Consider the following 72,089-nt stretch of genomic DNA (forward strand, 5'->3'; position numbering starts at 1 on the left):
TCTTCCTCATAATTTTTGCATCATCAGCAACCATGGAGAGGACCGATTCTATACCCTCTGGGAGATCATTTACATATATCAGGAGCAGTATAGGTCCAAGGACTGACCCCTGCGGGACTCCACTGGTGACGTCTCGCCAATCTGAGACCGCACCCCTCACACTGACTCGTTGTCTTCGGTTGCTTAGGTACTCCCTTATCCAATGGAGTACCTTCCCTTTCACACCAGCCTGCATCTCCAGCTTTTTCACTAGCCTCTTGTGTGGTACTGTATCAAAGGCTTTCAGGCAATCCAAAAATATGCAGTCTGCCAACCCCTCTCTTTCTTGCCTTATTTATGTTGTCTGGTCGTAGAATTCAATTAACCCTGTGAGGACAGTCACAAGATGACTGGAAGGCAGGGAGGACAGTCACAAGATGACTGGAAGGCAGGGAGGACAGTCACAAGATGACCGGAAGGCAGGGAGGACAGTCACAAGATGACCGGAAGGCAGGGAGGACAGTCACAAGATGACCGGAAGGCAGGGAGGACAGTCACAAGATGACTGGAAGGCAGGGAGGACAGTCACAAGACGACTGGAAGGCAGGGAGGACAGTCACAAGACCGGAAGGCAGGGAGGACAGTCACAAGATGACTGGAAGGCAGGGAGGACAGTCACAAGACCGGAAGGCAGGGAGGACAGTCACAAGACCGGAAGGCAGGGAGGACAGTCACAAGATGACTGGAAGGCAGGGAGGACAGTCACAAGACCGGAAGGCAGGGAGGACAGTCACAAGATGACTGGAAGGCAGGGAGGACAGTCACAAGACCGGAAGGCAGGGAGGACAGTCACAAGATGACTGGAAGGCAGGGAGGACAGTCACAAGATGACTGGAAGGCAGGGAGGACAGTCACAAGACGACTGGAAGGCAGGGAGGACAGTCACAAGACGACCGGAAGGCAGGGAGGACAGTCACAAGACGACCGGAAGGCAGGGAGGACAGTCACAAGACCGGAAGGCAGGGAGGACAGTCACAAGATGACTGGAAGGCAGGGAGGACAGTCACAAGACCGGAAGGCAGGGAGGACAGTCACAAGATGACTGGAAGGCAGGGAGGACAGTCACAAGACCGGAAGGCAGGGAGGACAGTCACAAGACCGGAAGGCAGGGAGGACAGTCACAAGATGACTGGAAGGCAGGGAGGACAGTCACAAGATGACTGGAAGGCAGGGAGGACAGTCACAAGATGACTGGAAGGCAGGGAGGACAGTCACAAGATGACCGGAAGGCAGGGAGGACAGTCACAAGATGACTGGAAGGCAGGGAGGACAGTCACAAGATGACTGGAAGGCAGGGAGGACAGTCACAAGATGACTGGAAGGCAGGGAGGACAGTCACAAGATGACCGGAAGGCAGGGAGGACAGTCACAAGATGACCGGAAGGCAGGGAGGACAGTCACAAGACCGGAAGGCAGGGAGGACAGTCACAAGATGACCGGAAGGCAGGGAGGACAGTCACAAGATGACTGGAAGGCAGGGAGGACAGTCACAAGACCGGAAGGCAGGGAGGACAGTCACAAGATGACCGGAAGGCAGGGAGGACAGTCACAAGATGACTGGAAGGCAGGGAGGACAGTCACAAGACGACCGGAAGGCAGGGAGGACAGTCACAAGATGACTGGAAGGCAGGGAGGACAGTCACAAGATGACTGGAAGGCAGGGAGGACAGTCACAAGATGACCGGAAGGCAGGGAGGACAGTCACAAGATGACCGGAAGGCAGGGAGGACAAAGAAGATGAATGGTTGATCAGGTCACAGCCTGGTTGATCAAGTCACAGTTGATTGATCAGGTCACAGCCTGGTTGATCAGGTCACAGCCTGGTTGATCAGGTCACAGCCTGGTTGATCAGGTCACAGCCTGGTTGATCAGGTCACAGCCTGGTTGATCAGGTCACAGCCTGGTTGATCAGGTCACAGCCTGGTTGATCAGGTCACAGCCTGGTTGATCACGTCACAGCCTGGTTGATCACGTCACAGCCTGGTTGATCAGGTCACAGTTTTGTTGATCAGGTCACAGCCTGGTTGATCAGGTCACAGCCTGGTTGATCAGGTCACAGCCTTGTTGATCAGGTCACAGCCTGGTTGACCAGGTAACAGCCTGGTTGATCAGGTAACAGCCTGGTTGATCAGGTAACAGCCTGGTTGATCAGGTCACAGCCTGGTTGATCAGGTCACAGCCTGGTTGATCAGGTCACAGCCTGGTTGATCAGGTCACAGCCTGGTTGATCAGGTCACAGCCTTGTTGATCAGGTCATTGTAAAGGGAGGGGGGGGGGTCGGAGGAATTAGCTTTCTTTTGTCCATTATCCCGTCCCCAGTTAGGTATACTAGAATTACCCCAAAGTTCCTGCTACAGCCTCTCTAGTTCAACACCTTGTAACCTAGGCCTTTGATTACCCAGGTATCACGACTACAAGGCGTAGTAACTTGGTCAGTTACCCGCAAACTCTAGAGAACTCTAGAACATTTCACTGCCACGAATGCATAAATGAAACGAAGGGAAACAAATGAATAAGGAAGTAATGAGTGAGGGTTTGGGGTAAGAGAGGGGGGGGAGGGTTAGGTGGGAGGAGTGAGGAGTGTGGTCAGGTGAAAGGGAGAGTGGGAGAGAGGCGGAGGAAGAGGAGAATGGAGTGGGGAGTGAGTAGGAAGTAGTGGTAGAGGTAGATGGGTAGATAAGTAGAAGTAGAAAAAGGCTGCCACCATTCATTCTAACTCAGTACATACAAGACAAGGAATGGAACTTGTCTGTATCACAAAATTTTTCAAGGAGTTCATGCACCAACTCTAACCATGTCGGCCGGAGCGGACAGCACGCTGGACTTGTGATCCTGTGGTCCTGGGTTCAATCCCAGGCGCCGGCGAGAAACAATGGGCAGAGTTTCTTTCATCCTATGCCCCTGTTACCTAGCAGTAAAATAGGTACCTGGGTGTTAGTCAGCTGTCACGGGCTGCTTCCTGGGGGTGGAGGCCTGGTCGAGGACCGGGCCGCGAGGACACTAAAAAGCCCCGAAATCATCTCAAGATAACCTCAAGATGTACTCATAAAATCCGCAAACTCAGAGGCTCTCTCGCCTCAACTCACAATGCTCCAGGGAACAAAACTAAAGCCAATTTAAACAACTATGTTAATCAAGTATATATTTAACATGATATATCTCATAATTCAGGCAATTGCACTTAAGGTTCATAATGTCCAGATTAAAATACAATGCGAGTCATCACACAAGAATTTGAGAACAATACGGCTGTCTGTCCCTAGTAATCAGACACCTGAGTTTGAGGAAACACAAATACTTCACCTTATGTTCAACTCACCAAGTGTCTAAGTTGAATAGAGAAAGGATGAGCTCGTTAGACAGACAAGAGTACCCCACCCAGCCACCAAAGCCTGGGCCGGCTGTGGGCTCGCTTCCAGCACGACCTGCGATCCCCTGTGTCTCTGTTTGATGTCTGCTGTCGAATCCCCTCGAATCTACAGTTCCCTGGGTATTTATGGGAAATCTTGGGGCTAAACACGCCCATCAGTAAGGTAGCCTCTGGCTCTACCTACAACCCTAGGCAGTGGTATGTCTGAAGGACACACCCCAGCCAGCGGTCTGCAATTATCGGCAAGGTCACCTGGCCTGACCTGACCTGAACCTTGGTAAATCTGTGGTCATTATTCTAAAAGGTGAGATCCCCTTAATTACTACGACCAGCACACCTGGTGTTCTCAAATCTTCTGTCTGACAGACTGTTGTTTGTGAATATCATTCTAACACATTTATAGTGTTATACCATAGCCTGGTTGATCAGGTCACAGCCTGGTTGATCAGGTCACAGCCTGGTTGATCAGGTCACAGCCTGGTTGATCAGATCACAGCCTGGTTGATCAGGTCACAGCCTGGTTGATCAGGTCACAGCCTGGTTGATCAGGTCACTGCCTGGTTGATCAGATCACAGCCTGGTTGATCAGGTCACTGCCTGGTTGATCAGATCACAGCCTGGTTGATCAGGTCACAGCCTGGATGATCAGGTCACAGCCTGATTGATCAGGACTCTTGTTTTATTCGCCTGCAGGACACGAAGGCAAAGAAGATAGAGAGATAGATTAATAGATAGATGTGTTGATAGATGGATAAATATATTGAAAGATAGACAGAAAGATAAATATATTGATAGATGGATAAATGGATGAATAGATGGTTGGATGGATAGATAGATTTTTACATAGATGGATAGATAAATGGATAGATGGATGGATGGATGGAGGAATGCACAGTTGCACGGATTGATAGATGAATAGGTAAATATATAGATTGACGGAGAGATAGCTTAAACAGCTTCCCTAATCTTACAAGAAAGAATTCGCTAACGCATCGTTCCCCACTTTGTGAATCTTCTCAACAAGGCTCCAAGTAAGCAGAAGGTTCTCATAAATTAATACAAATCCACCAGGAAGAACCGTGAGAAGAAATACTGTCCAAGGAGACAGTATCAGCAGCTGAGGTCACCAATACGATAACTTTATCCTCTGAAGATTTACCCAGCGAGAGCGCTTGGTAAATTGTCTTAAATTATTTTAACCTCTTTCCTTCATGAAGAGACTCACAAGTGATTCGTAAAAGTATCCTGTAAGCCCAATCGTGTCTGAAGGCGCTTGCTCTGCGTTGTCTGCTTGAACTTGACTTTTGTTATCTCAAGTTCATAGATTTTTGTTATTCCAAGTTCATATATTTTTGTTATGTCAAGTTTATAGATTTTTTTATCTCACGTTCAAACCCCACAGGATCATTGCATATGAGTTTGTTTTGTTTTAACGAGAATTCAAGAGAACGCGAATAAATGAATTCGCATTCAGGAAGAAACGTGTGCGAGCATTTGCTCTCAACACTGTAGACCATTACCCAAGAGCAGGCGAGTGTCTCTCATAATAATAGACGAGTCAAGACTTTTAAGGCTTTCCCTTTGTCAAGAGCTCTTGTGCCAGAGTTGGGGCAGGGGGAACAATTCACTTATTGTCCCTGGCACTTACTCTTTCTCTGTCCTCTTGCCTCCCTTACCTTCAATCTTTTCTCCACCCACTTGTTCTTCTCTTCTACTTCTTGTTCATCCCTTTCTCTCTTCGGCTCCGTCTCCGCAGCCTTATGAGTGTGTGCAAATATCCCGCTATCGTCTGTGATAACAAAATGTTGCACATTCCGCTTGTGAGAGTTTTTACATTATTTTGAACCTGAAGCTTGTGTGGTAATTATCTTTGGAATAGATATATTATATTAATTTGCTAGAGGGAAAAGAGGGAGGGGTGACTCCAGACGTCGTCGTCATCAAAGAGGGAGGGGTGACTCCAGACGTCATCAAAGAGGGAGGGATGACTCTAGACGTCATCAAAGAGGGAGGGATGACTCTAGACGTCATCGTCATCAAAGAGGGAGGGATGACTCTAGACTTCGTCGTCATCAAAGAGGAAGGGGGGTGACTCCAGACGTCGTCGTCATCAAAGAGGGAGGGGGTGACTCCAGACGTCGTCGTCATCAAAGAGGGAGGGGTGACTCCAGACGTCGTCGTCATCAAAGAGGGAGGGGTGACTCCAGACGTCGTCGTCATCAAAGAGGAAGGGGGTGACTCCAGACGTCGTCGTCATCAAAGAGGGAGGGGGTGACTCCAGACGTCGTCGTCATCAAAGAGGGAGGGGGTGACTCCAGACGTCATCGTCATCAAAGAGGGAGGGGTGATTCCAGACGTCGACGTCATCAAAGAGGGAGGGGTTGACTCCAGACGTCGTCGTCATCAAAGAGGGAGGGGTGACTCTAGACGTCGTCGTCATCAAAGAGGGAGGGGTGACTCTAGACGTCATCGTCATCAAAGAGGGAGGGGTGACTCTAGACGTCATCGTCATCAAAGAGGGAGGGGTGACTCTAGACGTCGTCGTCATCAAAGAGGGAGGGGTGACTCCAGACGTCGTCGTCATCAAAGAGGGAGGGGTGACTCCAGACGTCGTCGTCATCAAAGAGGGAGGGGTGACTCCAGACGTCGTCGTCATCAAAGAGGGAGGGGTGACTCCAGACGTCGTCGTCATTAAAGAGGGAGGGGGTGACTCCAGACGTCGTCGTCATCAAAGAGGGAGGGGTGACTCCAGACGTCGTCGTCATCAAAGAGGAAGGGGGTGACTCCAGACGTCGTCGTCATCAAAGAGGAAGGGGGTGACTCCAGACGTCGTCGTCATCAAAGAGGAAGGGGGTGACTCCAGACGTCGTCGTCATCAAAGAGGGAGGGGGTGACTCTAGACGTCGTCGTCATCAAAGAGGGAGGGGTGACTCCAGACGTCGTCGTCGTCAGGAACACTCGTTGTAGGGCCATGGCAGCATTGCACCCCGGGCTCCAGCATGTATAATTTCACCAAATGCTAAACAAAAATATATATTAACATCGTGTAACACTTCCAACCCGTTTTCGCACTTGCTTATTGTCAATATTGGCTTATTTAATAAGTGCATATGTGACATACTAATTGATTGTAAATATTTTAGTTTGCCTTGAAAAGCTTCATAGAAAACACCGACCTCACCTAACCTTCTTAGTATGTTAAGATAAGCATCTTATTGCTTCTTAATTACAATTATTACTTAACCTGGGTCCGTCTAATTACCACAAGCTACCACAAACTACACAAACTTCAGAAAGCTTCCTGGCAATACGTTAGTAATGAATAAATATGATATATTAAGTTAGGCTGACCTAACCTAACCTAACCTAACCTATCCTAACCTATCCTAACCTAACCTAACCTAACCTAACCTAACTTAACCAAACCTAACCTAACCGAAGCTTGGATCGTCGACTTGATTTGGCGTCACCAGCTTTTTATTTTCGTCTAATTTCTTTATAAAAAGATACTTTTTCAGATTAAAATTATGTTTTTTCGTGTTGTACATTCAGCACCAACATTATAATGAGTAAATATATCATATTTATTCATTACTAACGTATTGCCAGGAAGCTTTCTGAAGTTTGTGTAGTTTGTGGTAGCTTGTGGTAATTAGACGGACCGCACAGAGATGTATGATGTAGCGAGGCAGTTCCCTCTCTGGGTGATACACAGAGATCACTCACACTGCCTGGACACGCTCAGTGTACGCAAGCACAGCTCTTCTTGTGCTTCAACATGCCAGCTGTTTCTCCATGGGATAGGAAACTAATCTGTTGGTCTTGGAGAACTTACGATCCCTCCTAATTACAGCTGACAATGATAGCATATAATATTTCTTTAACTACTTTTCCCTCCAGCTGAGATATACAGGTCACTGTGTCGTCCAAATCAACGAGGAGCGGCTCTCTTCATGCAGGTCGACGTTCAATCCCCGACCGTCCACATGGTTGGGCACCATTCCTTCCCCCCTCCCCCCCCGTTCCATTCCAAATCCTTATCCTGACTCCTTCCACATGCTATATAGTCTTAATTTCTTGGCTCTTCCCCCTCTCCACCCTTGGCACACCCTCCCTCCCTCTCACACGAGTCACAAAGGCCGTGACAACAAAGTCCAACAAAGACAGTAGGAGTTGGACTGAGGCGAGGTTGAGGAGAAACATCTCTCCAGGGACTACCCCATCACCGGGCCGGGTGATCCTCTGGTAGCATTGTGGCCTTGAGCCAGTATATCCCAGTGGCCGAACAAGTGTTTGGCCGTCCACCCCACGCCGGACTGCTGCACGGTGCTCACTCTCTCAGTGGCAACCTTCTCCCAAAATGTTTCCTGGCACCTCCTTCACTCTGTTGAGACATCACTCTACTTAACCTGTTGCCTGCTGTGGCACAACAATACTGGCAAGAATACCACCAGTACTGGACTAGGGTGACTGCCAGTACTCGGCTAAGGTGACTGCCAGTACTGGACTAGGGTGACTGCCAGTACTGGGCTACGGTGACTGCCAGTACTGGGCTAAGGTGACTGCCAGTACTGGGCTAGGGTGACTGCCAGTACTGGGCTAGGCTGACTGCCAGTACTGGACTAGGGTGACTGCCAGTACTGGGCTAGGCTGACTGCCAGTACTAGGCTAGAGTGACTGCCAGTACTGGGCTAGGGTGACTGCCAGTACTGGGCTAGGCTGACTGCCAGTACTGGACTAGGGTGACTGCCAGTACTGGACTAGGGTGACTGCCAGTATTGGGCTAGGCTGACTGCCAGTACTGGGCTAGGGTGACTGCCAGTACTGGACTAGGGTGACTGCCAGTATTGGGCTAGGCTGACTGCCAGTACTGGACTAGGGTGACTGCCAGTACTGGACTAGGGTGACTGCCAGTACTGGACTAGGGTGACTGCCAGTACTGGACTAGGGTGACTGCCAGTATTGGGCTAGGCTGACTGCCAGTACTGGGCTAGGGTGACTGCCAGTACTGGGCTAGGGTGACTGCCAGTACTGGGCTAGGGTGACTGCCAGTACTGGGCTAGGCTGACTGCCAGTACTGGGCTAGGCTGACTGCCAGTACTGGGCTAGGGTGACTGCCAGTACTGGGCTAGGGTGACTGCCAGTACTGGGCTAAGGTGACTGCCAGTACTGGACTAGGGTAACTGCCAGTACTGGGCTAGGGTGACTGCCAGTACTGGGCTAGGGTGACTGCCAGTACTGGGCAAGGGTGACTGACAGTACTGGACTAGGGTAACTGCCAGTACTGGGCTAGGGTGACTGCCAGTACTGGACTAGGGTAACTGCCAGTACTGGGCTAGGGTGACTGCCAGTACTGGGCTAGGGTGACTGACAGTACTGGACTAGGGTGACTGCCAGTACTGGGCAAGGGTGACTGACAGTACTGGACTAGGGTAACTGCCAGTACTGGGCTAGGGTGACTGCCAGTACTGGGCAAGGGTGACTGACAGTACTGGGCTAGGGTGACTGCCAGTACTGGACTAGGGTAACTGCCAGTACTGGGCTAGGGTGACTGCCAGTACTGGGCTAGGGTAACTGCCAGTACTGGGCTAGGGTGACTGCCAGTACTGGGCTAGGGTGACTGCCAGTACTGGGCTAGGGTAACTGCCAGTACTGGACTAGGGTGACTGCCAGTACTGGGCTAGGGTGACTGCCAGTACTGGACTAGGGTAACTGCCAGTACTGGGCTAGGGTGACTGCCAGTACTGGGCTAGGGTAACTGCCAGTACTGGGCTAGGGTGACTGCCAGTACTGGGCAAGGGTGACTGACAGTACTGGACTAGGGTAACTGCCAGTACTGGGCTAGGGTGACTGCCAGTACTGGGCTAGGGTGACTGACAGTACTGGACTAGGGTGACTGCCAGTACTGGGCAAGGGTGACTGACAGTACTGGACTAGGGTAACTGCCAGTACTGGGCTAGGTGACTGCCAGTACTGGGCTAGGGTGACTGCCAGTACTGGGTAAGGGTGACTGACAGTACTGGACTAGGGTAACTGCCAGTACTGGGCTAGGGTGACTGCCAGTACTGGGCTAGGGTGACTGCCAGTACTGGGCTAGGGTGACTGCCAGTACTGGACTAGGCTGACTGCCAGTACTGGACTAGGGTGACTGCCAGTACTGGACTAGGGTGACTGCCAGTACTGGGCTAAGGTGACTGCCAGTACTGGGCTAGGGTGACTGCAGGTACTGGGCTAGGGTGACTGCCAGTACTGGGCTAGGGTGACTGCCAGTACTGGACTAGGGTGACTGCCAGTACTGGGCTAGGGTGACTGCCAGTACTGGGCTAGGGTGACTGCCAGTACTGGGCTAGGGTGACTGCCAGTACTGGGCTAGGGTTACTATCAGTACTGGGCTGGAGGGAGGGGGTCGCCCGCCGGAGGGGGTAGACATCAGCTGGGTTCTCCAGTACTGGCTGACCTAGTCTGGTGTGCAATCCTTTCGTGATGTGGTTTGCGGGGACTTGAGCCCGCATTCCCTTGTGTAATGGGGGGGGGGGAGGGGAGGAGGGTGTCTCTTCCACAGGTGCAGCGTTTGTTGACGTTTGGACTTGAAGTGTCGTGTTGCGTCACTGTGTACACGGAAGTGTCGTGTTGCGTCACTGTGTACACGGAAGTGTCGTGTTGCGTCACTGTGTACACGGAAGTGTCGTGTTGCGTCACTGTGTACACGGAAGTGTCGTGTTGCGTCACTGTGTACACGGAAGTGTCGTGTTGCGTCACTGTGTACACGGAAGTGTCGTGTTGCGTCACTGTGTACACGGAAGTGTCGTGTTGCGTCAATGTGTACACGGAAGTGTCGTGTTGCGTCACTGTGTATACGGAAGTGTCGTGTTGCGTCACTGTGTACACGGAAGTGTCGTGTTGCGTCACTGTGTACACGGAAGTGTCGTGTTGCGTCACTGTGTACACGGAAGTGTCGTGTTGCGTCACTGTGTACACGGAAGTGTCGTGTTGCGTCACTGTGTACACGGAAGTGTCGTGTTCCGTCACTGTGTACACGGAAGTGTCGTGTTGCGTCACTGTGTACACGTGTTCCACACACTGGAGTCTGTAGTGTAAAATGCGACACAGTAACTGCCATCCATCCCCAACGTCGGTGGAAGTATCCCAGGATCAAGCAAGCTGTCTCTTGTGGTAGACTGCATGGTATAAGTAAACTTTTAATCTGGTTCAACCCGCCAGACGATAAGCCTAACAAGCCGTGTTAAAAAGGGGAACAATAAATAGCGCCGAGTCCAATAAGGGAGGCAGGGGGCGCCCGGGTTTGAACCAGGGACCTCTCGATCTGCAATCGAATGCTCTACCACTTGTAACAAACTAGGCTGTTGTAAGAATTATTCCAGAAGGTTCCAGAAGTTCGAGTAGGGACCTGACCTCTCAACAACGCCCAGTCCCCTGGGAATTAGCAGGTCTGAGTCACAAATGGCGGGCATCTTTGTTCATAGCTGCGTATAATGAATCATCCTATAGTATTCAGTAATTTAGAGAAAATTAGCCTTTATTCATTTTGCATTAAAATTGTATTGTATAATAGTACTGGATACAATATCAAGAGTATTCTAATTATTGAGTTTAAGTCACCATCAGTGACGTCACGAATCAGATCTAACTTTTAAAGCGGAGTGACCGGCGGTCATAGGTCATCAGGGGTTGACAGGTCTACTATTTCTCAAAGTTTTAATAACCATTTTTGTGATCGGGAACAGCTCTGCCGTTAGATGTTTGTAATTTAATTCAGTAAAATAATTCAACCAGTCTGGATCAATTCAGTACAAACAGAGTTTAATTGTTATAACTTAACCTTGCTAAAGTAACTGGGTAAGCGATGCGGAACAATACAATGTTCTAGTCTGGGGTAGACCAGACAAGAGAGAGATCAGTGTGGTCACGGAAGCAGCTGGGAGAGGTCAAACATCTTACCTCTCCCCAAGACCAGCCAAGACATCTAGCTGGTCGCCCAAGGTACAGTTGCTATGGTTATGTATAGAAATAGTCTCAATTGCCATTCAGGTCAAGTAGGGAGTGTTAAAGTGATAGGGAGTGAACCTATTTAGATTTTGTTTTAGTTTTCTTTTAATAAATTAAATTTGTTATTAATTTGCATTTTATTGTTTCCATTTGGTTATGTGTACACTTGTCCTGGTCACGTGGTCCACACGAGGCAGAGTTGGATTGGGCGCCGATTCTAACATCGAATCGGAATTATCATTACCGTGTAATTTATTCCACACTCAAGGTCATCGTTTATAGTGGGGATCAAGCCCCTAGGTTGATTAATTAGCGTGATCGATCCAGACCTCGATCATTGCTCTTGTATTACTGGTCTGGTGGTGGCAGCAGAGGTGACTCTAGGGTTTTGTTCAGAGCTTAGGTCACGTCATACTGGGTGTAGAATCCTAAGTCGGTCAATCGTCTTAGGACCACGTGGCGTGGAGTTGGCTTTGTTAAAAGTTTTGGAGTCCCTTGGTTTAGAAATAAAAGTAAGAATACGGGTAGAGGGAGAAAGAAGGAAGTAAAGAGAGAGGAACCTAACCCGTGTTACACACTGAGCTACACCCCCGTGGTAACAGGTATTGCACATGTGTGTGTGGTGTGTGTGTTCTCACTCTGTGAGGCTTGATGGTTAGGTCAGTCAGGTGTAAAATTGCCCAGACCCGGGATCGAACCGGGGACCTTTAGACCTTCAGTCTAACGCTCTCCCAACTGAGCTATCTAGGCGCCACAGTAATTTCTAACTAATAAAGTTTTAATTCCTTAATCTTTTTTTCTCTTTCATGACTTTTTAATAATTCTTGAGTTGCTAATTGTTTCCTGAATGTTCATGAAGGAATCGTACACATTATTGGACAATTTTCAACAATGAAAATATATACATCTTTAATTCATTAAACAAACATTTCAGTTAATATACGTTATCATCAACGCTAAAAAATCATCAGGTTCTTTCCTAAGACAATAATTCTTAGGAACAGCCTAACAACAAACAAAATATCGTTAATAAAACGTTTATATATTAAAAAAAATAACTTACAATAAAAAAAGTAGGTATAAAGTATACAAATCCAAGAGCAGAAATTATTTATAACATTAAATAAAACAATAATAAGACCTGAAAGCCAACCTTTCCCCAAGCTAGGCTCGTTAAATCGGCGGCCGACCGTTAAGCCGCACTCATATATTTTAACATACTGAATATTAAAAATATATTTGTTTTCATACATATCTTTATATTATTATATTAATATTCTATGTATAATTAATGCGTAGGTCAGGTTAGGTGATTAGATTATGTTGGCGATTATTTGTGTTTGTAGTACGTAGGTGAAGCATTTACAGCGTTGTGGTTCGAACACAGGTCGTCAACAAAGCACTGTTCGAGAAATGTTCGAACGTCATTAGTTGCAGCCCGTCTTCATGAACAAAGGCCAAAGTCCGTTCCATGCACCTGCCAAACCCCACGTTTGTGAATGAAAAACGGTTTACATACGACTAATATCGTCCAAACACTTCCGGGACAAGTGCTTCGATGACGGCTTTTGTTCAAACTGCAATGCCATAAATGCTTCACCCACATACTGCAAATAGAAATAATAGCCAACTGTCGGAAATTACAAAGCACTAACTTCCTTAAAAGAAAATGGGTTTCAGTGGTCTTTAAGAGAGAATGGAAGGTTCGCAACATTATCATAATATTCCTTTAAGCTCAACATGTATCCTTCGGACACCTGCCCGGGAACTATATATAATAAAAAAGTATTCACCAGCCTGACAGCTGAGTGGACAGCGCTTCTGGGACCAAATTCACGAAGCAGTTACGCAAGTACTTACGAACGTGTACATCTTTCCTCAATCTTTGACGCCTTTGGCTACATTTATTAAATAGTTTACCTTACCTTACCTTGAGGTTACCTTGAGATGCTTCCGGGGCTTAGCGTCCCCGCGGCCCGGTCGTCGACCAGGCCTCCTGGTTGCTGGACTGATCAACCAGGCTGTTGGACGCGGCTGCTCGCAGCCTGACGTATGAGTCACAGCCTGGTTGATCAGGTATCCTTTGGAGGTGCTTATCCAGTTCTCTCTTGAACACTGTGAGGGGATTGCCAGTTATGCCCCTTATGTGTAGCGGAAGCGTGTTGAACAGTCTCGGGCCTCTGATGTTGATAGAGTTCTCTCTCAGAGTACCTGTTGCACCTCCGCTTTTCAACGGGGGTATTCTGCACATCCTGCCATGCCTTCTGGTCTCATGTGATGTTATTTCTGTGTGCAGGTTTGGGACCAGCCCCTCTAATATTTTCCACGTGTAAATTATTATGTATCTCTCCCGCCTGCGCTCAAGGGAGTACAGATTTAGGCTCTTTAGTCGGTCCCAATAGTTTAGGTGTTTTACTGAGTGGATTCTAGCAGTAAAGGATCTCTGCACGCTGTCCAGGTCAGCAATTTCTCCAGCTTTGAAAGGGGCTGTCATTGTGCAGCAGTACTCCACTCTAGAGAGCACAAGCGTTTTGAAAAGTGTCATCATCGGCATAGCATCTCTAGTGTGAAAAATTCTTGTTATCCAACCTGTCATTTTTCTTGCAGTTGTGACGGATACTTTATTGTGTTCTTAAAAGGTAAGGTCTTCCGACATGAATACACCCAGATCCTTTACATTGCCTTTACGTTCTATGTTATGATTTGCCTGAGTTTTGTACGTGGTTTCCGTTTATATATTTTCATTTTTTCCATAGCGCATGAGCTGGAACTTCGTTAAACACCATATTATTTTCTGTAGCCCATAGAAAGACCTGATCTACATCTGACTGGAGGTTTGCCGTGTCCTCTATATTGCCTACTCTCATGAAGATCCTAGTGTCATCTGCAAAGGATGATACAGTGCTATAGGTTGTGTTCTTGTCTATGTCCGATATGAGGATGAGAAGAAGTACTGGAGCAAGCACAGTACCCTGGGGGACTGAGCTCTTCACGGTTGATGGGCTGGATTTTATTTTGTTGACTATTACACATTGGGTTCTGTTGGACAGGAAATTGTAGATCCATCTGCCTATTTTTCCGGTAATTCCTTTTGAACGCATTTTATGTGCAATAACACCATGGTCACATTTATCAAACGCTTTTGCGAAATCTGTGTAAATTACATCAGCGTTTTGTTTGTCTTCCATAGCATCTAATGCCATATCATAGTGGTCCAGCAACTGCGACAGGCAGGAGTGCCCTGTTCTGAAACCATGTTGTCTGGGGTTATGGAGATGCTGTGATTCCATGTATTTTGTGATCTTACTTCTTAGCACTCTCTAAAAATTTTTTATAATGTGCGATGTTAGTGCTATCGGTCTGTAATTTTTTACCTCTGCCTTATTTCCTCCTTTATGAAGTGGTGCTATCTCTGCTGTTTTTAGTATATCAGGAATAACGCCAGTATCTAGGCTTTGTCTCCACAGAATGTGGAGGGCCTGCGATAATGGTTTTTTACAGTTCTTGATTGTTACGAACCCGGATCCAGCGTCCGAGCACGGAGCAGTGACGACCGCGCCATCAGTGGGTCGGCTCCCGAAACCCCCACCAAATGGACGACGACACCTGGTGAGGACGAAGAGTACTGGTCACAAGGGCCAGTTTCCAGTCCTGTGCAGCTCACAACACCGCCGCTGCTGACCTCTGGTGAGGTGGTGCTCAGACTACAACGCCATCTATGGAGTGGATATGTCAGGCGTTTGTGTCTGAGCCTGTAAGTGAGGTGTTTTAGTGTCCCTGTTATTGATGACGTGTCTGCTTACAGAGTCGACCTGGGACTGCTGTGATGGAAGTTGAGTCAGTCTACCCAAGGCAGCCGTCTCCATACCTTGTGCTTTGCTGCAGCAGCTGTGAAGTCGTCCCCCGAAAGAACACTGTGGTGTTACCCTGTCAGTGGAGTGGCAGTAGAAGGATTACCCGGGACCGACTGCTGGAGACGATTATCCACTGGGGTACTGAGGACAGGAGAGTGATTTGTGGTATCACACGAGGTTCCTGACTAGGGCGCTACCCTAGTATCGCTCGTGGGGTGGCCTGACCAGCCTTGCTGATCCAGAACCTGCCAGCAGACCTGCTGGACTTGTGGTTGACGGCCTCCACGGCGGTGCCCCCAGTGGACCTGTGTTTTGGCTGGCCTGTGTTTGGGGTAGACTCAGCTTGGTCGAAGGATTCGTCAAGAGACCACGAAAGCACCGAGGACTCAGCACCGAGAGTCTGCATCTAGAGTCTTCAGGAGAAGACGATTGTGTATTTCCCCTGTACAGTGTTAATACCCCTCCCCCTGTGCACTCTTTTATATATTATTTATTTGGTGATGGGAACAATTATAGTCTTAAGTTCTTAACTTTCTTTCCCTTCCCCCTTTAAGTTTCTTGCGTCACGGATCACATCCCTTGAAAGCCACTACTGGCTTGGGGTCGGATACAACTTCCTCTAACAACATCAGAGTAAGAACCCCGTTGCGTCCCGAGAGGGCCGTAACATTGATGAATATAGAGTTCCAAGAATCTGGGCCTGGTGCAGAGTGCATAGGCATACTGTTTAAGGCTTCTTCAAAATCCAGTGGGGATAGGGTGACGTTTGATATATGATTTGATGTTGGTATCATATCCATGAAAAATTCATTTGGGTTATCAATCTTTAGTGCGTTTAATGGCTCACTGAAAACAGAGTCATACTGCTTCCTCAGTAGCTCGCTCATATCTTTGTTGTCATCGGTGAATGTTGTTATTGTTTTAAACAGTCTCCTGGTGCTTCAGAGCTCATTAACTGTTGAATAATTGTAAACAAAGCCACCAAAGATTGAGAAAAGGTGTGCAGGTTCGTAAGTGCTTGCGTAACTGCTTCTTGAATCTAGTTCCTGATTCATAGTCCTGAGGTTCCGGGTTCGATCCCCGGTGGAGGCGGAGACAAATGGGCAAAATGTTTCTTTCACCCTGATGCCTATGTTACCTAGCAGTAAATAGATACCTGGGAGTTAAACAGCTGCTACAGGCTGCTTCCTGGGGGTGTGAAACAAAAAGGAGGCCTGGTCGAGGACCGGGCCACAGGGACGATAGCCCCGAAATCATCTTAAGGTAACCTCAAGATAACTAGGATTGGATTTAATTAATCACAAAATCAAAACCAACGTCAACTTCACTAAGTCAAAATTGATGAATTTAGAACCACGTTTCTGAACGGGTTCAGGACAGAGTCGGGAATGAGACGCGACGCCATTGCAGATCGCGTGGTCACACAGACGACAACAGAGAGAGCAGCTCATCTCTCAAGTCAACACGTGCTTGTCTCATACACTTCCCACGAACTTCATAACATAGGAACCACAGAGTCTCCGATCAACCCACAATTTCGCTACCTTGGGAAGTATTATACCCGGTCTACTAGTTAAATATATAAATTTTACTGACCATTATTATTGTATATCGTGTAGTCCGGTTATTATGCATGCGAAAAACCCAGAACGGGTAAGCCCTCGTTCTATAATACAAAACCTCTTCCCTGATATATGCTGTGTACATTAGTAGCAGGTTACTACTTATTAGTTACTCAGTAGGTGCAGTTTAAGGGAGGAAGAAATTACGAGTCATCCTAGTGCAACAGGAAACAGTCACGGTCACCATTAGGGCTCACACCATAGAGCGGTCACCATTAGGGCTCACACCATAGAGCGGTCACCATTAGGGCTCACACCATAGAGCGGTCACCATTAGGGCACACACCATAGAGTCCCACACATGTGACTGAGGGACGTCCAGGGCTTATTACCAGGCTTTAATCGATATATTCGCATAGACATGGTTACCATTTGACTAATCCATTTTAGCAGTAGAATTAACACCAAGTAGCTTATTATTATTATTTATTTATTTGTAATACCTTGAGGTTACCTTGAGGTGATTCCCGGGGCTCAGCGACCCCGCGGCCCGGTCGTCCACCAGGCCTCCTCGTTGCTGGACTGGTCAACCAAGCTGGTTAAAAGGCTACGTATTAAACACCCCCCCCCCCTCCCAATTTTATGTGAAATAAGAAAACGGGACAGTATCAGAATATACAGCCTACTTTTAAATATACAGTCCACTTTCAATTAATAATAAAATAACGTAAACTTAATCATCTAATAATTTAATAAGTAAACAAATTTCTGGTGGGAAAATTCCTCACACCAACAGAACCTAAACACCAAACTTAACCTAATTAATGCCTAAAAATACTCAATAGGCTAATGTATAACAATATTAATTTATATTTGAAAAGATTTTGAATGGAACAGCATATTCAAATTGATGCATGCATGCATCGGGGGCCTCGTAGCCTGGTGGATAGCGCGCAGGATTCGTAATTCTGTGGCGCGGGTTCGATTCCCGCACGAGGCAGAAACAAATGGGCAAAGTTTCTTTCACCCTAAGTGCCCCTGTTACCTAGCAGTAAATAGGTACCTGGGAGTTAGTCAGCTGTCACGGGCTGCTTCCTGGGGTGTGTGTGTGTGTGTGGTGTGTGGAAAAAAAAAAGTAGTTAGTAAACAGTTGATTGAAATTTGAGAGGCGGGCCGAAAGAGCAAAGCTCAACCCCCGCAAAAAACACAACTAGTAAACACAACACATCTTTAGGGTCGAACACTGAATGTAATGGACTTCAGTCGAGGACGGGTTGTACATCCAGCAGTCGACCCCACAGACACATTCATAAATTTTTATATGCTGTTAATTCAGAACGGGAATATTCTCAAATATAAATTAATATTATAATATATTAGTATATTGTGCATATATAGGCTTAGGCTAGGTTAGGTTAGGTGTTTAGGTTCTGTGAGCGATTATTTGTGTTTGTAGTACGTGATTGCAGCATTTACAGCATTGTGGTTCGAACAAAATTCGTCAGTGAAGCACTTGTTCCAAAAGTGTTCGGACGAAATCAGTTGTGAGTCCTGTATAAATCATTTTTCATTCATAAACAGGGGGTTAGGCGGGTGCATGAAATCACTTTTGGGTCTTTGTTTGGAGGACGGACTACGACTCACAACTGATTATCTTCGAACATTTCTCGATCAGTGCTTCACTGACGACCTCTGTTCGAGTTACAACCTTGTAAAAGCTTAACCCCGGTACTACAAACACAAGTAATTGCCAACAGAACCAAATCATTTAACATGTGACTATACAAAATATGTTAATATATAATTATATTAATTTATATTTCAGGTAATTGTATTGAGAATGGACATCATGTTAAAATTGATAAATGTGTCTTTGGGATCGACTGCAGGACGGCGTGACCATACAACCCGTTCTCGCACTTTCGTAGTCAATATTGACTTATTAAATAAGTGCATATGTGACATACTAATTTATTGTGAATATTTTAGTTTACCTTGAAAAGCTTCATAGAAATCACCGACCTTACCTAACCTTCTTAGTATGTTAAGATAAACATCTTATTGCTTCTTAATTACAATTATTACTTAACCTATTATAGGTATAGGTTAAGTAATAATTGTAATTACGAAGCAATAAGATGCTTATCTTAACATAATAAGAAGGTTAAGTAAGGTCGGTGTTTTCTATGAAGCTTTTCAAGGTAAACTAAAATATTCACAATAAATTAGTATGTCACATATGCACTTATTTAATAAGTCAATATTGACTGTACGAAAGTGCGAGAACGGGTTGGACCATAGCCTGAGTACCAGTTGGTTATAAGGCTTTTTTTTTAGTTATAAACAGGTTTACGGCTGCATGGAAAGAACATTAAAAAAATTGTATATCGAATATAAATTTGTTAGTTTACTGAATCGATATTGTTTTTAGTGTGAGATGGAGATCGTTATCTACATCTCACACTTAGCCCTTGTTCATGAGGACGGGCTGCAACTGATGACGTTCATGAGGACGGGCTGCAACTGATGACGTTCATGAGGACGGGCTGCAACTGATGACGTTCATGAGGACGGGCTGCAACTGATGACGTTCATGAGGACGGGCTGCAACTGATGACGTTCATGAGGACGGGCTGCAACTGATGACGTTCATGAGGACGGGCTGCAACTGATGACGTTCATGAGGACGGGCTGCAACTGATGACGTTCATGAGGACGGGCTGCAACTGATGACGTTCATGAGGACGGGCTGCAACTGATGACGTTCATGAGGACGGGCTGCAACTGATGACGTTCATGAGGACGGGCTGCAACTGATGACGTTCATGAGGACGGGCTGCAACTGATGACGTTCATGAGGACGGGCTGCAACTGATGACGTTCATGAGGACGGGCAGCAACTGATGACGTTCATGAGGACGGGCTGCAACTGATGACGTTCATGAGGACGGGCTGCAACTGATGACGTTCATGAGGACGGGCTGCAACTGATGACGTTCATGAGGACGGGCTGCAACTGATGACGTTCATGAGGACGGGCTGCAACTGATGACGTTCATGAGGACGGGCTGCAACTGATGACGTTCATGAGGACGGGCTGCAACTGATGACGTTCATGAGGACGGGCTGCAACTGATGACGTTCATGAGGACGGGCTGCAACTGATGACGTTCATGAGGACGGGCTGCAACTGATGACGTTCATGAGGACGGGCTGCAACTGATGACGTTCATGAGGACGGGCTGCAACTGATGACGTTCGAAAATTTCTCAAAAATGCTTTGTTGTCGAACCACAACGCTGAAAAGGCTTCAACCACATACTACAAATACAAATAATCGCTAACATAATCTAATCACCTAATCTGACCTACGATTAGTTAAACATAGAGCATTAATATATAATATAAACATATGTATGAGAGCAAATCTATTTTTAATACATTACATTAAAATTTATGAGTGCGGCTTGGAGGATGGCCGCCGTTATAACAAGCCTAGCTTGGGGAACGTTTGGTTTTCAGTTTTTTTTTTTATTTAATGTTATAAATAATTTCTGCTTTTAGATTTGTATATTTTATACCTAGTTATTTTATTGCAATAGTCTATTTAAGTGTATATATTTTTTTTTTAATATTTAACGTTTTATTAACGATATTTTGTTTGTTTTCAGGCAGTTGTTCCCTAAGAATTATTGTCTTAGTAAAGAACCTGATGATGTTTTAGCGTTGATGATAAACGCTTCACTGAAGCGTTTCTTTAATGAATTAAAGATGTATATATTTTTATTGTTGGATATTATCACCTATTTTTGTATTTGTTATATATTTATTTATATATAATAGTTCTTACATTCTTGTACAGCCACTAGGGTGTTACGGGACGCCCAAGGCCTGGTAGCTGAGTGGACATTACCCTAGATTCGTAATCCTAGGGACCAGGGATCTATCCTCGGCGATGACGGAAACAAATGGGTAGAGTTTATTTCGCCCTGATGTTCTGTTTACCTAGTAGTAAATAGGTACCTGGGAGTTAGACAGCTGTTATGGGCTGCTTCCTGGGGGTGCGTCTTTGTGTGAAAAAAAACAGAAAAGAGAATCAGTTGATTGAATGACAGCTGGGAGCCAGACAGAAAGAGCCAGAGCTCAACCCCTGCAAGCACAACTAGGTGAATACAACTAGGTACATACTCGCACGCATAGCGTTTCCGGGAAGTCCTTAATCCTATGTTCCCTGGAATACGACCCGCCAAATCGTTTAACAACCAGGTACCCATTTTACTGTGGGGTAAGCAGAGGCTACAGTTAAGGATTGGCGCCCAATAAATCCTCCTCGGCCAGGATACGAACGGAGGACAAAGCGCTCGCGTAACTCCAGTAGAATGTATTACCACTACACCAGAGGGACTGCTCTAACGTGTACGATTCCTTCATGAACATGTATGAAACTCTTAGCGCTTCAAAAATCATTAAAAAAAAAAGTCATGAAAGAGAAAGATACAGAAATAAATACAGAATTAGGTTGACGAACTTGTAACGCCTAGATAGCTCAGTTGGGAGAGCGTTAGACTGAAGATCTAAAGGTCCCCGGTTCGATCCCGGGTCTGGGCAGTTTTACACCTGACTGACCTAACCATCAAGCCTCACAGAGTAAAAACACACACACACACACACACACATGTGCAACACCTGTCACCACGGGGGTGTAGCTCAGTGGTAGAGCATTCGACTGCAGATCGAGAGGTCCCTGGTTCAAGCCCGGGCGCCCCCTGCCTCCCTTATTGGACTCGGCGCTATTTATTGTTCCCCTTTTTAACACGGCTTGTTAGGCTTATCGTCTGGCGGGTTGAACCAGATTAAAAGTTTACTTATACCACATGCAGTCTACCACAGGAGACAGCCTGCTTGATCCTGGGATACTTCCACCGACGTTGGGGATGGATGGCAGTTACTGTGTCGCATTTTACAGAGTCTTGTGTGTGGAACACGTGTACACAGTGACGCAACATAACACTACCGTGTACACAGTGACGCAACATAACACTACCGTGTACACAGTGACGCAACATAACACTACCGTGTACACAGTGACGCAACATAACACTACCGTGTACACAGTGACGCAACATAACACTACCGTGTACACAGTAACGCAACATAACACTACCGTATACACAGTGACGCAACACGACACTTCCGTGTACACAGTGACGCAACACGACACTTCTGTGTACACAGTGACGCAACATGACACTTCCGTCTACACAGTGACGCAACACGACACTTCCGTGTACACAGTGACGCAACACGACACTTCCGTGTACACAGTGACGCAACATGACACTTCCGTGTACACAGCGAGGCAACACGGAAGCAGGTTTTTATATACATACTACATGGATGTCATGTCTGTGACAGGAAAAAACATGCTTTCTTGTGTTTTTCTTGTGAGGGAAATCTTCGAAACCTCTTTACCGATTGCTCTGAAATTTTGACAACGTTGCATTCGAATAGGCGCGTGTTTTAATATACCTGCTTTATACATGCAACACCTATGATACGGAAAAAAACATGCTTTTTTGAAAAACAGCGCCATCTGTTGGACATAAGAGCAACTCACGCTCTAATCTACGAAAGTTCTTCACCGATTGCTTTGAAATTTCGACTCAACGTTCCATTCGAATACGTGCATGGTTTTATATATACCCACTACATTGATGCCACACCTGTGACAGGTAAAAACGTTTAAAAAAAAAACAGCGCCAACTGTTGTACGTAATAGAAACACATGCTTCACTAAATATGTTACGATTCCATTTCAGTGTTTCTGCTTGCACTGAAAAATTGAATTTTCATGGATTTCGATTTACTTTCATTTTGATTTCATTATTTTGTGTGACATTGCATTGGAATTGAGCTGTGCTGTTTACCATACCATTCATTTCGTGAGTACAGTATAGTTTATTTTTTATTTTTTTCATTGCGTTTTTAACTGTTTTTCTTATATTTCAGGTGATGAGAACATCAGGTCATTTGATGTTCCCAATTTTCTGACGGGAACATCAGATCATTTGGAAATGCATTGGACGAGGGATGTCCTCAAGCACTCGCCCTGGGATCCCCCCAAGCACTCGCCCAGGGATGTTGCCAAGCACTCGCCCAGGAATGTCCCCAAGCACTCGCCCAGGGATGTCCCCAAGCACTCGCCCGGGGATGTCCCCAAGCACTCGCCCGGGGATGTCCCCAAGCACTCGCCCGGGGATGTCCCCAAGCACTCGCCCAGAGATGCCCCCAAGCACTCGCCCAGAGATGCCCCCAAGCACTCGCCCGAGGATGTCCCCAAGCACTCGCCCAGGGATGTCCCCAAGCACTCGCCCGGGGATGTCCCCAAGCACTCGCCCGGGGATGTCCCCAAGCACTCGCCCGGGGATGTCCCCAAGCACTCGCCCGGGGATGTCCCCAAGCACTCGCCCGGGGATGTCCCCAAGCACTCGCCCGGGGATGTCCCCAAGCACTCGCCCAGAGATGCCCCCAAGCACTCGCCCAGAGATGCCCCCAAGCACTCGCCCGAGGATGTCCCCAAGCACTCGCCCAGGGATGTCCCCAAGCACTCGCCCAGAGATGCCCCCAAGCACTCGCCCAGGGATGCCCCCAAGCACTCGCCCAGAGATGCCCCCAAGCACTCGCCCAGGGATGCCCCCAAGCACTCGTCCAGAGATGCTCCCAAGCACTCACCCAGGGATGCCCCCAAGCACTCGCCTAGGGATGCCCCCACGCACTCACCCAGGGATGCCCCCAAGCACTCACCCGGGGATGCCCCCAAGCACTCGCCCAGGGATGCCCCCAAGCACTCGCCCAGGGATGCCCCCAAGCACTCACCCAGAGATGCCCCCAAGCACTCACCCAGAGATGCCCCCAAGCACTCGCCCAGGGATGCCCCCACGCACTCACCTAGGGATGCCCCCAAGCACTCACCCGGGGATGCCCCCAAGCACTCGCCCAGGGATGCCCCCAAGCACTCGCCCAGGGATGCCCCCAAGCACTTGCCCAGGGATGCCCCCAAGCACTCGCCCAGAGATGCCCCCAAGCACTCGCCCAGAGATGCCCCCAAGCACTCGCCCAGGGATGCCCCCAAGCACTTGCCCAGGGATCCCCCCAAGCACTCGCCCAGGGATGCCCCCAAGCACTCGCCCAGAGATGTCCCCAAGCACTCGCCCAGGGATGCCCCTAAGCACTCGCCCAGGGATGCCCCCAAGCACTCGCCCAGGGATGTCCCCAAGCACTCGCCCAGGGATCCCTCCAAGCACTCGCCCAGGGATGCCCCCAAGCACTCGCCCAGAGATGCCCCCAAGCACTCGCCCAGGGATGCCCCCAAGCACTCGCCCAGAGATGCCCCCCAAGCACTCGCCCAGAGATGCCCCCAAGCACTCGCCCAGGGATGCCCCCAAGCACTCGCCCAGGGATGCCCCCAAGCACTCGCCCAGAGATGCCTCCAAGCACTCGCCCAGGGATGCCCCCAAGCACTCGCCCAGAGATGCCCCCAAGCACTCACCCAGGGATGCCCCCAAGCACTCGCCCAGGGATGCCCCCAAGCACTCGCCTAGGGATGCCCCCAAGCACTCATCTAGGGATGCCCCCAAGCACTCGCCCAGGGATGCCCCCAAGCACTCACCCAGGGATGCCCCCAAGCACTCGCCCAGAGATGCCCCCAAGCACTCGCCCGGGGATGCCCACGCTTAAGATGAGTGCTCAATTGTCATGGTTTATGGGACCTGTGGGCATCTTGACCATGTGAATATTACACCCACTCCGGACCCTCAAGGTCTCTCCTTATCTGAATTAATGAGATTAGTTAATTTAGCTCATTAAGAATAATTTTACAGTTAATCGGATCTACTTTACTAAAATATTTATTGCTCTTTACTTTCTCTATAGGATCTATAATTACTTCCTCTATTGTCTCTTTTTGACATTAGAGAAGTTATATTGAATTATATTATTATTAATATTTATCATATGTTTAAAATAAAAAGAACGGTTCGTAAAGGTATTATTCCTATAACCCACGACCAGTCTCTCCAACACGACCAGTCTCTCCAACACTACCAGTCTCTCCAACACTACGACCAGTCTCTCCAACACTACCAGTCTCTCCAACACGACCAGTCTCTCCAACACAACCAGTCTCTCCAACACAACCAGTCTCTCCAACACGACCAGTCTCTCCAACACGACCAGTCTCTCCAACACGACCAGTCTCTCCAACACAACCAGTCTCTCCAACACAACCAGTCTCTCCAACACGACCAGTCTCTCCAACACAACCAGTCTCTCCAACACGACCAGTCTCTCCAACACGACCAGTCTCTCCAACACGACCAGTCTCTCCAACACAACCAGTCTCTCCAACACAACCAGTCTCTCCAACACGACCAGTCTCTCCAACACGACCAGTCTCTCCAACACAACCAGTCTCTCCAACACAACCAGTCTCTCCAACACAACCAGTCTCTCCAACACGACCAGTCTCTCCAACACGACCAGTCTCTCCAACACGACCAGTCTCTCCAACACAACCAGTCTCTCCAACACGACCAGTCTCTCCAACATGACCAGTCTCTCCAACATGACCAGTCTCTCCAACACGACCAGTCTCTCCAACATGACCAGTCTCTCCAACATGACCAGTCTCTCCAACACGACCAGTCTCTCCAACACGACCAGTCTCTCCAACACGACCAGTCTCTCCAACACAACCAGTCTCTCCAACACAACCAGTCTCTCCAACACGACCAGTCTCTCCAACATGACCAGTCTCTCCAACATGACCAGTCTCTCCAACACGACCAGTCTCTCCAACACGACCAGTCTCTCCAACACGACCAGTCTCTCCAACACGACCAGTCTCTCCAACACGACCAGTCTCTCCAACACGACCAGTCTCTCCAACATGACCAGTCTCTCCAACATGACCAGTCTCTCCAACACGACCAGTCTCTCCAACATGACCAGTCTCTCCAACATGACCAGTCTCTCCAACATGACCAGTCTCTCCAACACAACCAGTCTCTCCAACATGACCAGTCTCTCCAACATGACCAGTCTCTCCAACACGACCAGTCTCTCCAACACGACCAGTCTCTCCAACATGTGATAAAATACAATCGTTATTCTTTATCACATAAATACCATCACCCGAGACTGACTGAGGGAAGAGGGACCAGATCTGTGGTCAAGTGGGGACGTGAGACCAGAATGTGAACCCCTTCACGGGACTCAACACATTCACACGCTCCCAGTGCTGGCCTGCTCTCACACTCTCACCATCAGCTGCAGAATGACTGGGCTGCTCTCACACTCTCACCACCACCTGTAGAATGACTGGGCTGTTCTCACACTCTCACCACCACCTGTAGAATGACTGGGCTGATCTCACACTCTCACCACCACCTGTAGAATGACTGGGCTGCTCTCACACTCTCACCATCAGCTGCAGAATGACTGGGCTGCTCTCACACTCTCACCATCAGCTGCAGAATGACTGGGCTGCTCTCACACTCTCACTACCATTTGTAGAATGACTGGGCTGCTCTCACACTCTCACCACCACCTGCAGAATGACTTGGCTGCTCTCACACTCTCACCATCAGCTGCAGAATGACTGGGCTGCTCTCACCACTCTCACCACCAGTTGTAGAATGACTGGGCTGCTCTCGCATACTCACCATTAGCTGAAAGTGTGAGCACTGTTGGTTATCTGGGACTAACTCAAATGTAAGAATATTTAGATAAGAAAATCAATATACTCGAAGGACCATCCACTTTTGAGAAAAGAGGGAAACAAATAAAGAGATTATAAGACTGACACTGTGGAACCAGTGCCTATGTTTGTTAGATTATTTAGCAATTATTTGAAGAGCATGAATGGACTGTAATAATAATTAATTGAGAGTTAAAATCCTCAAACATCAACATTGTGGGGTATTACTAGAAATACATATATATCTAGGAACTAGTGTGGTTCGTCACCAGTTCATTAACGATGTTTTTTTTTTTTTTTTTTTTTTTTTTTGAGATATATACAAGAGTTGTTACATTCTTGTACAGCCACTAGTACGCGTAGCGTTTCGGGCAAGTCCTTAATCCTATGGTCCCTGGAATACGATCCCCTGCCGCGAAGAATCGTTTTTTCATCCAAGTACACATTTTACTGTTGCGTTAAACAGAGGCTACAGTTAAGGAATTGCGCCCAGTAAATCCTCCCCGGCCAGGATACGAACCCATGACATAGCGCTCGCGGAACGCCAGGCGAGTGTCTTACCACTACACCACGGAGACTGGTTAGTAAAGGTTATAGAATCCGAAATTATATGTAGATTCTAAAAGATCAAAAGATAATAAATGATCAAATCTATGAAATATTAGGTGCAAATTTATTGAGCGCTGAGCAGTAAATTATTGAATTATGTTACTCCTCTTGAATATTATTTACATAAAAAGTACATATTAGAAATAATAATGGTAAAAGTCAAATTTTCTAAGAAATGGAAGTTGTGGTTTAGCTGTAAGACGACTACACTAAACCCGCTTCACTACTCATAGCCGTGATCACATCGTCCAAGTAAGGAAGAAACACCAGTGGTGAAGACCGTAGGTGGAGGAAGGAATGCTTGCTTCGTCCTCGCCTACACGCTGTAATCAGGGAAATTTGAGTAACATTTGACTAGGCTAGAAAATTATTCCAATATTCACTGAAATTGCAGTGAATTGTGAATTGAAGTGAGGTGGGCACGTGTACACCTCGCGGAGCCCTATACTTGGAAGACGCCTCCTCTCGGGCCTCAGAGCAAGAGTAGAATGTGTCCTTGGTCAATTGAAGGCAATGACTAATCTTCAGGCCAATTAAACGCAATGGCTGTAATGGTGGGCGCTGTTCAGAACACGCCTCGCTGGGAAATGCTTCTCCCTTGCACGCTGCTAATATGGCGTCTCTAATAGGAGTGGCGTCTCCTTCCCTGGCTGCGATACGCATGCGCAGCCCGCTCAAAATATTATCGAGCTTAAAGTATTTTATTTTACTTATAATTAATCAGAGAAGTAAGGACTGGTGACAATAGCTTATGTCACAAATAAATGTATTAAGGTGCAATGTATTTTTGCTCAATGCAAGTCAGCTTATTAAGACTGCATTAAGAAATTTTATATAAATCGTTATATACTATAATAATTTCCACTGTAGTTATTAATACACCTAAATGGACGAGTTCAGTAAGCAATAATATGCTATGTAAATAAACAACTAAATAAACGATTATCCTTAGTAAAGAAATGTAATTAACTAAACTCTGTTTAGATGCAACTAAATGTGGAGAGATTCATGTTTTAGCCGGTCGTTCCTCACGTCGTCACTCTCACGAGGAAGAATTAGGCAAATATGACTTCGCAGTGGAAACATTAAATTAATTAATTCTACATATTAGTAGTGTTAGTAATTACTATGGGTTAATACAATAATGATGTATTAGTGTTGGAAACTTTCCAACAAGCACCATTGGCTCCTCGCAATGTATAGTGAGCAGCCTTCTGTTTATCCTTATATGGTGAGCAGCCTTCTGTTAACCCTTGTATAGTGATCAGCTTTGTGTTAATCCTCGAATCCAAATTAAGTCTTCAGTGACCTCCATACATGTCAGCAATCCCAGCACGGTGATGGTCCAGGGATTACAAACGGTAATCATTAAAATGGTTCATTAACCCGGTGGTTTAACCTAACTCCTGATGTTCGTTTTTTTCTCCCTGTTACGACCCTGGGTTCCTCAGTGGAAACCAGAGGTCAAAATTGAGTAAAATAAACTACCTTTTAGTACGGAGATGCATGGCGAGGTGCACTTGTTTGTATCTTCCCTGCCAGACGTAAGACTATTCTTGTTTCTCAAAGAGCATCTAAAGACTGAGTTTGGGGTTGATTATTAAATAATAAAATAGGCACCAACTATGTTTACTAATACTTTCTAATCATTTGTAAAGTAAACCTGAGTAAACTTGGGATAGGAATGCTGTACGATTAGTTGAGTAGTCTGCTGGCAGCGAGTGAACTGAGGGAGGAGAGTGGAGACGATCTCTCTTCTCTGAGCTGGCGTTGTGGTGAAAAGTACTTCCTCCTCTACCTCTTGTCTCTCTATTTCTGTGGGTAACTACCGAGTTAAGTATACTGTATTGTGTCCTCATTGTCTGGCATAGGCGTGTTCTAATGTGTAGAATATTATACTTTGTATGAATTAGGTGTTCCTAGTGTTTATAGTCCTAGTTATTCTAAGGGAGTCCCAGTGGAACCACGTGGCCTCCCTACCCAAAGCTGACTCAAGCTTCAAGTTCTTCACTAGTAGTACTTTACCCTAGCTTGTTCTCAGTGTAAACCTTGTATCCTGCTTATGTGGACCAAGGCTTTTAACGTAAGATAGTGTGGTAAAGTAATTATTATTATTGTTATTGGTGTGAATGTATATGGGGGTTGTTAAGGGGTTAATAAATAAGTAAGTTACTTAAAGGAGTATCCATTTTTCCTGTGTAGGAGATCTATGATCAACCTCTAGACTGACATTATCTTGTAGGTAATTAATATTCACTGTGGATATTTTATTTTGGGGGCCGGGCCTTTTAGATCTCCCATATTTGACAACTCTTAATGCTAACTTCTGCCCCTACATCCATTTACTATTAGATTCCCCATGGAACATACATTTATTTGTAACACTCCCCTTTTAAAGTTTAAAAGTTTAATAAATAAAGTAAAACTTGAATCCAGTAAATTTCGTGTTGCGTCACTGTGTACACGGAAGTGTCGTGTTGCGTCACTGTGTACACGGAAGTGTCGTGTTGCGTCACTGTGTACACGTATCGTGTACACAGTGACAGTCATCTGTGGGAGACTGCATGTGGTATAAGTAAACTTTTAATCTGGTTAAACCCGCTACACGATAAGCCTAACAAGCCGTATTAAAAAATTGAACAATAAATAGCGCCGCGTCCAATAATGGAGGCAGGGGGCGCCCGGGCTTGTACCAGGGACCTCTCGATCTGCAGTCGAATGCTCTACCACTGAGCTACACCCCCGTGGTAACAGGTGTTGCACATGTGTGTGAGTGTTCTCACTCACACACATGTGAGGCTTGATGGTTAGGTCAGTCAGGTGTAAAACTGCCCAGACCCGGGATCGAACCGGGGACCTTTAGATCTTCAGTCTAACGCTCTCCCAACTGAGCTATCTAGGCGTTATATGAATGTCTAACTAATACAGTATTCATTTCTTTATCTTTTTCTCTTTCCTGATTTTTTTAATAATTCTTGAGTCGCTTAGAGTTTCCTGAAAGTTCATGAAGGAATCGTACACGTTAGGGCAGTCCCTCTCTTTTGTAGTGGTAATACACTCGACTGGTGTTTCGAGAGCGTTTTTTCCTGGGTTCGAATCCTGGCTGGGGGAGGATTTACTGGGCGTCAGTCCTTAACTGTAGCCTCTGCCTTCCCAACGATAAAATGGGTACCTGGTTGTTAAACGATTTGGCGGGTCGTATTCCAGGGAACATAGGATTAAGGACTTGCCCAAAACGCTATGCGTGCCAGTATTCACCTAGTTGTGCTTGCAGGGGTTGAGCTCTGGCTCTTTCGGCCTGGCTCCCAACTGTTAATCAATCAACTGATTTATTTTCTTTCCTTTTTTTCACACAAACACGCACCCCCAGGAAGCAGCCCATAATAGCTGTCTAACTCCCAGGTACCTATTTACTGATAGGTAAGCCGGGGCATCAGGGTGAAAGAAACTCTGCACATTTGTTCCGCCATCGCTGAGGATCGATCCCATTCCCTAGGATTAAGAATCTAGGGTAATGTCCACTCAGCTACCAGGCCTTGGGCGTCCCGTAACACCCTAGTGGCTGTACAAGAATGTAAGAACTCCTATATATGTATATATATATATAACAAATATAAAGATAGGTGATAATATCCAACAATAAAAATATATACATCTTTAATTCATTAAACAAACGCTTCAGTGAAGCGTTTATCATCAACGCTAAAACATCATCAGGTTCTTTACTAAGACAATAATTCTTAGGGAAGACCAGCCTGAAAACAAACAAAATATCGTTAATAAAACATTTAAATATTAAAAAATATATAAAATTTAAAAGACTATTACAATATAAAAACTAGGTATAAAATATACAAATCCAAAGGCAGAAATTATTTATAACATTAAATAAAAAAAAAAATTGAAAACAAACCTTTCCCAAGCTAGGCTTGTTATAACGGCGGCCGTCCCCCAAGCCGCACTCACAAATTTTAACATACTGTATATTAAAAATAGATTTGTTCTCATACATACGTTCATATTATATATCAATGTTCAATGTGTAACTAAACGTTGGCCAGGTTAGGTGTTTCGATTATGTTGGCGATTATTTGTATCTTTTGTCCTATTCTTTGTAAAACAAAAGTAAATACAATATAAAAGGCATCGAAGCACCAGATAACACCGAGGAGAAGCTCCACAATATACCACACATCAACAAACACTATAATATAGAAATGCAACACAGAACATGTGGAGTAACAACGCACGGAAAAATATAGAATAACAATGAACACAGAAACATGGTGCACAGAGCAATGCAACACAAATGTGAACACACAAAAAGAACAGTAGAAAGTTACATAGGTACACACATGTAGAATACCAACACCACCTTGACGGGCGAGCCAACAGGACACACAGAGTAAAACACTCAACACCAAAGTCCCAAAATAACGAAGGACAATAAATACAAACGTTTACAAAATCTTCTTTATAAATAAAAATGTAAATGTTCGTTTGTTCAAAATCGCTAATCTCAGAAAGTTCTTCACCGATTGCTTTGAAATTTTCACACAATGTTCCATTCGCATCCGACTAGGTTTTTATATATATGCTATATAGATGTCACGTCTGTGACGGGAAAAAACATGCTTTTTTGGAAAAACTGTGTTTTTAATTTATTTTTCAGGTGAGGGGAAATCTTCGAAACCTCTTTACGGATTGCTTTGAAATTTTGACACAACGTTGCATTCGAATAGACGCGTGTTTTTATGTACCTACTATATACATGCCTCAACTGTGACAGGAAAAAAACATGCTTTTTTTTTTTAAAACACCGCCATCCGTTGGACGTAAGAGCAACACGCGCTGTAATCTTCGAAAGTTCTATGCCGATTGCTTTGAAATTTTGACACAACGTTCCATTTGAACACGCTCGTGTTTTTATATATATACTGTATAGATGTCACACCTGTGACAGATGAAAACATGCATTTTTGTTTTTTAAACAGCGCCACCTGCTGTACGTAATAGCAACACACGCTATATTAAACATGTTACATTTCCATTTCAATGTTTCCGATTGCATTGACAAACTGAATTTTCATAGATTTCTATTTATTTTCATTTTGATATTTCGTTGTAATTGAGCTGTGATGTTTACCATACCGTTCATTTCGTGAGTATAGTTAATTTTTGTATATTTTCATGCTTTTCATTTCGTTTTTTAACTGTTTTTCTTATATTTCAGTGATGGGAACATTAGATCATTTGGGAATGCATCAGTCGTGGGAGTGGGGGAATGGTGGGGAGAACGTGGGGACGAGAGTGAGGGAAGGTGGGGAGGACGAGGGGACAGAGGAGGGAATAATGGTGGGGAAGACGAGGGGACCGGGGAAGTTGGGGATGAGATGACAGGGGATGGAGAGTGGTGGGAAGGACAAGGGGAGAGAGGGATGGTGGGGAGGACAAAGGGGTGGGGGAGGGAGGGAATTGTGGGGAGGACGAGGGATGTGGGAGGGGGCAGTGGTGTGGAGGACTGGGAAACAGGGGAAGTTGGCTGTAGTTCAGCAATGCACATTCTTTGCTGAGCCACAGCAACGCGTGGCCGGGTACAGCTAGTAAAAAATAAAAACAACCGAAAAACAAAATAAAAAGCATGCGTCACTGCGTACACGGAAGTGTCGTGTTGCGTCACTGTGTACACGGAAGTGTCGTGTTGCGTCACTGTGTACACGGAAGTGTCGTGTTGCGTCACTGTGTACACGGAAGTGTCGTGTTGCGTCACTGTGTACACGGAAGTGTCGTGTTGCGTCACTGTGTACACGGAAGTGTCGTGTTGCGTCACTGTGTACACGGAAGTTTCGTGTTGCGTCACTGTGTACACGGAAGTTTCGTGTTGCGTCACTGTGTACACGGAAGTTTCGTGTTGCGTCACTGTGTACACGGAAGTTTCGTGTTGCGTCACTGTGTACACGGAAGTGTCGTGTTGCCTCAATGTGTACACGGAAGTGTCGTGTTGCCTCAATGTGTACACGGAAGTGTCGTGTTGCGTCACTGTGTACACGGAAGTTTCGTGTTGCGTCACTGTGTACACGGAAGTTTCGTGTTGCGTCACTGTGTACACGGAAGTTTCGTGTTGCGTCACTGTGTACACGGAAGTGTCGTGTTGCCTCAATGTGTACACGCAAGTGTCGTGTTGCCTCAATGTGTACACGGAAGTGTCGTGTTGCGTCACTGTGTACACGGAAGTTTCGTGTTGCGTCACTGTGTACACGGAAGTTTCGTGTTGCGTCACTGTGTACACGGAAGTGTCGTGTTGCGTCACTGTGTACACGGAAGTTTCGTGTTGCGTCACTGTGTACACGGAAGTGTCGTGTTGCCTCAATGTGTACACGGAAGTGTCGTGTTGCGTCACTGTGTACACGGTAGTGTCGTGTTGCGTCACTGTGTACACGGTAGTGTTATGTTGCGTCACTGTGTACACGGTAGTGTTATGTTGCGTCACTGTGTACACGGTAGTGTTATGTTGCGTCACTGTGTACACGGTAGTGTTATGTTGCGTCACTGTGTACACGGTAGTGTTATGTTGCGTCACTGTGTACACGGTAGTGTTATGTTGCGTCACTGTGTACACGTGTTCCACACACAAGACTCTGTAAAATGCGACACAGTAACTGCCATCCATCCCCAACGTGGGTGGAAGTATCCCAGGATCAAGCAAGCTGTCACCTGTATTCACCTAGTTGTGCTTGCGGGGGTTGAGCTCTGCTGTTTGGGCCCGCCTCTCACCTGTTAATCAATCAACTGTTACTAACTGTTTTTTTTAATCAATCAACTGTTACTAACTACTTTCTGACCCCCCCCCCCCCGCGACACATACACCGCCAGCAGCTGTCTTACTCCCAGGTACCTATTTACTGTTGGGTAACAGGGGCATCAGGGTGAAGGAAATTGCCCATTTGTTTTTCCGGCGGTGACGGGGGATCAAACCCCGGTCCCTAGGTCCACGAGTCTAGAGCGCTGTCCACTCAACCACCACCCATCCTTGTGCGAGAGTGCATGTGGTATAGGTAAACTTATCGTCTGGCGGGTTGGACCAGGTTAACAGCCTATAGTCGTGTTGGAAAAGGGGAACAATAAATAGCGCCGCGTCCAATAATGGTGGCAGGGGGCGCCGGGGTTTGAACCAGGGACCTCTCGATCTGCAGTCGAATGCTCTACCACTGAGCTACACCCCCGTGGTGACAGGTGTTGCACATGTGTGTGTGTGTGTGTGTGTTTTTACTCTGTGAGGCTTGATGGTTAGGTCAGTCAGGTGTAAAACTGCCCAGACCCGGGATCGAACCGGGGACCTTTAGATCTTCAGTCTAACGCTCTCCCAACTGAGCTATCTAGGCGTTACATTTACATTTAACTAATACAGTATTCATTTATTTATCTTTTTCACTTTCATGACTTTTTTAATGATTTTTGAAGCGCTAAGAGTTTCATGAATGTTCATAAAGGAATCGTACACGTTAGGGCAGTCCCTCTGGTGTAGTGGTCATCAAGACACTTGACTGTTTCGTGAGCGCTTTGTCCTGGGTTCGTATCCTGGTTGGGGAGGATTTACTGGGCATCAATCCTTAACTGTAGCCTTTGTTTACCCAACAGTAAAATGTGTACTTGGTTGTTAAACGATTTGGCGGGTCGTATTCGGGGAACCCTCCTGCAGCGGGTTCCCCTCTTTGGCTGTCCTCCTGTGGCGGATGGTGCGGCCCGGGGCCCTTGTGATGGTCCTGGAGAAGGATGTACGACGTAAGGGATCTGTGCCGGTGCCCGGACCCGAGGATGTTGTTCCGGATGTGTCTCCGGTGGTTTTGCTCCCTTTTTTTTTTTTATTGTTGCCGCCGAAGACGGCTAGTTTATTGTGCACCCCATACTCATCCTGTGAGCGGTAGCGCAAAAGCATTACAGAGGGCACAAAAGGTCTTTATCAGACCTCATCTTAGATTATTACATAAACAATTTCATCTATCCTTCACACCTTATAGTTACAATCTCAGCTAGTTATAGAGAAGTGCTATTACAAAAGCTACATATTTACAGTAAGTCATCATACATTAATGGTAGGTCTTATCGCTAATACATAATAGTTTGACCAATGGGGATATTACAGAGTCATAGGGGAGCTTCTGTTTATTATTAGTCCTCACAATACACTACTTGTTTCTGAATCTCATATGTCGTTCATCTACTGGAAGCGAAATGTGGATACAGTGTAAGGATTTCAGGTAATTTATCCATGGTAATAAGATAGGTTGCCATATCATACAGAGTGAGCTTAGATTTATCTTTAAATGGCTCAATTTTACTACAATCCAAGATATAGTGTTCGAGTGTGTGTCCCTGTCTTTGTCCACACACTTTACACTTTACTTCATCTAGATCCCTATACAAGCCGAACTGCCAGAGATACTTGTAGCCAAGTCTTATACGAGCTGTGACAACATCTGTTAGTCTACTTACTTTGTTACTTGCCCCATACACATGTTTTACTTCACACATTTCATTGTGATGAACAATGGACCTGCTAGTTCCAGTTTGCACTGTTCTACTTTCTTCCCTGTGGCGCCTCCTCCTGTGGCACTGCCAGCTGTGTAGCCACGCCCCGCTCCCTCCGTGTTGCCACCCCGCGGCCCCCGTGTTGCCGCCCCTTTCTGGGGGTGCGGTTGCGCCGTCAGGGGGTGTAGTGTCTGGCGACGATGTCAAGTCTAGTAGTGATAGTGACCAGTCCGTTGTAGCCGAGATTGATGACCAGAAAACCTACGTATGGGACCGTTAGGCTGCTTCCCCTGAGCCCGTCCACTATTTAGGTTCCTAGTGAGAATGTCTTAGTGTCCAAGATTCCATATATGTTATGGCCCACCCTCGTGAACCTGTTCCTCCTCATATGAGGCTTATTTGGGAGGCGTACTGTATCTAGTTTCCGGTTGCAGACTTTCCGGATAAGTATCAGTATGTGTAGGCGTAGGATTCTTGCTTGCGCCTCCCGCCTCCCGGAGCCGGTCGGCCGAGTGGACAGCACGCTGGACTTGTGATCCTGTGGTCCCGGGGTCGATCCCGGGCGCCGGCGAGAAACAATGGGCAGAGTTTCTTTCACCCTATGCCCCTGTTACCTAGCAGTAAAATAGGTACCTGGGTGTTAGTCAGCTGTCACGGGCTGCTTCCTGGGGGTGGAGGCCTGGTCGAGGACCGGGCCGCGGGGACACTAAAGCCCCGAAATCATCTCAAGATAACCTGAAGATAACCTCCCAGTGTTGTGTCTGCTGTGGGCCCGTCGGGACTGTCGTTATGTGCATTAGTTTTTTCCCCCAGTGTTTTTGTACTTCTCTGTCATTTTCATGTAATTTTAAGAACATTTTGTTTACTTTTATGTATCATGTATCTTGTTTTGGTGCTGCATTTGTATATTGATGTTTGTCGGTCCGTGTTGGACTGCATATGGCCTGTGTCATCTGTTGTGTTTAAGTTTTGTGTTTCCTGTTTAGTGTCATTATGTTCCTTTGTGTTTGGGCGTTTGGTTGTAGGTCCTTCAGGCCTGTGGTTTTGTACCCTTGTTTTGGGGTTGTACTGTGCTTCTGTGTTCAGTTTTTGTTTTCTGTTTTGTATTTTCTGTTCTTATTCGCATGTTCTGCATGTATATATATATATATATATATATATATATATATATATATATATATATATATATATATATATATATATATATATATATATATATGTATATATATATATATATATATATATATATATATATATATATATATATATATATATATATATATATATATATATATATATATATTAGTATATTTTGGTAACAGTCTTTCCTGTAGACATATATTATTATATATGACCGAAAAAGTAAGATTAATAATTCTAACACGAATTTTCTCAATCTTTCGTACATTACGCTTCACTGTTGGAGGTAAATCAAAAATCAATTCTCCAAAATTCATTTTTATTTCTAGTCTGACGCGACACGAGCGCGTTTCGTAAAACTTATTACATTTTACACCCGCATTGAACAACACCTCGACATCCTCACAGACCAACATCACCTCAGCACTGAAACAAGGATTATCAAGAAACTAACAACATTATATGGAGGACCTATGGCAATTCCACGACCAAGAGATGGCTTCCTGAACCTTGCAGGAATTAACCTCACTGAGGACCAAGTCACTCTCCTAAATCTGGGCATAAACTGTCATGTTATGTCCAGACCGAGTGAGATGGCCCGGAAAGTAGAGTTGGAAATTCTGTTGGACGACATATTCGACCTCGAGACACAAAAGAAGGTCACTACCAAAGATACCTTACAAGCAGAACTTATTGCAGAAGGAGGAAAGAATCGAGGCAACTACAGAAGCACCATACTGTCCCCCGAGCTTAAAGCGGCAGCTAAAAGCCTTCGTGAGAACAAGGAGATAGTTGTCAGGAGAGGTGACAAGTCGCCAATATATGTCATTCTTAAAAAAGACGAATATCTGGCGAAAATGAACATCATACTCTCTGACCAAACTAAGTTCCAAAGGGTAACGAAGGACACTACAGCCGAATTAAAAGCAAAGGTCAACAAACTGATCGAAACTGTGAACGCCAAGAAATCCGGACTCCACCTGCCAAAGATCATTGGGGAATATAAACCTGGATATGCGTATGGAAATGTCAAGACGCACAAGCCTGGAAACCCACTTCGGCCAATCATTAGCCAGATACCCACACCCACGTACAGACTGGCGAAGCGACTCAACGGCCTGCTGACTCCTTATGTTCCTTGCGCCTTCAGCCTGAAGTCTCCAAAGGAATTTGTTGACTTACTGCAGGGCACACGGGCCACAGGGATAAGAGCCTCGTTGGACGTAGAATCGCTGTTTACCAACGTACCTGTGGACGAGACAATCGGAATGATAGCCGACAGAGTGTATCGTGATCCAGCCTGTACTCCTCTTGACATACCAGAAAATATTCTGAGAAAACTACTCCAAGCTTGTACTAAAGAGGCACCCTTCTTGAGCCCGGATGGGCACATGTATAAGCAAGTAGATGGGGTCGCCATGGGTTCTCCCCTAGGTGTCCTGTTTGCAAACTTCTACATGGGTACCATCGAGCAAAAAGTCTTAGTCGACATGAACTTGAAACCGGCCATATACTGCAGGTATGTTGACGACATTTTTACACAGGTACCTGATGTCAGACATCTGCAGGAGCTGAAGGAGGCATTTGAGCAGAGTTCCGTGCTGCGTTTCACTTACGAGATGGAAAAGGATGGGAAGCTGCCCTTTCTAGATGTAACAGTCATGGAAAAGGGCGGAGGTTTCCACACTGCAGTCTACACTAAGGAAACAAACATAGGAATGTGCCTAAATGCCAACAGCGACTGCCCAGACAGGTACAAGAGGAGTGTTGTTAACGCATATGTCGACCGTGCTCTCAGCCACAGCTCAGAATGGAAGCAAGTCGACGAAGAACTCTGTAGGGTAAGGCAGGTCCTAGTCAATAACGGCTTCTCCAATGGTTTCGTCGAAGACATCATAAGAAGGAAAGTGAAAAGCCATGCAACCTCTGAAGAGACAACTAACACAACACCTATACCCCCTATTAGACTATTTTACAGGAACTTCTTTTCCACAGCTCATAAAACGGAGGAAAGGGTCCTGAAAGATATTGTTAATAGAAACGTTATCCCTACAGACAAAAATCAGAGGATACAACTGACGATTTACTATAAAACCAGAAAAACGGCCAGCCTACTCATGAGAAACTCTCCAGACACAAAACAGAACGCTTTAAAAGAGACTAACGTCGTCTATGCCTTCAAATGCCCACTTGGGGACTGTAAGCTCCAAAAAACCCAGTATATAGGCAAGACAACAACATCTCTTTCTAGGCGTTTAACGATGCATAAGCAACAGGGCTCCATTAAGGAACATATAATCTCTTCCCACAACCAAACCATCGCCAGAGAAATCCTAGTAAACAACACAGAGATCATTGATAGATACAGCGATAGCAGGCGGCTTGACGTTTGCGAGGCACTACACATCAAGAAGTCAACACCAGCAATCAACAGCCAATTATTGCACAACTATATTCTACCCACCTCAAGACTCCGCTCCAATATAGAAGCATCAAGAAATATGGACCAATAGGCTTTCTACAAACACTTCTATTCAATATCCATTGCTTCGTGTTCTGTCTTGTGTTGATGAAATTAATACCCTATTAATACTCTTGTTCTGTCTTGTGTTGATGAAATTAATACCTTATTAATACCACATTTTGTTCTGTCTTGTGTTAATGCCACATCACCCCTTCCACCTCACTCAAATGTAGATATAAAAACAGAGATACGTAAGTTCTATTCAGTTGTGTATTTGTGAACTAAAGTCTTTGAAAATGTAATAAGTTTTACGAAACGCGCCCGTGTCGCGTCAGACTAGAAATAAAAATGAATTTTGGAGAATTGATTTTTGATTTACCTCCAACAGTGAAGCGTAATGTACGAAAGATTGAGAAAATTCGTGTTAGAATTATTAATCTTACTTTTTCGGTCATATTTAATAATATATATATATATATATATATATATATATATATATATATATATATATATATATATATATATATATATATATTTTATTAAATATGACCGAAAAAGTAAGATTAATAATTCTAACACGAATTTTCTCAATCTTTCGTACATTATGCTTCACTGTTGGAGGTAAATCAAAAATCACTTCTCCAAAATTCATTTTTATTTCTAGTCTGACGCGACACGGGCGCGTTTCGTAAAACTTATTACATTTTCAAAGACTTCACAAATACACAACTGATTAGAACTTGCATTTCCCTGATTTTATATCTACTTTTGAGTGAGGTGGGAAGGGTGATGTGGCATTACATTTGAGTGAGGTGGGAAGGATGATGTGGCATTAGAGGATATTAATAGGGTATTAAAAGTATCAACACAAGACAGAACACGAAACAATGGATATTGAATAGAAGTGTTTGTAGAAAGCCTATTGGTCCATATTTCTTGATGCTTCTATATTGGAGCGGAGTCTTGAGGTGGGTAGAATATAGTTGTGCAATAATTGGCTGTTGATTGCTGGTGTTGACTTCTTGATGTGTAGTGCCTCGCAAACGTCAAGCCGCCTGCTATCGCTGTATCTATCGATGATTTCTGTGTTGTTTACTAGGATTTCTCTGGCGATGGTTTGGTTATGGGAAGAGATTATATGTTCCTTAATGGAGCCCTGTTGTTTATGCATCGTTAAACGCCTAGAAAGAGATGTTGTTGTCTTGCCTATATACTGGGTTTTTTGGAGCTTACAGTCCCCAAGTGGGCATTTGAAGGCATAGACGACGTTAGTCTCTTTTAAAGCGTTCTGTTTCGTGTCTGGAGAGTTTCTCATGAGTAGGCTGGCCGTTTTTCTGGTTTTATAGTAAATCGTCAGTTGTATCCTCTGATTTTTGTCTGTAGGGATAACGTTTCTATTAACAATATCTTTCAGGACCCTTTCCTCTGTTTTATGAGCTGTGGAAAAGAAGTTCCTGTAAAATAGTCTAATAGGGGGTATAGGTGTTGTGTTAGTTGTCTCTTCAGAGGTTGCATGGCTTTTCACTTTCCTTCTTATGATGTCTTCGATGAAACCATTGGAGAAGCCGTTATTGACTAGAACCTGCCTTACCCTACAGAGTTCTTCGTCGACTTGCTTCCATTCTGAGCTGTGGCTGAGAGCACGGTCGACGTATGCGTTAACAACACTCCTCTTGTACCTGTCAGGGCAGTCGCTGTTGGCATTTAGGCACATTCCTATGTTTGTTTCCTTTGTGTAGACTGCAGTGTGGAAACCTCCGCCCTTTTCCATGACTGTTACATCTAGAAAAGGCAGCTTCCCATCCTTTTCCGTCTCGTAAGTGAAACGCAGCACGGAACTCTGCTCAAATGCCTCCTTCAGCTCCTGCAGATGTCTGACATCAGGTACCTGTGTAAAAATGTCGTCAACATACCTGCAGTATATGGCCGGTTTCAAGTTCATGTCGACTAAGACTTTTTGCTCGATGGTACCCATGTAGAAGTTTGCAAACAGGACACCTAGGGGAGAACCCATAGCGACCCCATCTACTTGCTTATACATATGCCCATCCGGGCTCAAGAAGGGTGCCTCTTTAGTACAAGCTTGGAGTAGTTTCCTCAGAATACTCTCTGGCATGTCAAGAGGAGTACAGGCTGGATCACGATACACTCTGTCGGCTATCATTCCGATTGTCTCGTCCACAGGTACGTTGGTAAACAGCGATTCTACGTCCAACGAGGCTCTTATCCCTGTGGCCCGTGCGCCCCGCAGTAAGTCCACAAATTCCTTTGGAGACTTCAGGCTGAAGGCGCAAGGAACATAAGGAGTCAGCAGGCCGTTGAGTCGCTTTGCCAATCTGTACGTGGGTGTGGGTATCTGGCTAATGATTGGCCGAAGTGGGTTTCCAGGCTTGTGCGTCTTGACATTTCCATACGCATATCCAGGTTTATATTCCCCAATGATCTTTGGCAGGTGGAGTCCGGATTTCTTGGCGTTCACAGTTTCGATCAGTTTGTTGACCTTTGCTTTTAATTCGGCTGTAGTGTCCTTCGTTACCCTTTGGAACTTAGTTTGGTCAGAGATAAAATATCGCCAGGATCTGATTCGTGATCAGATATACAAGGCAGAGAATGAAATCAAAGACAAAAAAACGCAACTACTTCATGCTACAAATGAGTGGAGAAATAGCAACATCGACCATAGTATCCGTACCCGCATTGAACAACACCTCGACATCCTCACAGACCAACATCACCTCAGCACTGAAACAAGGATTATCAAGAAACTGACAACATTATATGGAGGACCTATGGCAATTCCACGACCAAGAGATGGCTTCCTGAACCTTGCAGGAATTAACCTCACTGAGGACCAAGTCACTCTCCTAAATCTGGGCATAAACTGTCATGTTATGTCCAGACCGAGTGAAATGGCCCGGAAAGTGGAGTTGGAAATTCTGTTGGACGACATATTCGACCTCGAGACACAAAAGAAGGTCACTACCAAAGATACCTTACAAGCAGAACTTATTGCAGAAGGAGGAAAGAATCGAGGCAACTACAGAAGCACCATACTGTCCCCCGAGCTTAGAGCGGCAGCTAAAAGCCTTCGCGAGAACAAGGAGATAGTTGTCAGGAGAGGTGACAAGTCGCCAATATATGTCATTCTTAAAAAAGACGAATATCTGGCGAAAATGAACATCATACTCTCTGACCAAACTAAGTTCCAAAGGGTAACGAAGGACACTACAGCCGAATTAAAAGCAAAGGTCAACAAACTGATCGAAACTGTGAACGCCAAGAAATCCGGACTCCACCTGCCAAAGATCATTGGGGAATATAAACCTGGATATGCGTATGGAAATGTCAAGACGCACAAGCCTGGAAACCCACTTCGGCCAATCATTAGCCAGATACCCACACCCACGTACAGATTGGCAAAGCGACTCAACGGCCTGCTGACTCCTTATGTTCCTTGCGCCTTCAGCCTGAAGTCTCCAAAGGAATTTGTGGACTTACTGCGGGGCGCACGGGCCACAGGGATAAGAGCCTCGTTGGACGTAGAATCGCTGTTTACCAACGTACCTGTGGACGAGACAATCGGAATGATAGCCGACAGAGTGTATCGTGATCCAGCCTGTACTCCTCTTGACATGCCAGAGAGTATTCTGAGGAAACTACTCCAAGCTTGTACTAAAGAGGCACCCTTCTTGAGCCCGGATGGGCATATGTATAAGCAAGTAGATGGGGTCGCTATGGGTTCTCCCCTAGGTGTCCTGTTTGCAAACTTCTACATGGGTACCATCGAGCAAAAAGTCTTAGTCGACATGAACTTGAAACCGGCCATATACTGCAGGTATGTTGACGACATTTTTACACAGGTACCTGATGTCAGACATCTGCAGGAGCTGAAGGAGGCATTTGAGCAGAGTTCCGTGCTGCGTTTCACTTACGAGACGGAAAAGGATGGGAAGCTGCCTTTTCTAGATGTAACAGTCATGGAAAAGGGCGGAGGTTTCCACACTGCAGTCTACACAAAGGAAACAAACATAGGAATGTGCCTAAATGCCAACAGCGACTGCCCTGACAGGTACAAGAGGAGTGTTGTTAACGCATACGTCGACCGTGCTCTCAGCCACAGCTCAGAATGGAAGCAAGTCGACGAAGAACTCTGTAGGGTAAGGCAGGTTCTAGTCAATAACGGCTTCTCCAATGGTTTCATCGAAGACATCATAAGAAGGAAAGTGAAAAGCCATGCAACCTCTGAAGAGACAACTAACACAACACCTATACCCCCTATTAGACTATTTTACAGGAACTTCTTTTCCACAGCTCATAAAACAGAGGAAAGGGTCCTGAAAGATATTGTTAATAGAAACGTTATCCCTACAGACAAAAATCAGAGGATACAACTGACGATTTACTATAAAACCAGAAAAACGGCCAGCCTACTCATGAGAAACTCTCCAGACACGAAACAGAACGCTTTAAAAGAGACTAACGTCGTCTATGCCTTCAAATGCCCACTTGGGGACTGTAAGCTCCAAAAAACCCAGTATATAGGCAAGACAACAACATCTCTTTCTAGGCGTTTAACGATGCATAAACAACAGGGCTCCATTAAGGAACATATAATCTCTTCCCATAACCAAACCATCGCCAGAGAAATCCTAGTAAACAACACAGAAATCATCGATAGATACAGCGATAGCAGGCGGCTTGACGTTTGCGAGGCACTACACATCAAGAAGTCAACACCAGCAATCAACAGCCAATTATTGCACAACTATATTCTACCCACCTCAAGACTCCGCTCCAATATAGAAGCATCAAGAAATATGGACCAATAGGCTTTCTACAAACACTTCTATTCAATATCCATTGTTTCGTGTTCTGTCTTGTGTTGATACTTTTAATACCCTATTAATATCCTCTAATGCCACATCATCCTTCCCACCTCACTCAAATGTAATGCCACATCACCCTTCCCACCTCACTCAAAAGTAGATATAAAATCAGGGAAATGCAAGTTCTAATCAGTTGTGTATTTGTGAAGTCTTTGAAAATGTAATAAGTTTTACGAAACGCGCCCGTGTCGCGTCAGACTAGAAATAAAAATGAATTTTGGAGAAGTGATTTTTGATTTACCTCCAACAGTGAAGCATAATGTACGAAAGATTGAGAAAATTCGTGTTAGAATTATTAATCTTACTTTTTCGGTCATATTTAATAAAATATGTCTACAGGAAAGACTGCTACCAAAATATACTAATATATATATATATATATATATATATATATATATATATATATATATATATATATATATATATATATATATATATATATATATATATATATATATATATATATATATAATAGTATATATATAAAAACACGCTCGTATGCAAATGGAACATTACGTCAAAATTTCAAAGCAATCAGTGAAGAACTTTCGGAAATTTGAGATATTGAACAAACGAACATTTACATTTTTATTTATATAGATAGATGAACAATATGATAAACAACACAGCTCAATTGCAATGCAATGTCACACAAAATAATTAAATCAAAATGAAAAAAATCGAGATCAATGAAAATTCAATTTATCAATGCAATCAGAAATATTGAAATGGAATCGTAACATATTTAATCATATAGTGTGTGTGGCTTTTACGTGCAACAGATGGTGCTATTGAAAAACAACAACATGTCTTTACCTGTCACAGGTGTGGCATGTATATAGTAGGTCTATAAAAACATGCGCATACTTGAATGGAACGTTTTGTTAAAATCTTAAAGCGAAGAACTTTCGGAGATTACATCGTGCGAAAACGAATATTTACATTTTTATTTATATAGACAAGGGGCCAGATCCACGAAGCAGTAAGTACTTACGAATGGTTTTCTTCTTAGCATCTTCGTAGCTGCTACGTTGGTATTCAGGTAGGCATTTAACAAGGAAAATCTTCTCTTCTAAAATCTATTCAGGTAAGCATTTTTGAAGGAATAAAAAGTACCTGCCTCAATTTAAGGACGCTCTGGACCACTCGTAGCTTTACGTAAACTGGTTATAACTCAATTTTTCTCTACTACACAATACGGAGGATCGATTTTCTTATAAACAAACAATTTAGCTTTCGAGTTTCATCAAGAAGCGCCCTTCGTGTTAACTATATATGAATTCTCTGCTTGAAACTTGTAGTAAATATGTCTTTTATGATATTAAAACTAGTTTTACACTAGCAAGATATTATACCAGTAGTTATTAAGTAAATAAACACTGGTGAACATGAAACTTGAGAGAAGATGATGATCCCAGGGTGGTGGGAGCATTTCTATCACCAAATTCCCCTGTTCACCTAGTAATAAGTATAGCTAGGGGATGTACCTTAGCTATACATACCCATTTTCAATTTATTTTGTTTGGTTTTACTTTGAAATTATATCTGGGTGAGACATAAAAGAAAAATATGCCTCACAAATGATGTTAGGTAAGGTTAAGGGTAAAAACTTCAAAAACTTTTCTCATTGAATACTTAAACCTATAATTATGACTATATGGACTATTATGGCCTATTAAAAAAGAGAGGGGGGAATTAGGGGTCCAAGACCTCTTTCTTCAAGTTACACAATTTGGTTGTAACAATAATTATCAAAAGAAGGCACCAAGCCGGGAAGGCTATGTACCAGTAAGGCAGTGAGGTGAGGCAGCTACTTATTTGAGGAATACTTATTTTATTTTATTTACTTTATAAGCTGAGGCAGCTTATTTTATTTGAGGAATGCTCAGCTGATTCCTCTACATTTAGCATGGAACAAATGTGTGTCCAAGACCTCTTCCTGTTACACAATTTGGCTGTGTGTAACAATAATTATCAAAAGAAGGCACGAAGCCGGGAAGGCTATGTAGCAACATTGTGTGTAACAATAAACCATTTTTTTTTAACAGATAATGCACCTGTGAGTAAAACAAATCCTGTCAGCTGTAAAAATATTGATCCAGTTATTTAAATACCAAATATAATGAACGAATATTTATGGGATGTTTATCCTATTTTCTTGTAATGGATATCCAAGGAAGTGAAAAATTGAGACATACAGTACTGCACAATTTAATGATTCACAAGAAATATTGATAACATTGTTGTCTACTTTTTATCTTCTAGTGTGTGGTGAGGTCAACATTACCAACATCACATATCAATATGAGATCTTAATGATCCATGGTTAACATTTATGATGTAATAAGGATGATACTGGTAATAATAATAATACAAGCTATAATTTAAAACCTTTATTATTGATTTATTTTTATTAACAAGCTTAGGTATGCACAAAACAATGTGCTGGTACCCAATTCTATATGAAAGATTACACTGTAGATCATAAACTAGCTACAAGCTCATCCCACATCCCCACCTCACAGGACGGCCAGTCATACACGGAATCAGGAGAGATAAGAAATGTAAGGCTGGTCTATTAGCCTCCACTGGCAAAATCTGGGTACAGCACAAGAATATCTTCCAATATTCCTGAGTGTATGGAGTAATTACAGAGCTCAAAGTACCTCATACCATTTGGTCTGAAGTCATTGATAACAGGGCAATCACAGATATAGTGTTGGAGAGTATGTCCTCTCAAGTAGGACTGAAAACAGATGTTTTTTTTTCACCCAGAGGGTTATAAACCCATGGAACCGCTTACCCGCTGAAGTCATAAATACCAAAATCCAGCTAGAAAATATCATTAGGACAATTGGCGGGACTTAACAAGCCATCGGCTTCTTGTCCTCGTCGAGGCCACTAGATAGTTAGTGGCCCTTGGGTAAATTTAGGTAAATATATACGTAAATAAACACCATCGCTTGTCAAATCCTGGAGCGACATGGAAAGCTACACAGTATCTCTTAGAATTACATAGGTAAACAAAAAATGTAACATATTTGTTTACTACAATGTCAGTGCTGACTGTACAAGTTGATAAACATAATTTTACTTCGAAATATACTAATTTTAATAGTATAATCAAGAAAATTCGCCATAAATAAGTGGCAAGTGATCACTGGTAAGCTCCGATATGCCAGCATCGTGATTGGATACAGCTGTAAGACGAAAAATGTTACCTTCTTTCTGATTGGCCAAACTATAAGCCCTAGTGACATCTAGCAAGACCTAAGTGAACTACTTAAAAATCTTCGTAAGTATATTTTTCTGAATCGCCCTTTGGCACGTTCTTAACCGGTACTTAGGAACCTTCGTAGCACACATACTTACGAAGAAATACATGGAGCTTCGTGAACCTAGGTCCAAGTAGACACACAGTGATAAAGGTATATACACAAGGTATATATAAAGGTTTAGTACACACAAGCATAAAGGTGTAAAGGTATAAAGGTGCTAAACCTAACTTCAGGTTTACATTATTTTATTATTAATTTAAAGTGGTCTGTATATTTAAAGGTGGACAGTATTCTCTGATATTGTCCTGCTAGCTGTTTTCTTCTTTCACATAAAATTGGGGGAATAATAGCCTATCACAAATATATGAATAATAGTAATAAGCTACTGAGTGTTAATTCTAATGATAAAAATGGATTAGTCAAATGGTAACCATGTCTATGCGAATATATCGATTAAAGCCTGGTAATAAGCCCTGGACGTCCCTCAGTCACATGTGTGGGACTCTGTGGTGTGAGCCCTAATGGTGACCGCTCTATGGTGTGAGCCCTAATGGTGACCGCTCTATGGTGTGAGCCCTAATGGTGACCGCTCTATGGTGTGAGCCCTAATGGTGACCGCTCTATGGTGTGAGCCCTAATGGTGACCGCTCTATGGTGTGAGCCCTAATGGTGACCGCTCTATGATGTGAGCCCTAATGGTGACCGCTCTATGGTGTGTGCCCTAATGGTGACCGTGACTGCTTCCTGTTGCACTAGGATGACTCATAATTCCTTCCTCCCTTAAACTGCACCTACTGAGTAACTAATAAGTAGTAACCTGCTACTAATGTACACAGCATATATCAGGGAAGAGATTTTGTATTATAGAACGAGGGCTTACCCGTTCTGGGTTTTTCGCATGCATAATAACCGGACTACACGATATACAATAATAATGGTCAGTAAAATTTATATATTTAACTAGTAGACCGGGTATAATACTTCCCAAGGTAGCGAAATTGTGGGTTGATCGGAGACTCTGTGGTTCCTATGTTATGAAGTTCGTGGGAAGTGTATGAGACAAACACGTGTTGACTTGAGAGGTGAGCTGCTCTCTCTGTTGTCGTCTGTGTGACCACGCGATCTGCAATGGCGTCGCGTCTCATTCCCGACGCTGTCCTGAACCCGTTCAGAAACGTGGTTCTGAATTCGTCAATTTTGACTTAGTGAAGTTGACGTTGGTTTCGATTTTGTTTTAATTAAATACAATCCTAGTGAATAGATTATTATTATATTTAGTTCCAGGCTGGTGTCTGAAGGATATATGTTGAGTTTAAATGAATATTTTGATGATGTGGCGAACCTTCCATTCTCTCCTAGAGACCACTGAAACCCATTGTCTTCTAATGAAGTTTGTGGTTAGTAATTTCCGACATTTGGATATTATTTGCATTTGTAGTATGTGGGTGAAGCATTTACGGCATTGTGCTTCGAACAAAAGTCGTCATCGAAGTACTTGTTCCGGAAGAGTTCGGACGATATTAGTCGTATGTAAACCGTTTTTCAATCATAAACGTAGGGTTTGGTGAGTGTATGGAATGGACTTTGGCCTATGTTTATGAGGACGGTTGCAACTGATGACTTGTGTTTGAACCACAACGCTGTAAATGCTTCACCTACGTACTACAAACACAAATAATCGCCAACATAATCTAATCACCTAACCTGACCGATGCTTCGTTATACATAGAACATTATACATATATCTTCTTGAGGTTATCTTGAGTTGATTTCGGGTTTTTTTAGTGTCCCCGCGGCCCGGTCCTCGACCAGGCCTCCACCCCCAGGAAGTAGCCCGTGATATCTGACTAACTCCCAGGTACCTATTTACTGTTAGGTAACAGGAGCATCAGGGTGAAAGAAACTCTGCCCATCGTTTCTCGCCGGCGCCCGGGATCGAACCCAGGACCACAGGATCACATGTCCAGCATGCTGTCCGCTCGGCTGGGCGGCCTCTATAATGTATATGTATAATATAAACATATGTATGACAAATATAATTTTAATTTTCAGTATGTTAATATATATGAGTGAGGCATGGGGGTACGGCCGCCGATTTAACGAGCCTAGCCTGGGGTAAGGTTAGTTTTCAGGTCTTTTTTGTTTTATTTAATGTTTTAAATCATTTCTGCTTTTGGAATTGTATACTTTTTACCTGTTTTTTTTTTTGTAATAGTCTTTTAATTTTGTTTTAAATATTTAAACGTTTTATTAATGATATTTTGCTTGTTTTCAGGCAGTTCCCTAAGAATTATTGTCTTAGGAAACAGCCCTGATGATGTTTTACCTTCGATGATAACGTATATATTTTCATTGTTGGAAATTGTCCCGTAATGTGTACGATTCTTTACTGAACATTCAGGAAACAATTAGCAACTCAAGAATTATTAAAAAGTCATGAAAGAGAAAATGATAAATTAATGAATAATGTACTTTACTAGTTAACTATTAACGTAACGCCTAGATAGCTCAGTTGGGAGAGCGTTAGACTGAAGATCTAAAGGTCCCCGGTTCGATCCCGGGTCTGGGCAGTTTTACACCTGATTGACCTAACCATTAAGCCTCACAGAGTGAGAACACTCACACACATGTGCAACACCTGTTACCACGGGGGTGTAGCTCAGTGGTAGAGCATTCGACTGCAGATCGAGAGGTCCCTGGTTCAAACCCGGGCGCCCCCTGCCTCCATTAATGGACTCGGCGCTATTTATTGTTCCCCTTTTTAACACGGCTTGTTAGGCTCATCGTCTGGCGGGTTCAACCAGATTAAAAGTTTACTTATACCACATGCAGTCTCCCACAGGAGACAGCTTCCTTGATCCTGGGATACTTCCACTAACGTTGGGGATGGATGGCAGTTACTGTGTCGCATTTTACCCTACAGACTCCAGTGTGTGGAACACGTGTACACAGTGACGCAACACGACACTTCCGTGTACACAGTGACGCAGCCTGACAATTCCGTGTACACAGTGACGCAACACGACACTTCCGTATACACAGTGACGCAACACGACACTTCCGTGTACACAGTGACGCAACACGACACTTCCGTGTACACAGTGACGCAGCCTGACAATTCCGTGTACACAGTGACGCAACACGACACTTCCGTATACACAGTAACGCAACACGACACTTCCATGTACACAGTGACGCAACACGACACTTCCGTGTACACAGTGACGCAACACGACACTTCCGTATACACAGTAACGCAGCATGACACTTCCGTGTACACAGTGACGCAGCCTGACAATTCCGTGTACACAGTGACGCAACACGACACTTCCGTATACACAGTAACGCAACACGACACTTCCGTGTACACAGTGACGCAACACGACACTTCCGTGTACACAGTGACGCAACACGACACTTCCGTGTACACAGTGACGCAACACGACACTTCCGTGTACACAGTGACGCAACACGACACTTCCGTGTACACAGTGACGCAACACGACACTTCCGTGTACACAGTGACGCAGCCCGACAATTCCGTGTACACAGTGACGCAACACGACACTTCCGTGTACACAGTGACGCAACACACTTCCGTTTACACAGTGACGCAGCCTGACAATTCCATGTACAAAGTGATAACTTGCAACAGCCTTGAGAGCTTAGAGTTTCTCTTTATACTGACGTCAGAGTCTGAATACAACAGGACCATACAGTGGCACCTCAAGGCATTTGAATCTGTTTACATGGTCAAGCTAGAAGCCATCATACAGTTGCATCTTGCGAACAGCTCCTTCCCGCTTGGGTGGGCGCCGTTTTATTATATATGTTGTCTCTGTTGAAATGACTAAACCTATGTCCTGACATGAATCTTATACAGAGTTAAGAGTGTTCTGCGTGTTAGCATACCGCAGTGGTGTGTATCATTATATCATCTGCATAGCTAATGATGTGGACGTTGGGTTTGCTCGGTACAGAGTTTAACAGCGTACCGTATTAAGTACGCGTATACGCTTAATAACAGCGTATTAGGATATTATATAATGTAGGACTGAAGATACCTCCCTGTGGGGTACCTAGTTCGATGTCTTTAGGTACCCCACAGGGAGGTGTCCTCAGTCCTACCTTATTTAATATATTGATAAACACGCTGTTAAACTCTGTACTGAGAAAACCAAACGTAAACGTCATTATCTATGCTGACGATATAATGATACACACCAGTGCGGTATGCTAACACGCAGAACACTCTTAACTCTGTATTAGACTCATGTCAGGACCTAGGTCTAGTCATTTCAGCAGAGACAACAAAGATACTAAAACGTCATCCACCCAGGCACGGAGAAACTGTGTACACAGTGACGCAACACGACACTTCTGTGTATACAGTGATGCAACATGAAACTTCCGTGTACACAGTGATGCAACACGACACTTCCGTGTACACAGTGACGCAACACGACACTTCTGTGTATACAGTGATGCAACATGAAACTTCCGTGTACACAGTGATGCAACACGACACTTCCGTGTACACAGTGACGCAACACGACACTTCCGTGTACACAGTGACGCAACACGACACTTCCGTGTACACAGTGACGCAACACGACACTTCCGTCTACACAGTGATGCAACACGACACTTCTGTGTACACAGTGACGCAACACGACACTTCCGTGTACACAGTGATGCAACACGACACTTCCGTGTACACAGTGACGCAACACAACACTTCCGTGTACACAGTGATGCAACACGACACTTCCGTGTACACAGTGACGCAACACGACACTTCCGTGTACACAGTGACGCAACATGAAACTTCGGTGTACACAGTGATGCAACAAGACACTTCCGTGTACACAGTGACGCAACACGACACTTCCGTGTACACAGTGACACAACACGACACTTCCGTGTACACAGTGACACAACACGACACTTCCGTGTACACAGTGACACAACACGACACTTCCGTGTACACAGTGACGCAACATGAAACTTCCGTGTACACAGTGATGCAACAAGACACTTCCGTGTACACAGTGACACAACAGGACACTGCTGTGTACCAATGACGCAAAACGACACTTCGGTATACATAGTGACGTAGCACAACTGTTACGACCCTGAGTTCTTAATTGGAAACCAGAGGTCAATTTGAGTTCTAAATAATTGTAGATCTTAGGATTGGATTCATAGGATTGGATCATGTGAGAAAGATGTTTAATTAACAATAACATTTACATTCATGGCTTCTTAAAACCTGGGTATGCATTTGTTCCCGTCTTCCTTGCCAGACGTAAGACGAATCTTGTTACTCACAGAGCATTCACACTCTGAGCTTGTTAATTATTAAATATAAGATTGACCTTGTTATCAGCTATTCTTAGAATTGTTAAAGTAAGAATTTAAGTTAAAGTTAAGTTAATTTAAGTTAAAGTAAGAATAAGTTAAAGTAAAGAATTGTTTCTTCTCTCTCTATACCCAATGTCCAGGATAAGTACCTTTCTCCGCTTTTTACCCTGCTACTAGTTAGGTGTATGTTTAAGAGAGTGTGTATTCTAAGCTAGTGTTTTGGTATCTCTAAGTGTACTCTAAGGTGACTAAGGTAACCACATATCTGTGATACCTATGATACAAGTGCCAGTCAGGAAAGTAGTCTTTACCCTAGTTGCTATTGTAAACCTTGCATCCTGCTTATGTGGACCAAGGTATTTAACATAAGGTAGAGTGGTAAAGTGATTTAATTTGTATATGTGGCGGTTATTAGAGGGTTTAATAAATAAGGAGTAAGCTAGGAGTATCTTTTCATCCTGTTGAAGTGGAGTAGATGATCTACCTTAGACGGCAGAAGCTAATCTAGCCAAGCAAGTATTCATTGCTGGCATCATTCTTCCCCGGGGGCCGCGGCTTATCTAATCTCCACTATTTTAGGAACTCCTGTGATTTTCACTATTGACCCTCTCAGTACAACCACATGCCACCATTAACAACGGTACTCATTGGATTCAAGTTTTGCTTTATTTATCAAACATTTAAACTTTAAAACAGAAATAAAGGAACAGCAAGAGCTAGGTTAAACAACCGGGTTAATGAACCATTTAGATGATTACAGCTTGTAATCCCTGGACCATCACCATGCTGGGATTACACCTGACACAAAGACGCAGCCTTCCCCCCCACACCTGACACAAAGACGCAGCCTTCCCCCCCACACCTGACACAAAGACGCAGCCTTCTCCCCCACATCTGACACAAAGACGCAGCCTTCCCCCCCACACCTGACACAAAGACGCAGCCTTCCCCCCCACACCTGACAAAAAGTCGCAGCCTTCCTCCACACCTGACACCAAGTCGCAGCCTTCCCCCACACCTGACACCAAGTCGCAGCCTTCCCCCACACCTGACACAAAGACGCAGCCTTCCCCCCCACACCTGACAAAAAGTAGCAGCCTTCCTCCATACCTGACACCAAGTCGCAGCCTTCCCCCACACCTGACACCAAGTCGCAGCCTTCCCCCACACCTGACAAAAAGTCGCAGCCTTCCCCCACACCTGACAAAAAGTCGCAGCCTTCCCCCACACCTGACACCAAGACGCAGCCTTCCCCCACACCTGACAAAAAGTCGCAGCCTTCCCCCACACCTGACACCAAGTCGCAGCCTTCCCCCACACCTGACAAAAAGTCGCAGCCTTCCCCCACACCTGACAAAAAGTCGCAGCCTTCCCCCACACCTGACACCAAGACGCAGCCTTCCCCCACACCTGACAAAAAGTCGCAGCCTTCCCCCACACCTGACACCAAGTCGCAGCCTTCCCCCACACCTGACAAAAAGTCGCAGCCTTCGCCCACACCTGACAAAAAGTCGCAGCCTTCCTCCACACCTGACACCAAGTCGCAGCCTTCCCCCACACCTGACACCAAGTCGCAGCCTTCCCCCACACCTGACACCAAGTCGCAGCCTTCCCCCACACCTGACAAAAAGTCGCAGCCTTCCCCCACACCTGACACCAAGACGCAGCCTTCCCCCACACCTGACAAAAAGTCGCAGCCTTCCCCCACACCTGACACCAAGTCGCAGCCTTCCCCCACACCTGACAAAAAGTCGCAGCCTTCCCCCACACCTGACAAAAAGTCGCAGCCTTCCTCCACACCTGACACCAAGTCGCAGCCTTCCCCCACACCTGACACCAAGTCGCAGCCTTCCCCCACACCTGACAAAAAGTCGCAGCCTTCCCCCACACCTGACAAAAAGTCGCAGCCTTCCCCCACACCTGACACCAAGCCGCAGCCTTCCCCCACACCTGACAAAAAGTCGCAGCCTTCCCCCACACCTGACACCAAGTCGCAGCCTTCCCCCACACCTGACACCAAGTCGCAGCCTTCCCCCACACCTGACAAAAAGTCGCAGCCTTCCCCCACACCTGACAAAAAGTCGCAGCCTTCCCCCACACCTGACACCAAGACGCAGCCTTCCTCCACACATGGGTGCACCTGGGCTAGGTCAGTACAGCCTCATCTCGTACACACCTGTCAAACACATGTGCATCTTGTACACACCCGTCGAACACATGTGCATCTGGTACACACATATCAAACAAATGTGCATCTCGTGCACACCTGTCAAACACATGTGCATCTCGTACACACATATCAAACACATATGCATCTCTTACACACATATCAAACACATGTGCATCTCGTACACACATGTCAGACACATGTGCATCTCGTACACACCTCTCAAACACATGTGCATCTCGTACACACATATCAAACATATGTGCATCTCTTACACACATATCAAACACATGTGCATCTCGTACACACATGTCAGACACATGTGCATCTCGTACACACCTGTCAAACACATGTGCATCTCGTACACACATATCAAACACATGTGCATCTCGTACACACATATCAAACACATGTGCATTTCGTACACACCTGTCAAACACATGTGCATCTCCTACACACATATCAAACACATGCGCATCTCGTACACACCTGTCAAACACATGTGCATCTTGTACACACCCGGCAAACACATGTGCATCTCGAACACACATATCAAACACATGTGCATCTCGTACACACCTGTCAAACACATGTGCATCTCGTACACACATATCAAACACATGTGCATCTCTTACACACATATCAAACACATGTGCATCTCGTACACACATGTCAGACACATGTGCATCTCGTACACACCTGTCAAACACATGTGCATCTCGTACACACATATCAAACACATGTGCATCTCGTACACACATATCAAACACATGTGCATTTCGTACACACATGTCAGACACATGTGCATCTTGGACACACCTGTCAAACACATGTGCATCTTGTACACACCTGTCAAACACATGTGCATCTTGTACACACCTGTCAAACACATGTGCATCTTGTACACACCTGTCAAACACATGTGTATCTTGTACACACACCTGTCAAACACATGTGCATCTTGTACACACCTGTCAAACACATGTGTATCTTGTACACACCTGTCAAACACATGTGTATCTTGTACACACCTGTCAAACACATGTGTATCTTGTACACACCTGTCAAACACATGTGCATCTTGTACACACCTGTCAAACACATGTGCATCCTGCACACACCTGTCAAACACATGTGCATCTTGTACACACCTGTCAAACACATGTGTATCTTGTACACACCTGTCAAACACATGTGCATCTCTTACACACATATCAAACACATGTGCATCTTGTACACACCTGTCAAACACATGTGCATCTTGTACACACCTGTCAAACACATGCGCATCTTGTACACACCTGTCAAACACATGCGCATCTTGTACACACCTGTCAAACACATGCGCATCTTGTACACACCTGTCAAACACATGTGCATCTCTTACACACATATCAAACACATGTGCATCTTGTACACACCTGTCAAACACATGTGCATCTCGTACACACATGTCAGACACATGTGCATCTCGTACACACCTGTCAAACACATGTGCATCTCGTACACACATATCAAACACATGTGCATCTCGTACACACATATCAAACACATGTGCATCTCGTACACACATATCAAACACATGTGCATCTTGGACACACCTGTCAAACACATGTGCATCTTGTACACACCTGTCAAACACATGTGCATCTTGTACACACCTGTCAAACACATGTGCATCTTGTACACACCTGTCAAACACATGTGTATCTTGTACACACCTGTCAAACACATGTGCATCTTGTACACACCTGTCAAACACATGTGTATCTTGTACACACCTGTCAAACACATGTGTATCTTGTACACACCTGTCAAACACATGTGTATCTTGTACACACCTGTCAAACACATGTGCATCTTGTACACACCTGTCAAACACATGTGCATCCTGCACACACCTGTCAAACACATGTGCGCATCTTGTACACACCTGTCAAACACATGTGTATCTTGTACACACCTGTCAAACACATGTGTATCTTGTACACACCTGTCAAACACATGTGTATCTTGTACACACCTGTCAAACACATGTGCATCTTGTACACACCTGTCAAACACATGTGCATCCTGCACACACCTGTCAAACACATGTGCATCTTGTACACACCTGTTAAACACATGTGCATCTCTTACACACATATCAAACACATGTGCATCTTGTACACACCTGTCAAACACATGTGCATCTTGTACACACCTGTCAAACACATGCGCATCTTGTACACACCTGTCAAACACATGCGCGTCTTGTACACACCTGTCAAACACATGCGCATCTTGTACACACCTGTCAAACACATGTGCATCTTGTACACACCTGTCAAACACATGTGCATCTTGTACACACCTGTCAAACACATGAGCATCGTCTTCCACTCTCGTCTTACAGGAAGAAAATGAATGTCTCCCGGAGCTCCGTGGAGGAGCCGTCTGGCGGAGGCGCGGACGTGCTCCTGCTAGAGTGAGGCAATAAGGAGAGGGAGAGGCTCCTGTGTCCTGGGTGATGGTGAGGTGTCTAGGGCCCCCTGGTGCTTCCTGGGTGATGGTGAGGTGTCTAGGGCCCCCCTGGTGCTTCATGGGTGACGGTGAGGTGTCTGGGGCCCTGGTGCTTCCTGGGTGATGGTGAGGTGTCTGGAGCCCTGGTGCTTCCTGGGTGATGGTGAGGTGTCTGGAGCCCTGGTGCTTCCTGGGTGATGGTGAGGTGTCTAGGGCCCCTGGTGCTTCCTGGGGCATGGTGAGGTGTCTGGGGCCATGGTGCTTCATGGGTGATGGTAAGGTGTCTGGGGCCCTGGTGCTTCCTGGGTGATGGTGAGGTGTCTAGGGCCCCCTGGTGCTTCCTGGGGCATGGTGAGGTGTCTGGGGCCCTGGTGCTTCTTGGGTGATGGTGAGGTGTCTGGAGCCATGGTGCTTCCTGGGTGATGGTGAGGTGTCTGGAGCCCTGGTGCTTCCTGGGTGATGGTGAGGTGTCTAGGGCCCCCTGGTGCTTCCTGGGGCATGGTGAGGTGTCTGGGGCCCTGGTGCTTCTTGGGTGATGGTGAGGTGTCTGGAGCCATGGTGCTTCCTGGGTGATGGTGAGGTGTCTGGGGCCCTGGTGCGTCCTGGGTGACAGTGAGGTGTCTGGAGCCATGGTGCTTCCTGGGTGATGGTGAGGTGTCTAGGGCCCCCTGGTGCTTCCTGGGTGATGGTGAGGTGTCTGGGGCCCCTGGTGCTTCCTGGGTGACTGAGGTGTCTGGGGCCTCCTGGTGCTTCCTAGGTTATAGTGAGGTGTCTGGGGCCCCTGGTGCTTCCTGGGTGACAGTGAGGTGTCTGGGGCCCCTGGTGCTTCCTGGGTGAATGAGGTGTCTGGGGCCCTGGTGCTTCCTGGGTGACAGTGAGGTGTCTGGGGCCCTGGTGCTTCCTGGGTAACAGAGAGGTGTCTGGGGCCCTGGTGCTTCCTGGGTGAATGAGGTGTCTGGGGCTCTAGTGCTTCCTGGGTGACAGTGAGGTGTCTGGGGCCCTGGTGCTTCCTGGGTGAATAGTGCACATAATAATGAAAAACAAGATCTCTAAATACATGGTTTTACACAAGATCAAAAAGAAATATAAATACAGGTTAAATTTTTACGTTAAGTAAAAAGTGGTGCAAATGACTTTATACAAAATGCGGTAGGCAACTACTGTCTCCAGGGGAGACGAGAGTAGCTCTTGCTGCTGAGAGCACGGAGTGTATTATGGTGAATGGACGCCGGCGAACCCCTTATATATATATGGGCCAGGACGTCAAAGATGGCGGGAATCTTGAGGGTTACCATCGGCCCGCAGTCTAACAAGCAGTTATCGTCTGGTCTACCACTCTCACCAGCACCCTCACTCTCACCACCACTTTCGCCACCACTCTCACCACCACTCTCACTCTCACCACCACTCTCACCACCTCTCTCACCACCACTCTCACCACCACTCTCACCACCACTCTCACCACCACTCTCACCACCTCTCTCACCACCACTCTCACCACCACTCTCGCCACCACTCTCACCACCACTCTCACCACCACTCTCACCACCTCTCTCACCACCACTCTCGCCACCACTCTCACCACCACTCTCACCACCACTCTCACTACCACTCCCACCACCACTCTCACTGTCGGAAAATCCGACACCATTTTATTTCATACAGACAGATAAGAGCTGTATTACCAACAAGTTACCCATAGAAAACGTAACTTGTAGTGGAATTACCGTCTAAAGAAAACGGGATATCATCACCACATACTATTATAATTCACCACCTATTATGGTGGGAATTATTCTTAAATACATTAGTCTTTGGACTTTACCATCATAAAACATCTTATATAAATTAACTTAATTATCAATATTAAAGTAGAGTAAATGTGACCCTTCTATCACTTTCTGACATCTGGACATGTAAGCCAGGCGTCAGAGGGAGGAAGGAGGGCAGCCATTGTTGTGTCACCTCCGAGACGTGTGGAGCAAATTTAGCTCCTATCATATCTGGACAATGTCGGCCAGTAACGTCAATAGTATGGAGTGTTAAACAGCCATTGTGTATACGAGACCAGAGGCACACGGGAGCAAATACGGCTCCTGTTAATTTTACTTGGACGTAGTGTTATGGAAACCAAAGGTACCATCTCCAACACGATGTCTACAATTCAAGTTAAGTGTCTATCCGAAACCCGTTTATCATTCATTTATGGCCATTAATGTCAGGATATAGGGTGACCCGGTTAGATCGCGAAATCGCCTCAAACTAAAGGTAATTAAGCCAGGTCTTCATGTTCCATGTACTGTATAGTGTTTTCTCTGATATAGCTTGTCATATATAGGATTCTGGCTTCACAGCTAGCACACTTTTGACAGGTCAAGACGAGGATGCAAGATTTTGTGCACCAGTTACTGGGTGATATGGAAGCTACCTCAAAGAGGATAATTTGGTGTCTACACCCTAGTTATACCTGGTGTACTAACCTGCTGTACTATAAGATAAGGAACCTCATCAATGTATGTAGCTATTACTGTAGTTTGATTGGCTGCATATATATAAACTAATAAACCCCCCCTAATGTGTAGAGGATCGATTTGTGAGATTATGAGATTATTGCAGAAATACAGTCCACTTATCATTATACAAATTGCTATCGAAGTATATAAATTAACGTAAATATAAATTCTATATAAATTCATATAAATTAAATAAATATAAATCTCACAGGTCGGTTCCCACATTATTTGGTCATCTTCGAACCGGATGACGGATTATTTGATCCTTTGAACCCACATTTGGTCATCTTAGTACCGGATGAACCAGTTAACCAGTGGATTCATTAAATATACTAGTGCAGTGTTATTTAAACAAAGCCAGCAGTCAAGACGGCAGCGTAGCCTCGAGGGAGCTCAGGAGCCTCCCTCAGCCCAGTTCAGCTTCGTCAGCGGTTTCATGCACACCCACAGATATTTGGTGGCGTGTTATTTCGTGAAATGACAGCGCTAATATAGAATCCAGCCAAATTAGTGACTGTGTCTTCGCGAGATTGTTCACGGATTTCGTGGTGTTACATTTCGCGAGAGATTATCTACGAATTTTGTGGACTTTATTTCGCGAGGTCACTAATAATATTTAATACTTCTAGATAATATTAGAAGTTTCATAGAGGCTAATTAAGAGGCTATTATCAATAATTGTGTATATTATTTCTCCAAAATAGAGAATTATTTAATATATATTGCACTAGTGATCACAGTATATTTACTAATTGCCAACCCACAACAGGGTAGGATATTAACCATTGACTAGTTGAACTATTATCGTTCATCCTAGTCCCATTATTACCATAGTCAGTTGTACTATATTGATCAACCTAACACCATTAATGAATGGTCCAGACCCTATTTTGGGTGTAATTTTTATCAACTCGAGTTGAGTTGTATATATAATAATTTACTTATGATCATTACACCTTTGAGTGATTAATTAGTGTCTCTACCATCCTAGGGTGATATAGAAGAGCTAACCTAAAGGTACTTCCAGTGACACTGGTTTTTCACTCAAATCATTAGTGTGTATGATTGTATATATATAATGTGTATTAATTTTAAGTGCTAACCTCTAGTAGAGGTAGGATTATTGCCTAGTGAGTTCAGAATTTACCCTAGGCTACCATTAGAGCTTGTTCAGTATTATGAGCAGCCCAAGTACAAGCCCCACAAGGCTTCACCAACTAGCCAGTATGGATAATGCAGGGAGAATGAAAAGAACCCTTGCAGGTCTTAAAGGCCACTTAACAAGACAGATCAAGAAATGTGAAGATTTGTCACAACAATCAACAGTTGATTATGCTGACCTGGAAAGCTATTATCAAGCAGCTGCAGGTAAATTTGAGCAAATCAAATGCCAAATAGCTCTCCTTGTGGGGACAGATTACTACCATCAATTCATTGGTAGCCCTACTAAATATCAGGGCATAACCATGTTAAACTCTGCAGGAGGTAAATTACTCTCAGGCCCAGTATCAAGCCTGAGGAGACCGATGCCTGCAGATAAACAATACCAGTAGAAATCTAAATTTGTCAGCTGATTATATTTCTCCAGTAGCATTATACTAAGGAGATTACAGCTGACTATACCAACAGAGGTTGATGTTAGTATCATCATTTAAAGCTGGAGATGAGTTCATGAGGCCTCAGTGGCAAATCAGTGAACAGTAGCCTAAAACAGCTACAAGTCACTGCGACCAATGTCACTGAACCCACTGCAGTCTCAGAACCATACTTTACTTTAATGATGAGCTATTCAATCTTCTGAATCAATTAACTAAATTAAACCCCAATAAATCTGATGACTGATTTGATACATTTATTATTTAATCAAGATGTATTCCATGGGCCTCAGTGTTTATATATCAGTGACCAGTTACCTGAAGAAACTTCAAGTTATATCTAATGTCACTGATCTCACTGCAGTCCCTGAATCATACTTGACTGTAGTACTTGATCACATCCAGTCTTCTGGGTTAAATAATATGTAATAAGGCTTGAATATTAGCCTTTCAAGAGTTGACAGGGAAATGAAATCGCATTAGACTTCTAACCCCTACAACTCTAGTACGGGACATCCGTCCTGTACGAACAGACGCACAAATGTGTGATTACTAACTACTAACATCAAATTAATCTAATAATTCGAAGGAGGAGTATCGGTGTTCGTCTGTTCTAAACAGGACTTCGACCCGTGAGCAGCCCCCTGGGGAATTATGTCGGAAAATCCGACACCATTTTATTTCATACAGACAGATAAGAGCTGTATTACCAACAAGTTACCCATAGAAAACGTAACTTGTAGTGGAATTACCGTCTAAAGAAAACGGGATATCATCACCACATACTATTATAATTCACCACCTATTATGGTGGGAATTATTCTTAAATACATTAGTCTTTGGACTTTACCATCATAAAACATCTTATATAAATTAACTTAATTATCAATATTAAAGTAGAGTAAATGTGACCCTTCTATCACTTTCTGACATCTGGACATGTAAGCCAGGCGTCAGAGGGAGGAAGGAGGGCAGCCATTGTTGTGTCACCTCCGAGACGTGTGGAGCAAATTTAGCTCCTATCATATCTGGACAATGTCGGCCAGTAACGTCAATAGTATGGAGTGTTAAACAGCCATTGTGTATACGGGAGCAAATACGGCTCCTGTTAATTTTACTTGGACGTAGTGTTATGGAAACCAAAGGTACCATCTCCAACACGATGTCTACAATTCAAGTTAAGTGTCTATCCGAAACCCGTTTATCATTCATTTATGGCCATTAATGTCAGGATATAGGGTGACCCGGTTAGATCGCGAAATCGCCTCAAACTAAAGGTAATTAAGCCAGGTCTTCATGTTCCATGTACTGTATAGTGTTTTCTCTGATATAGCTTGTCATATATAGGATTCTGGCTTCACAGCTAGCACACTTTTGACAGGTCAAGACGAGGATGCAAGATTTTGTGCACCAGTTACTGGGTGATATGGAAGCTACCTCAAAGAGGATAATTTGGTGTCTACACCCTAGTTATACCTGGTGGACTAACCTGCTGTACTATAAGATAAGGAACCTCATCAATGTATGTAGCTATTACTGTAGTTTGATTGGCTGCATATATATAAACTAATAAACCCCCCCTAATGTGTAGAGGATCGATTTGTGAGATTATGAGATTATTGCAGAAATACAGTCCACTTATCATTATACAAATTGCTATCGAAGTATACAAATTAACGTAAATATAAATTCATATAAATTAAATAAATATAAATCTCACAGGTCGGTCCCCACACTCACCACCACTCTCACCACCACTCTCACCACCACTCTCACCACCACTCCCACCACCACTCCCACCACCACTCTCACCACCACTCTCACCACCACTCCCACCACCACTCTCACCACCACTCCCACCACCACTCCCACCACCACTCTCACCCGCACCACTCTCACCACCACTCCCACCACCACTCTCACCACCACTCCCACCACCACTCTCACCACCACTCCCACCACCACTCTCGCCACCACTCTCACCACCACTCCCACCACCACTCCCACCACCACTCTCACCACCACTCTCACCACCACTCCCACCACCACTCTCACCACCACTCCCACCACCACTCCCACCACCACTCTCACCACCACTCTCACCACCACTCTCACCACCACTCCCACCACCACTCCCACCACCACTCTCACCACCACTCTCACCACCACTCCCACCACCACTCTCACCACCACTCCCACCACCACTCTCACCACCACTCCCACCACCACTCTCGCCACCACTCTCACCACCACTCTCGCCACCTCTCTCACCACCACTCTCACTCTCACCACCACTCTCGCCACCACTCTCACTCTCACCACCACTCTCGCCACCACTCTCACCACCACTCTCGCCACCACTCTCGCCACCATTCCCACCACCACTCTCGCCACCTCTCTCACCACCACTCTCACCACCACTCTCACTCTCACCACCTCTCTCACCACCACTCTCACCACCACTCTCACCACTACTCTCGCCACCACTCTCACCACCACTCTCACCACCACTCCCACCACCACTCCCACCACCACTCTCACCACCACTCTCACCACCACTCCCACCACCACTCTCACCACCACTCTCACCACCACTCCCACCACCACTCCCACCACCACTCTCACCACCACTCTCACCACCACTCTCACCACCACTCCCACCACCACTCTCACCACCACTCCCACTACCACTCTCACCACCACTCCCACCACCACTCTCACCACCACTCTCACCACCACTCTCACCACCACCCACCACCACTCCCACCACCACTCCCACCACCACTCTCACCACCACTCTCAACACCACTCACCACCACTCTCACCACCACTCTCACCACCACCCACCACCACTCCCACCACCACTCTCACCACCACTCTCACCACCACTCCCACCACCACTCCCACCACCACTCTCACCACCACTCTCACCACCACTCTCACCACCACTCCCAACACCACTCACCACCACTCTCACCACCACTCTCACCACCACTCACCACCACTCTCACCACCACTCTCACCACCACTCCCACCACCACTCCCACCACCACTCTCACCACCACTCTCACCACCACTCTCACCACCACTCCCACCACCACTCCCACCACCACTTTCACCACCACTCTCACCACCACTCTCACCACCACTCACCACCACTCTCACCACCACTCTCACCACCACTCTCACCACCACTCCCACTACCACTCCCACCACCACTCTCACCACCACTCTCACCACCACTCTCACCACCACTCTCACCACCACTCACCACCACTCTCACCACCACTCTCACCACCACTCCCACCACCACTCTCACCACCACTCTCACCACCACTCCCACCACCACTCTCACCACCACTCTCACCACCACCCACCACCACTCCCACCACCCTCACCACCACTCCCACCACCACCCACCACCACTCCCACCACCACTCTCACCACCACCACCCACCACCACTCCCACCACCACTCTCACCACCACCACCCACCACCACTCCCACCACCACTCATACCACCACTCTCACCACCACTCCACCACTCTCTCCACCACTCACCACCACGGAGGCCGAGGCTCCTCAGTCAGTGTCGAGAAGTAATTTATCAGTAATGACTGTGGCGCCCAGACCTGTTTCCCCAGAGTTGGTCCACTTAGCCCACACCTGACCCAGACCACCAGACCCCCCCCCATCCCTGGTGCTGCTGGTGGTGGAGGCGGGTGATGAGGGAGGTGTGGTGGATGAGGGAGGTGTGGTGGATGAGGGAGGTGTGGTGGATGAGGGAGGTGTGGTGGATGAGGGAGGTGTGGTGGATGAGGGATGTGTGGTGGATGAGGGAGGTGTGGTGGATGAGGGAGGTGTGGTGGATGAGCGAGGTGTGGTGGATGAGGGAGGTGTGGTGGATGAGCGAGGTGTGGTGGATGAGCGTGGTGTGGTGGATGAGGGAGGTGTGGTGGATGAGAGAGGTGTGGTGGATGAGGGAGGTGTGGTGGATGAGGGAGGTGTGGTGGATGTGGGAGGTGTGGTGGATGAGCGAGGTGTGGTGGATGAGGGAGGTGTGGTGGGTGAGGGAGGTGTGGTGGATGAGCGAGGTTTGGTGGATGAGGGAGGTGTGGTGGATGTGGGAGGTGTGGTGGATGAGGGAGGTGTGGCGGATGAGCGAGGTGTGGCGGATGAGGGAGGTGTGGTGGATGAGGGAGGTGTGGTGGATGAGGGAGGTGTGGAGATTGAGGGAGGTGTGGTGGATGAGGGAGGTGTGGTGGATGAGGGAGGTGTGGTGGATGAGGGAGGTGTGGTGGATGAGGGAGGTGTGGTGGATGAGGGAGGTGTGGTGGATGAGGGGGGTGTGGTGGATGAGGGAGGTGTGGAGATTGAGGGAGGTGTGGTGGATGAGGGAGGTGTGGTGGATGAGGGAGGTGTGGTGGATGAGGGAGGTGTGGTGGATGAGGGAGGTGTGGTGGATGAGGGAGGTGTGGTGGATGTGGGAGGTGTGGTGGATGAGGGAAGTGTGGTGGATGAGGGAGGTGTGGTGGATGAAGGTGTGGTGGATGAGGGAGGTGTGGTGGATGAGGGAGGTGTGTTGGATGAGGGAGGTGTGGTGGACGAGGGAGGTGTGGTGGATGAGCGAGGTGTGGTGGATGAGGGAGGTGTGGCGGATGAGCGAGGTGTGGCGGATGAGGGAGGTGTGGTGGATGAGGGAGGTGTGGTGGATGAGGGAGGTGAAGTGGATGAGGGAGGTGTGGTGGATGAGGGAGGTGTGGCGGATGAGCGAGGTGTGGTGGATGAGGGAGGTGTGGTGGATGAGCGAGGTGTGGTGGATGAGCGAGGTGTAGTGGATGAGGGAGGTGTGGTGGATGAGGGAGGTGTGGTGGATGAGGGAGGTGTGGTGGATGAGGGAGGTGTGGTGGATGAGGGAGGTGTGGTGGATGAGGGAGGTGTGGTGGATGAGGGAGGTGTGGTGGATGTGGGAGGTGTGGTGGATGAGGGAGGTGTGGTGGATGAGGGAGGTGTGGTGGATGAGGGAGGTGTGGTGGATGAGCGAGGTGTGGTGGATGAGGGATGTGTGGTGGATGAGGGAGGTGTGGTGGATGAGGGAGGTGTGTCGGATGAGCGTGGTGTGTCGGACGAGGGAGGTGTGGCGGATGAGTGAGGTGTGGTGGATGAGGGAGGTATGGCGGATGAGGGAGGTGTGGTGGATGAGGGAGGTGTGGTGGATAAGGGAGGTGTGGTGGATGAGGGAGATGTGGTGGATAAGGGAGGTGTGGTGGATGAGGGAGGTGTGGTGGATGAGGGGGTTATGGTGGATGAGGGAGGTGTGGCGGATGAGCGAGGTGTGGTGGATGAGGGAGGTGTGGTCGATGAGGGAGGTGTGGTGGATGAGGGGGTTATGGTGGATGAGGGAGGTGTGGTGGATGAGCGAGGTGTGGTGGATGAGGGAGGTGTGGTGGATGAGGGAGGTGTGGTGGATGAGCGTGGTGTGGTGGATGAGGGAGGTGTGGTGGATGAGGGAGGTGTGGTGGATGAGCGAGGTGTGGTGGATGAGGGAGGTGTGATGGATGAGGGAGGTGTGGTGGATGAGCGAGGTGTGGTGGATGAGGGAGGTGTGGTGGATGAGGGAGGTGTGGTGGATGAGCGATGCGTGGTGGATGAGGGAGGTGTGGTGGATGAGGGAGGTGTGGTGGATGAGGGAGGTGTGGTGGATGAGGGCGGTGTGGTGGATGAGGGCGGTGTGGTGGATGAGGGAGGTGTGGTGGATGAGCGATGCGTGGTGGATGAGGGAGGTGTGGTGGATGAGGGAGGTGTGAGTAGTAGGGTGTGCGACGCACAGGTACCTTTTTTTTCTGGGAGAAAAAAGGTACCTGTGCGCCCCAAGGGTTTCAGGTAAATTTAGAATATCCCCTGTGCGCCCCAAGGGAAAAAAAGTGCCTGTGCGCCCCAAGGGTTTCAGGTCCAAAGGGAAAAAAGGTACCTGTGCGCCCCAAGGGTTTCAGGTCCAAAGGGAAAAAAGGTACCTGTGCGCCCCAAGGGTTTCAGGTAAATTTAGAATATCCCCTGTGCGCCCCAAGGGAAAAAAAGTGCCTGTGCGCCCCAAGGGTTTCAGGTCCAAAGGGAAAAAAGGTACCTGTGCGCCCCAAGGGTTTCAGGTCCAAAGGGAAAAAAGGTACCTGTGCGCCCCAAGGGTTTCAGGTAAATTTAGAATATCCCCTGTGCGCCCCAAGGGTTTCAGGTAAATTTAGAAAATCGTGTATAGCGCTTGGGGGTTTTCAGGTAAATTTTGTCAGTCGCAGATTTTAGAAGTAAGGATTTCTTATGAGAAAAATAATTTCCGAGACTTAGAAGTTTGTTAAAGCCTTATGGGAGAAATTCAAATAACGTGTGTAGCACTTTAGGGCTTCCAGGAGAACTCTACGGACATATTTTACATGTTTTCAACTTACAAAATCGTCTATGTAAGCCTTAGTTATTCATATAAATTTAGAAAATCACCTGTGTAAGTCATTGTTTTCAGGGTTTCGTACATCACACCCCCCTCCCTCCCCCCCTTACCTCGCAATCTGTCGCCTCACCTGTGTTTACTTTACGCCCGGTCAGCCAGACCTCTTATCTTATGTTATCTTCTCATAATATCTGGACCGTCCCTCCTCTCTCTCTCTCTCTCCTTTCATTCAGTTCAACTATTTTCCAACATCGTATGTTTGCTCCTTTTCATTAAGCAAGTCAGTATGTTTGCTCCTTTTCATTAAGCAAGTCAGTTTTACACAAATAAATCATGTTAGTAAGCAAGTTCTAGCTCACGTTCCCCACCTTAGTCCCCTGTCGTATAATGAATACTATCATTCCAATCCCTCTAAAATTTAAAAATAATCATATTTCAAATGTAGTTCAATACAGTAATTTAGTTACCAAGCTCCAGCTCTTGTCCTCCGCCTTAGCTCTCTCTCGTATCTTCGTTAGTATCAGTCCAATTTCCCTGAAATTTCTACCCTCTGTATTTCAGACACCGTAAATAAAATCAAGTCAGTTATCGAGCTCCAGCTCTCGTCCCCGCCTTAGTTCTCCTTCGTATCTTTGTAAATAACCCATCAATTTCCCTAAAATTAAAAGCAGACATACTTCAAAGTTAGTAAATAAAATCAAGTCAGTTATCGAGCTCCAGCTCTCGTCCCCCACCCTCTTCCACCCTCAAGTCTTTGTAAATAAACCATCAATTTCCCTGAAATTTTTTACCCTCTGTATTTCAGACATAGTAAATATGAAGTAAACAATTATAAAACTAGCTCTTGTCCTCTGTCCAAGCTCACTTTTGTAAAATCATTACTCTCAGTCCAAATCACCCAACTACATTTTCAGACATAGTAAATAAAAACCAGTTCAGTTATCAAGTTTCAACTCTTGTGCCCCAGCTTAGTTCATTTGTACAAGTTCTTTATTTTCCAACTAAATCACCCTGAGATTTAAGATCACCGTATTTCTAACGTAGTAAAATTAATCGGGGCATTAACCAAGCTCCATTTCCTCAGCCTTAGATCATCAGACATAAATATATTCGATCAAGTCCCTCTCCAGCCTATCTGTTTATCAGAGTATTTACTTTACCCTTCTCATCCCCAACGTATCAATCCCCAACGTATCAAAACCTTCAATAATCATACTGTATTTGCATATTTTTTCTATATTCAGCTGTGTTCTTCACATTTTGTCCATGTTTTCTATGTTCACTCCATGTTCTTCAAATGTTCACAGTCCCATTCAGTTCATATTTTCACAAGTATCTCCATTTTTTCTGTAATCTTTCTCTTAGTCTCATTACTTTCTCTACAAATTCTAGTCATATTTTCTATGTTTTCACGTTCATCACATGTTCTCTTTACAACTTTTATACTCAATATTCATGCTAACTTCCATATTTTTGTGTTCTTTGTCAATATTCATGTTCCTCTACAAGTTCATGTTCTCTGTAAGTTCATATTCCCAGCATGTTCACTGTATTCATCAACTTTTTCTTACATGTTTTCTGTGTTCACCGTATGTTCACTGTGTTCATTCCCTTACTTAACCTCAATTTTTTTATGTTCTTTGTTTCTTCCATTCACTAACTAGTTCTTTGTCAAATATTAGCATCAGCAATACAGTTTCCTCAACAATTTTAGTCACCAAGTTTTTATTTGCAAAAACTATGTCAAAGTAATTCTCGTAGTCAACTTAATAGTTCTACCAGCCATATTCTTAAACAAATCTACAATTTATTCAGTTCCAAATTTACAAAGACAAACCTTTCTTGTAACTTCTTAACTAAAAATCTTTCGCCAATCAACTAAAAACATAGTCACTTTCGTCATTTATCAAGTAAACTTATTATCCAGTCAACTAAAAATAGTCAGAAATAGCATCGTTCAACACTGTTCTTAACTAAAACAACCTTTCTCTTAGCTAAAAATTGTCAAAGGAAACTTTTTTCAGCACTTTCTTAACAGCCGCTATGTTTCATCAGGAAAAAATTGTCAAAGGAAACTTTCCAAAACTGTTCATAACTAGCTTTTATCCATCGTCAATCAACTAAAATAATAACTTTCATCATTTCTTAACTAAACTTATTCCCCCAGTCATCAGAAATTAACCGTGTTCATCATGTTTCATTGTCATTTCATAACTAAAATTATCTGCCAATCATCAGAAAAAGTCACTTTCATCATTTCTTAACTAAGCTTATTCCCCAGTCATCAGAAAATAACCGTGTTCTTCATGTTTCATTGTCATTTCTTATCTAAAATTATCCGCCAATCATCAGAAAAAGTCATGTTCATCATGTTTTGGCTTTTGCTCAACTAAAAGTATTCATCGGTCAACTAAAAATAGTTACTTCATCATGTTTCCTTGTCATTTCTTAACTGAAATATCACTTCTCTCATCTGAAAATAGTCAGGATTAACCTCATTCAACACCGTTCTTAACTAAAACAGCCTTTCGCTTAGCTAAAAATTGTCAAAGGAATCTTTTCAGCACTGTTCATAACTAACTTTATCCATCGTCAAGTAAGAAAATATAGTCAAAGATATCTATCATCGTCGTTCTTAACTGACATTTATACTTTGTGGAGCACTAAAATAGTCAAATGTAACTTTTTCAGCACTTTCGTAACTAAAATTATATGTCGCTAAGTAAGAAAAATAGTCAAAGGTGCTCTCCGTTACACCAAAGTTACTCTTCGAGAAATCAAAGACACTCTTCAATACATCAAGGACTTACTCAAAGACACCAAAGTTACACTCTAAGACATCCTTCGAGACATCAAAGACTTCCTTAAGACTTCAATGGGACTCTTCCATTCATCAAAGACATTCTCTAAGCCCTCAAAGTTATTCTCAGCACAATCAAAAGTTATTCCGAGACAACAAAAGTTATTCTCAGAACAATCAAAAGTTATTCCAAGACAACAAAAGTCATTCTCAGAGCTATCAAAATTATTCTCGGAGTCATCAAAAGGTATTCTCTAACTCACTTTGGCCATTAAAGTTAATTTCTATGTTATAAAAGTTTGTCTCAGAGACATCTAAAGTTAATCTTAGAGTTATCAAATGTAATCTCTAACTCTCTTTTGTTCATCAAAGTTGATCTCAGAGTTAGCAAAGGTAATCTCTAACTCACTCTCGTTCATCAAAGTTGTTCAAAGAGCTAACAAAAGTTATTCTCAGAGTCACCTTCGTTCTTCAGAGATACTTTCCAAAACATCTTTATTCATCAAAGTTATTCTCAGAGGCATAAAAGTCATTCTCAGAGCTATCAAACTTGTTCTCAAAGTCATCAAACTTATTCACAGAGTCATCAAAGTTAATCTAAGACATCATTTTTCATCAAAGATATTCTCTCTAAACCATCAATGTTCTTCTCTAAGACATAAAAGTTATTCTCAGACTCACCTTCGTTCGTCAGAGAAACTTTCAAAACATCTTTGTTCATCAAACTTGTTTTCAAAGTCATCAAAAGTTAATCTAAGACATCTTCTTTCATCAAAGTTATTTTCAGAGACATCTAAAGTTATTCTCAGAGCTATCAAACTTGTTCTCAGAGTCATCAAATGTTATTCTCGAAGTCATCAAAGTTATTTTCAGAGACATCTAAAGTTAATTTCTATGTTATAAAGTTATTCTCAGAGACATCTAAAGTTAATCTTGGTCATCAAAGTTGTTCTCTAAACATCAATGTTGTTCTCCAAGACATCAAAGATGTTCTCAAAATCATAAAAGTTATTCCCAGAGCTATCAAAGTTAATCTCAGAGTTATCCAAAGATATTCTCATGTCCACAAAAGTTATTCCAAGAGACGTCAAAGTTGTTTCAAAGACTTCAAAGTTAATCTCAGAGTTATCCAAAGACATTCTCAGAGACATCTAAAGTTATTCTCTAAGACATCAAAGTTGTTCTAAGAGTTATCAAAAGTTATTCTCAGTCATG

At 45.2% G+C, this 72,089-nt stretch overlaps 3 protein-coding genes and 9 non-coding genes across 12 annotated transcripts; 6 read left to right on the forward strand and 6 right to left on the reverse strand.

Annotated features, from left to right (window-relative positions):
- Positions 1 to 12,093: 12,093 nt before the first annotated feature.
- TRNAF-GAA (transfer RNA phenylalanine (anticodon GAA)) lies at positions 12,094 to 12,166 on the reverse strand. The gene has a single exon. It is a non-coding gene; the product is annotated as a tRNA-Phe (tRNA).
- Positions 12,167 to 21,367: 9,201 nt separating this feature from the next.
- On the forward strand, positions 21,368 to 21,440 carry TRNAF-GAA (transfer RNA phenylalanine (anticodon GAA)). The gene has a single exon. It is a non-coding gene; the product is annotated as a tRNA-Phe (tRNA).
- Positions 21,441 to 21,528: 88 nt separating this feature from the next.
- Positions 21,529 to 21,600, forward strand: TRNAC-GCA (transfer RNA cysteine (anticodon GCA)). Its single transcript has one exon. It is a non-coding gene; the product is annotated as a tRNA-Cys (tRNA).
- Positions 21,601 to 22,906: 1,306 nt separating this feature from the next.
- Positions 22,907 to 24,433, forward strand: LOC123755137 (spermatogenesis-associated protein 31H1-like). Its single transcript, XM_069332721.1, has one exon. The coding sequence runs from the start codon at positions 22,907 to 22,909 to the stop codon at positions 24,431 to 24,433; it is 1,527 nt and encodes a 508-aa protein (XP_069188822.1).
- A 452-nt stretch (positions 24,434 to 24,885) lies between these two features.
- LOC138369467 (collagen alpha-2(I) chain-like) lies at positions 24,886 to 26,548 on the reverse strand. The gene is made up of 2 exons (XM_069332722.1): positions 26,474 to 26,548; positions 24,886 to 26,055 (listed from the first exon to the last, which is right to left on the reverse strand). Exons 1-2 carry the CDS (start codon positions 26,546 to 26,548, stop codon positions 24,886 to 24,888), a joined length of 1,245 nt encoding a protein of 414 aa, XP_069188823.1.
- A 3,322-nt stretch (positions 26,549 to 29,870) lies between these two features.
- On the reverse strand, positions 29,871 to 29,942 carry TRNAC-GCA (transfer RNA cysteine (anticodon GCA)). Its single transcript has one exon. It is a non-coding gene; the product is annotated as a tRNA-Cys (tRNA).
- An 85-nt stretch (positions 29,943 to 30,027) lies between these two features.
- TRNAF-GAA (transfer RNA phenylalanine (anticodon GAA)) lies at positions 30,028 to 30,100 on the reverse strand. The gene has a single exon. It is a non-coding gene; the product is annotated as a tRNA-Phe (tRNA).
- A 4,249-nt stretch (positions 30,101 to 34,349) lies between these two features.
- Positions 34,350 to 34,421, reverse strand: TRNAC-GCA (transfer RNA cysteine (anticodon GCA)). The gene has a single exon. It is a non-coding gene; the product is annotated as a tRNA-Cys (tRNA).
- Positions 34,422 to 34,507: 86 nt separating this feature from the next.
- TRNAF-GAA (transfer RNA phenylalanine (anticodon GAA)) lies at positions 34,508 to 34,580 on the reverse strand. The gene has a single exon. It is a non-coding gene; the product is annotated as a tRNA-Phe (tRNA).
- Positions 34,581 to 49,992: 15,412 nt separating this feature from the next.
- TRNAF-GAA (transfer RNA phenylalanine (anticodon GAA)) lies at positions 49,993 to 50,065 on the forward strand. Its single transcript has one exon. It is a non-coding gene; the product is annotated as a tRNA-Phe (tRNA).
- A 78-nt stretch (positions 50,066 to 50,143) lies between these two features.
- TRNAC-GCA (transfer RNA cysteine (anticodon GCA)) lies at positions 50,144 to 50,215 on the forward strand. Its single transcript has one exon. It is a non-coding gene; the product is annotated as a tRNA-Cys (tRNA).
- Positions 50,216 to 66,808: 16,593 nt separating this feature from the next.
- On the forward strand, positions 66,809 to 67,522 carry LOC138369468 (2,3,4,5-tetrahydropyridine-2,6-dicarboxylate N-acetyltransferase-like). The gene has a single exon (XM_069332723.1). The coding sequence runs from the start codon at positions 66,809 to 66,811 to the stop codon at positions 67,520 to 67,522; it is 714 nt and encodes a 237-aa protein (XP_069188824.1).
- Positions 67,523 to 72,089: the final 4,567 nt, after the last annotated feature.

The sequence above is a fragment of the Procambarus clarkii genome, chromosome 28 (genome assembly GCF_040958095.1).
Source record: "Procambarus clarkii isolate CNS0578487 chromosome 28, FALCON_Pclarkii_2.0, whole genome shotgun sequence".
Taxonomy (NCBI): Eukaryota; Metazoa; Arthropoda; class Malacostraca; order Decapoda; family Cambaridae; genus Procambarus; species Procambarus clarkii.

Bases quoted from the DNA above. Each gene is read 5' to 3' on its own strand.
- LOC123755137 (XM_069332721.1), top strand. From the start codon at position 22,907: ATGCATTGGACGAGGGATGTCCTCAAGCACTCGCCCTGGGATCCCCCC.
- LOC138369467 (XM_069332722.1), bottom strand. From the start codon at position 26,548: ATGCGAGAGCAGCCCAGTCATTCTACAACTGGTGGTGAGAGTGGTGAG. The intron at 26,056-26,473 runs GTGAGAGTGTGA...ACTTGACCACAG, and splicing joins CAGTCATTCTGCAGCTGATG to ATCTGGTCCCTCTTCCCTCA.
- LOC138369468 (XM_069332723.1), top strand. From the start codon at position 66,809: ATGGCGGATGAGGGAGGTGTGGTGGATGAGGGAGGTGTGGTGGATAAG.